At 37.6% G+C, this 72,089-nt stretch overlaps 1 protein-coding gene across 8 annotated transcripts; it reads right to left on the bottom strand.

The window, feature by feature from the left end:
* Positions 1-9,226: 9,226 nt before the first annotated feature.
* On the bottom strand, positions 9,227-33,304 carry LOC120948222 (troponin I). Of its 8 annotated transcripts, none has more exons than XM_049607091.1 (8): positions 33,164-33,304; positions 29,254-29,414; positions 29,055-29,178; positions 22,496-22,596; positions 12,559-12,602; positions 12,336-12,477; positions 9,677-11,143; positions 9,227-9,468 (listed from the first exon to the last, which is right to left on the bottom strand). In XM_049607091.1, exons 2-7 carry the CDS (start codon positions 29,395-29,397, stop codon positions 11,105-11,107), a joined length of 594 nt encoding a protein of 197 aa, XP_049463048.1. In that variant the 5' UTR covers positions 29,398-29,414; positions 33,164-33,304; the 3' UTR covers positions 9,227-9,468; positions 9,677-11,104. The 8 variants fall into 8 exon arrangements, with proteins under 8 accessions (XP_049463048.1, XP_049463041.1, XP_049463053.1 ...); XM_049607084.1 differs by lacking the exon at positions 22,496-22,596 and adding an exon at positions 26,933-27,033; XM_049607096.1 differs by lacking the exon at positions 22,496-22,596 and adding an exon at positions 19,576-19,676 and having other exon boundaries at positions 9,725-11,143; positions 33,164-33,303.
* Between the last annotated feature and the right edge of the window lie 38,785 nt (positions 33,305-72,089).

Here is a 72,089-nt window from a genome sequence, read left to right on the forward strand (position 1 = left end):
AACTACGCACAGGAAAGTTTATTTTAAGGTCATCTGCGTATCTGCGTAGAACCGGGCAGTCATGTATAGCGTAAACAATGTCATTAATAAAAAGATTGAATAATAGAGACCATACAATGTTGCCTTGAGATCCAGACCAGAGACCCTGCTAAATTCACTGGAGATGCAATCCCCAATCTTAACACGTACTAATCGACTTGAGGTAGGAATTCAGCTACATAACTAAGCTGATACAGTATCGGACATTAAGATAGGACCCTTTTTTTTCAATGCACCGTGCACTTGTTTTGCCACGTTACTCGTGTTTGTGTGTGTGTATGTGTGTATGTGTGTGTGTATGTGTGTGTGTGTGTGTTTGTGTGTGTATGTGTGTGTGTGTGTGTGTGTGCATGTGTGTGTGTGTGTAGTAGTAGAAAGAGAGTGTGCTTTTTAATGTGTATTTGCAAGTGCGCGTGTTTGTGTCTGAAAAACATAGCTTTCCATGATGTCATATTGCGTTGAAATTATTCTTATTATGTGTGTTATCATGTGAAACATTGTGCGTTTACACTTGGATAAAAACTAAAGTTTGCATCGACAGCAGCCCTTGTTCCTCGGACGAAAACGCAGGTGTGCTGTTTCATGAATGTGAATGCGACACCGGTGCGAAATGGACACACGCACAATAGCAATGAACTCGGCATTCTCTCACAGGTGTTTCTCCAGTGCACGCCATTGAAAGGCCTTCGTGCATCTCTGCGTTGCACGTTGTGTGCGAATGGTAAACTTTGTGCGTGCATTGAGCTGGCGCGCAGTTGTTCATTTCAATGGGCGTTTTGTTTCATGAGCGCGGCAGTATTCTGTTCTCGATTTTGAAGGGAAGACGCTTACTCGCGTAGTCGTTGATAGTTTTTATCCATGCGATGTTTTCGCTGCTCGACAACGATGTAATTCATCGCGTATAGAAGTAGAACGCAGGCAGAGCACGGGATCAGCCGTGTCCAAGTTTTTAACCAGCGCGTTCTTGACGGTCCAAGCAAGCAATGTTAGTAACAATGGGTCGAGGTAAACGTTGTACCGATTATCAGCGCCATATGTAAAAGCGAATGGCTGCTGCTGGCATTAAGCGCAAAAGGATCGAGTTCGTAATGGAACGATCGCGCACTTTTGTGGCAAACGCGCTTCGGACAACCGAAACGTGCTTAGACAACTGAAACGCGCTTGGACAACCGAAACGCGCAAGTCAACCGGACGTCCTCAGAAGACCACGGCGAAAGAAGACCGTAACATTGTTAATATATCGAAAACACACTGATCGCGAGGGCGGTGGTCCTGCTTATCACACCAAAAACCTTACCCAAAACACAAAAAAGCTACTTACAAATCTATCCGAAACGACCTACTTGTGAAACAAACACACACATCAATACACATTCAAACATACATCCACACACACACACACATGCACACACACATACACACACACATACACACACATACACACACACAAAAACACAAACACATACAAACCACACATAAACTTGGCCCAACGGGTGCACGGTGCGTTAAAAACCCAATGCCCTATCTTTCTGTCCGATACTGTATGAAAACCAAGCTGATGACGCTTTCTCAATCGTTATAAATAATTGTTGTTGTCTCGCCGAGGTTTCAAGTGCTAATGTTTGTTCCCTGTCAAATTCACTGTTCTTCTGATTCTTCTTATTTCGAAATTAAGTTCAAATCCTTTCTGTACTAATTAACCTAGTTGTCCTAATTCTAATTGTGCCATGTACATTGCCTACCGTAAGGCGTCAACATGCCGCTAACCAAAATCCCAAGTGGGGTATTTCTAATCGCCTGTATTATTACCCTTACTTGTTCAGGCTCATCTGCTTGTTGAGGTAAAATGCAGATTTTGCACACAGGTCTCTTAAATATTCCTCTTTGTGTTTTTTTACCTTTACAACGCGTACTATTTCATCCTTTCCCTTATTTACTTCCACAATTCTAGCAAGTGGTCATCGTGTAGGTGGACAATTATCTTCATATAGAAGTACTAGCATGTCCTCTCTTATCTCAACCGGTTTTGCTTGTTTTCCTTTCTTTAGCATAAGTCCTTGCAAATACTCTATGCCATCGTTTCCAAAACTGGGGGCCTTCACGATTCTAGTTAGTTTTTTGTATGGAGTTTGACATTTGGAGGCTGAAATCATGTAAACACTCCATACAAAACCACACAAAAAACTTATTTATTGCTTTGCCTATTTGTTTGAGCTTTGCCTATTTATTGCTAAAAAAAAAACTTTATTGCTTTGCCTATTTGTTTGAGTCGGCAATTAGTAATGAATCGACGAATTGTGGCTACTGTTCTTACCAGCACTTTCCATTTAGAAAATCGAGACGCGTCTATCAAGGGACTTTTTGAGGTTGCTGTCGAGTGAGCAAGTAGTGATACCCGTCTTTCTTCGCTTGTGTGGGCTATTATATTTTGTTTCGGCCAACATTCCTTTGGGCGATAAAGGAATGCCGGACCATTTATCCACCTCCCTTGTGCATGTATTTCAGTGTCTCTATTCCATTTGGTTAGGCTGTCGGCTGGATTTTCTTTAGAAGGTATATACCTCCACTCCTTAAGGTCTGTCAGCGTACGGATCTCTCCGACCCGATATGCGACATATTGTTTAAACTCTCGTGGAGGTGAACGAATCCAAGAGAGCACGACTTTTGAATTTGTATGGATATATCTTTCTATAATATTGAGTTCGTGATTCTCGCAAACGGTCTTCATCATTCTTGCTCCAAGCAGGGCTGCTTGTAGTTCAAGCCTTGGCACGGATAGGTGTGTAAGTGGTGCCACTTTACTTCTCGACATGACAAGTGCACAGCGAACATTGACTCCTTCCACCAATCGAAGGTACGCAACGCAACCGTAGGCCTGTTCACTTGCGTCCGTAAATACGTGCAACTGTACTGCTTGTGAAGTGTTGAAGTGAGTTTCGTGAAAGTACCATCTAGGAAGATTTAGTTTGAAAATGTTGGGTTATCCATTTTTTCCATTTTACTAGCTCCTCATCTCCCATTAATTCGTCCCAGTCTATACGCACTCGCCAGAGATCCTGCATTAAGAAACGTCCGTGGATCAATCCGGGAGCTACAAAACCCAACGGGTCGAAGATGCTCATAATTACTCTTAGAGCCATTCGCTTTGATGGTCGTTTCCCTTCAAGCACGTAGGGTATCAAATCTTTGTGCCACGAGGAAGCAAATTGAAGAGTGTCTGTGATTGGGTCCCATATGATCCCAAGTACTCTTGTTTCAATACTTTCAGTTGACTTAAAGGTAATTGAGTTTTGATTGGCTTCGGATTTTTCCATGCATTCTAATATTGCTGGATCGTTGCTTACCCAGTTACGCATATTAAATTTTGCCTGAGAGTGAATGTGTTTCACTTGTTTCACCCTTTCTATCGCCTCTGCTGTTGTGTCACAACTATCGAAATAATCGTCCATGTAGGTGGAACGTTTTATAGCGGCTGCCGCGATAGGGAATTCAATTGAGTGTTCGTCAGCGTTGCGGTGCATAATATACTGAGCCGAACAGGGAGAGCAAGTGGCACCAAAGGTTGCGACGTCCATTAGGTATACGTCCGGTTCTTTGTTCTTGTCGAATCGAAACAAGAAACGTTGGCTGTGGGAGGGTCAAGTAGCACAGCTGATCGACGAACAGGGCGCCATCGCGAAACGCGGTTAGTAGCAAATATTAAGCCAGAAAGGACAGATGAATTTTTAAACTGCGCAAATAAATATAAACACAAAGCCAGTTCTAAAAACGTCTACCAAGCTACTCATAATAAATAGATAGCTACATCCGTAGCAACACACGGTGTTGTTTACATTTATCCTAAGGTGCATTAAAGAGATCAGGTGGTGGAATCTGGAATCAAAGTGTATGTAGTCCAGGTGGTCTCATAGCATTTTTTATAACCAATTTTGAACATCACTTTTTGACAGAACGAGTGAAAACTTTTGCTCCAACGAGCTTTCTGGAGGCTTGACGAATACTCAAAACACTCTTTAAATCTTCAGTCAGAAGCAGAAGCGATAAAAATCAGCCTTCTAAATTCATACACATTGGGATAAGCCCACCTGTATGTTATACTCACTTAGATAGCTGCTCGAAAACTGCTATACAATGCAAACAGCTGACAGGCTGAAATTTCAGCCTACGAGCTTCAAACGGAAAGGGCCCCAATGATAAGCGAGGTGAAAGAATGGTGAAGAGGGAAAAGAGGGGAGTAAGAGAACGTGGGTGTGAACTAGTGATGGGTAAAGTTGGCAAAAATCCGAAGTCGACTCCGATCCGACTCCGATAAATTTGGAATCGACTCCGGAAGGTAGGTCCGCGCTGCAAAATCCGGAGTCGCTCGGAGTCGTTCGGAGTCGTTCGGAGTCGTCGGAGTCGTTCGGAGTCGTCCGGAGTCGCCCGGAGTCGGAGTCATCCGGAGTCGCTCAGAGTCGTTCGGAGTCGTTCGAAGTCGTTCGGAGTCGTCGGAGTCGTCCGGAGTCGCCCGGAGTCGGAGTCGCCCGGAGTCATTCCGAGTGGGAGTCGTTCGGAGTCGTTCGGAGTCGTTCGGAGTCGTTCGGAGTCGTTCGGAGTCGTTCGGAGTCGTCGACTCCGGACGACTCCGGTCGACTCCGGACGACTCCGAACGACTCCGACTCCGGGCGGATCTAGTGGTTCCATTTTGCCGGAGTCGGAATCGAACTAACAATAGTCGGAGTCGGATCGGAGTCGTGGGTGCGCTCCATACAGCACATCACTAGTGTGAACTATCCCGCTGCGCAAAGCGATCGAAAACTTCTCAGCCTCTCGCTCAATTTAGCTAGAGAGCAAGAACCAATAATGATAAATCGTGGTGAAAGGACGAGGAAGAGGGGAAGGAGGGTGATACACACAGATGTGAAGGTGTGTATATCGCTGTGGACGTAGCGGTGGAGCAATTTAATAATATTGTTAAGGCAGCTCTCCCTTTATGTTGTCCTCGTTCTAAACCCTCCTCTCGCCTTCCTTGGTACGATGCTACATTGCGGCCATTAAAGGCGGATAGGACACGTGCGCTCAAAAAACTCGGATCAACTCCTTCTGAGTATAATCGTAGAGTTTTTAAATATGCCGCTTCTGCTTTTCGTATTTATAATTGGGCCAGTTATAGGTTGTATCTTCGAAGGCTACAATACATGCTATATCGTAATCCTAAAATTTTTTGGTCTTATGCCAAGAAGCGTCGTAATCCCTCTTCCCTTCCTACTTCCATGTCGCTCGGTTCGGTCACTACGGACAATGCTGCTGACACCTGTTCCCTATTCGCTGAGCATTTCGCCAATGATCTGTCTAGACCGGAGAGTCAACCTTTGACAGAGTCTGAGGGCATATGGCCTGGTTTAAACTCCGACGCATGGGCTGAGGGTATTGTCAATGTTAATACAGTCTCTGAAGCTCTTAAAAAACTTAAGCCATCCTTCTCCCCTGGACCGGATGGAATACCAGCCTCGGTTTTAAAAAAGTCACCTTCTCTGTTCGTCCCTCTATTGGTAAAATTGTTTCACCTATCTTTGTCCACGTCTTCATTCCCTTTATTATGGAAGCGAGCATGGCTAGTTCCCATACACAAAAAAGGTAACCCGTCTGTCATTTCCAATTACCGTGGCATCTCAATACAATGCGCAATAAACAAAGTATTTGAGCATATTATCCATACCTATGTGTTTAAACTCACCTGTTCTACTATTATCCCTCAGCAACATGGCTTTTTTCCTAACCGTTCTACAACAACTAACCTTATGTCCCTCACCTCTTTCGTATCATCCCAGTTAGAGTCAGTTAAAGAAGTTGATACTATTTATACTGACTTCAAATCTGCATTTGATCGTATTCCTCATTCCTTACTCCTAAATAAAATTTCACAACTTGACGTCAATAATCTTTTTGTATCTTCGTTACGTTCTTTTCTATGTGATCGTTCCTATAGTGTTAAATTTAATGATATGTTTTCGACTACCTTCTCATGTAGTGCAGGCGTACCGCAAGGTAGTGTTCTAAGTCCTTTGCTGTTCATAATTTTTATTAATGATGTCCGTACCACCCTCCCTCCTGAGTGTTTCCTCTGCTACGCAGACGACCTCAAAATCTTTCTCCCAGTTTCGTCTCCTAGTGATTGTATTTCCCTACAAAATATTCTTGATCGTTTTTCCTCTTGGTGTTTTAGTAATTCCCTCACATTATGTCCTTATAAGTGTAACGTCATTTCGTTTAGTCGTTCGCAGTCTCCAATAACTCACTCGTACGTCCTAAATTCTGTGCAAGTCAATCGTGTTTGTGTCGTAAAAGACCTCGGTGTCTGGCTTAACAGAGGCCTCACCTTCAGCCACCACATTGACACAGTTGTCAATCAGGCGCGGAAAACATTGAGTCTCCTAAAGAAAATTGCTTGCGATTTCTCCGACCCAATGTGGTTCTCAAACCTCTCTGGTCAGATCGATTTTGGAGTACTGCTCAGTAGTTTGGTCCCCTACATCTCGAATCCACGTGGAACGTATCGAGCGGGTGCAGCGATCGTTCACCAGGTTTGCTATATGTAAAATCCTGGGTGGATTGTCCTCCCCCATGCCTCCTTACGAGGGCAGGTGTCGGCAGCTTGGCCTAGAACTATTGGAAAACCGCCGTTCCCATGCCCAATCCTCCTTTATTGCCGCATTACTCCTTGGTAATATTGATTCTCCTTCCCTTCTTTCTTCTATCCCTTTCTACGCCCCTAACCGTGTTCTTCGTAACCGCCCTCCCCTAGTGATCCCTTCCCGCCGAACTGCAGTGGGCCGTAATGACCCCCTTCTTCGTGCAATTCGTCGATTTAACTGTGTATATTCTATGTTTGATTTCAACCTTCCCTTATCCTCTTTCCGATCCCGCATCAGAACCCTCCATAATCCCGAGCTGCTATAATTTTTAATTTTTAATTTTTATTTTTATTTCCAATATTCTTAATCTTTTTTTTCGATTTTATGATAATTTGTGTTCATTTTTGCTAGGTTAGGAACATAGGTAATAAGTATTATTTAAGTATTTGTGTAACCAACAGGTAGACAAATAATTATGAATATGAATATGAAAAAATATGAATATATCTATGTATCATAATTCTTATTTTCTGTTAAAAATAATGTTCTGTACCATATTATTTGTTAATTAAACGTCGATGATATTAACACATAAAAAAAGAAATGTGTACTCAGATACAGTATCGGACAGAAAGATAGGGCATTGGGTTTTTAACGCACCGTGCACCCGTTGGGCCAAGTTTATGTGTGGTTTGTATGTGTTTGTGTTTGTGTGTGTATTTATGTGTGTGTATGTGTGTGTGTGTGTATGTGTGTGTGCATGTGTGTGTGTGTGTGGATGTATGTTTGAATGTGTATTGATGTGTTTGTTTGTTTCACAAGTAGGTCGTTTCGGATAGATTTGTAAGTAGCTTTTTTGTGTTTTGGGTTAGGTTTTTGGTGTGATAAGCAGGACCACCGCCCTCGCGATCAGTGTGTTTTCGATATATTAACAATGTTACGGTCTTCTTTCGCCGTGGTCTTCTGAGGACGTCCGGTTGACTTGCGCGTTTCGGTTGTCCAAGCGCGTTTCAGTTGTCTAAGCACGTTTCGGTTGTCCGAAGCGCGTTTGCCACAAAAGTGCGCGATCGTTCCATTACGAACTCGATCCTTTTGCGCTTAATGCCAGCAGCAGCCATTCGCTTTTACATATGGCGCTGATAATCGGTACAACGTTTACCTTGACCCATTGTTACTAACATTGCTTGCTTGGACCGTCAAGAACGCGCTGGTTAAAAACTTGGACACGGCTGATCCCGTGCTCTGCCTGCGTTCTACTTCTATACGCGATGAATTACATCGTTGTCGAGCAGCGAAAACATCGCATGGATAAAACTATCATTGAGTACGCGAGTAAGCGTCTTCCCTTCAAAATCGAGAACAGAATACTGCCGCGCTCATGAAACAAAACACCCATTGAAATGAACAACTGCGCGCCAGCTCAATGCACGCACAAAGTTTACCATTCGCACACAACGTGCAACGCAGAGATGCACGAAGGCCTTTCAATGGCGTGCACTGGAGAAACACCTGTGAGGGAATGCCGAGTTCATTGCTATTGTGCGTGTGTCCATTTCGCACCGGTGTCGCATTCACATTCATGAAACAGCACACCTGCGTTTTCGTCCGAGGAACAAGGGCTGCTGTCGATGCAAACTTTAGTTTTTATCCAAGTGTAAACGCACAATGTTTCACATGATAACACACATAATAAGAACAATTTCAACGCAATATGACATCATGGCAAGCTATGTTTTTCAGACACAAACCCGCGCACTTGCAAATACACATTAAAAAGCACACTCACTTTCTACTACTACACACACACACACATGCACACACACACACACACACACATACACACACAAACACACACACACACACATACACACACACATACACACATACACACACACAAACACAAGTAACGTGGCAAAACAAGTGCACGGTGCATTGAAAAAAAAGGGTCCTATCTTAATGTCCGATACTGTACCTGTATTTACAACTTATAATACTCAATGGTCAATTAATACTATGTTGGGTAAAACCAGGTTTACTGTGTCAGCTAAAGCATGTATCGGGGAGTACCTATACATGGTATATGGGTCCAATAAACTCCGTGGTAAAACAAAAACTCAGTGGTATCCAAACGGATGATTGCCATAGCAGATCTTAACTACCTACGGTTATTACGACAAATAAGAAGAATCGAAGCTTTGGGATAAAATCATTGTAATCATAGTTTTTGCACTCCTCGGATTGCATATTCTTCTATTTTTAATTAAAACGAGACATCAATGTTATCCCGTGTGAAACCGGGTAAATCAGCTAGTAAATAAATAAAAGAATAAATAAAAATAAATAAAAAATAAATGTAAATTTAAACGGACATTTTGTTAAGTCGTACAAGCTGATGATTATTTCGAAGTGTTGAAAATTGCATTATTTTGCTGCTAAATTTAAATTTGTATTGTTCATGATTATCGTTCCATTACGGATTATAAAACTTACATGATTTTGATTCAACACTCATTCAACACATGATTTTTCACAAAAGAACGACAATGCGCAGAAATAAAAAGAAACGAAATCAATAATCAGTGACAAAAAACAGACAGGACAATCTTTATTCTTGAGTTGGCGATAACATCAAATAGTAATTGATTTGTGGATCAACACCGGCATTTTTCCGAAAAACAAACTAGAATGATTCACGCTTCTGTATCAAGCACAATATTCCTTGGGTTTCGTAAATTAATTATGCTTCAGCTTCGACAGCTTCTGCTGCTTCTTCCTTCACTTTGCTGTCACCTTTCTTGGACCAGTCCGGTTTCTTCTATACATTCAGAATCATGTCGCGATGATGCATCACATGTGCAGGTTGTCACGAATTTCCAGATTGAAATTAAACACGATCAGTTTGGATGATGACGAAATAATGAAGAGAAGTTGAAAAGGAAAATTGAAAGATAAAAAAAATTAGTCATGATAGCATATAAAACATGGTGAAGAACATCGTTAAGAGATTCCTCTTCTGTTATTACTTTAGGCGTTACTCTTTGTGTGGTCATGTCAGCATTATACAGACTTACTGGACTTTTTGAACCACGTAACCGGATAGTCTGTCGTTGCTACGGGGGGACGATCGTGATGGGAATTATCTTTGTAGGTACTGGGATACCCATTAGATCATCGGGCCACCCCGATTGGAAATCAAAATTACTTGTAGAAAACTTATTTATTCTTTTAGTATTTAAGAAATGAAGAAAAGTCTGATTAAGCATATCTCATTCATAGTGTTTACTATGTTAATTATTTTGATATAGTTTGTATTCTGTGATACAAGGTATAAATACTTTCACTATTCCTCACGAATGGGATTGGAATCAAGCAACAGAAAAAAATGCAAAAAAGAAGTTATTTTAATCAATGAAAGATTCCCTTTTCAATATATCAATGAAAAGAATGAACTTTTTAAAACGTTTAAATGATGGAACTCACACCAAATTGTATCTATCGGCAACTTTTAAAATATATCGGTTGATTTTAATTGATATTGCGATTGATCCAATTATTGTTGGAAAAAATTGAATAAAAATAATAACTGTTACATTTTTATATTTTAATGTTTCGCAAATTTGAATGATTTTGTTTGCTCTCGTACGTGTTTACTTAACGTGCCTCTTGATAACAATGAGATTATTTATTTCCATTTGTGACATGTACACAAAAACAACTGTTATAAAACAAAATATTTTACGACCAACGGCACGAGTAGCAAAATAAAAAAAACTTAATAAATTTATAAATTTATAATAATAAATTTTGCAATAAATGTTGATGCTCGAACATGTAAATGTTTCAACTGATTCTAAATAATTGATGTTACAGTTCGGGAAGTGATTTTGAACGAATTATAAAAATACCAAAACATTTCAAATTCACTTTTATGATTTTTATTTGTTGAATGATATTATTGATTAAGCTTTTGACGAGTAAAATTGCATGATATCGTCTATCTCGGGGGAAAAATCAGGTGTGAACAATACAGGAAATATTTCATGTTTCAAATTCAATTATGATAATCAGTGAGCAGTTATACTTCATCTAAAGTATGTTTTGTCATATTTTTCCAGTAATTTTTAAAATCTATACCAAAACCTAATTTATGAACGATCTAAAAGAAGAATGATCGAATCGAATGATTAACAAAATATAAAAATATTCATAATAAAATGAAAATAATCATTTTTAATTGTTAGCCATTTATTTCCCACATTATGCAAAAATTCGGTTGCTCAAAATTTGATATCGAAGAAAACCTGATGTGATTAAAATCATGTGACAGCTATTAAAGTTAAATATTGTTGTTTGCATATCATATTTTGTTTGTTTTGATTGAGTGTCAAATGGATTTCTTTATATGGTTTGTTTCATTCTACGTAGATGCTGGGTCATGGTGTCTGCTACATCTACTTCTTCTGCCAGTCGGCTTTCTCCGATTTCTTCGCCTGTTAAAGGTAGTAGGAATCGGTTCATAAATGTAAATTTTTCATTGTTTTGAAGGTTTTGAGCAAAAAACAAAACATTATGAGAAGGACCAAAATCCGAATCAAAAACATATGCGACATTAAAAAATACTCCCATTGGACCTCAAAATGTCAAAATATAGGTCCACATTTGGCGCAAACTAAAAAAAATCAACTTATTATGTGGAAACCATGTATGATTGAAATATACCCTAAAAATATACTATATTTTTTACGGAAAGCATTGATCTTGCATCAAAAATATGTGTTTAAGATTTAAAATAGCGATTACGGTTGTCATTGTGAAGGATGACAAAAAACATTGATCCTTGAGATTTAGTGATGAACTGAAAAAAAATTTCTGTTATTGTTAAAAGATTTTCATTGTTTTAGTAAGCAATGAAAAAAATAACATAATGATTTTCAACATTTTCTATTCTATTATGTGCTCGATGCAAGAAAAAACAGCTTATTTAATAATGATTAAGTCCTGTTTGTCTATGGACATTTAAAATAAAACCGTTCGATTTTATAGCCAAAAGAAACGAAATAAAAGCCACGATGTTGCGAACAAAAACCTGTTAAATTGTTTTAACATTTTTATCATTTATCATTTTTATGATTATCTTAACAATATGTTAAGTTTAATATATATATATATATATATATATATATATATATATATATATATATATATATATATATATATATATATATATATATATATATATATATATATATATATATATATATATATATATTAAACTTCACGTTATTATACGTTATGAGGTGTTAATTGATCAAGACTGTTCAATGTATATTTTTTTCTATTAGATATTTTTTTATGATTTTGATTTTGATTAGAATATTTTTCATTTTATAAAATCTTTAGTATCGAGTGAATGCTACTTTATAAGTTAACATTGTGTGGATAAATTGAAAATGCGGCTATTATCGTGCCGTAATAATGGAATAAATTGTGTGAATGAATTTATGTAAAATACTATTATTTTTCTACCTTAGCAAAAAAATGATTGAAAATACAATATATCTTAAAAAGATTCAATATATTCTGAAGAATAAAATGGGTGTTGTCGCAACAATCAAAAACAAATTTAAAAAAGTTTAAAAAGAGGTCCTTCAATCTAGCTTCAGGCAGAATAGTAAAGCTTACCTCTTTGTCCTCTTCCTCAAGAGTAAATTCCTTCTTCTTGACAACCTTAAGTTGATTACGGAAGTTGAACTCAGCAGCCTTCTTTTGAAGTTTGGCAAATTTGTTCTCATACTTGGAAACCTTCTTGAGAGTTGGCTTAACACTGTTGGAACAAAACGAAATGTAATTGAAATGAAAATGGTATTGAAAATTGCAATTGAAAATTAATAATTCGTATACTCACAACTTGCCACGTAGATCGTTAACCTGGGCATTTAGATCGGAGATCTAAGTTTTGTGTACATAGTGTAACAATAGAGTATATTTAAAATGAGAAAAAGTATAAGAACAAAATTAGTTTGAAAAATTAAACAACTCATTTAGTTATGAAGAAAAATTTAAGCGGAAAGGTAAGCATAGAGTGTCTAAATAGATTATAAAAAAACTGTAAATTATATATACTTGCAAAACATGCATGATGCTTTTATTTTCAAATTAGAATTAAAGAAAAGCAGTGAGGATGATAACATCAGAAAAGCATAATTACATTATTTTTCTAATCGTTAAAATTTGAAGCATTGAGCATCACACCAAGACACCAGTTACTGTAAAGTTATAGGGTCATGTTATTCAAGTTATTGAAACTCTTGTGTTGGGTTTATTTTAAATGTATAATGTAATAAAGATATGAAAAATTTATTGGTTGTGTTAATGATTAAACAATTATTTTTAAAGTATAAATTCCAATTTTTGGGATTCAAAAAGAATTGTTTTAGTTTTTAAATAAGTTAGTTGATAATCTTTGAGATAATGGAAAATTATTTTATTGTTCATAACAATGCAAATTCATTTTAAACTGAATGTAGCCATAAATGACAGCGTTTTTTATAACACTTTTGATTTTTCACAAATTTAAAAGCGCTTTATTGTATAAAGTTGGGTGGAACTAAAATCAACCATGATTGTAAATTGCGCTTGATGACCAACTCAAAATCAATGGAGCCAATGCCAAGAAAAAAATATAAAAATACAATAACTTTTAATTGCATGTGTTTATGGAGTTGCAAATATGTTCATTATTATTAAATTTTATTATTCATGAAAAGAGAGTTAAGTATATTTTTCATGTTTTGATTTACAAATATGAGTTGAAGATAAAAACTTGCTATTGATTTTTAAATCATTAACTGGAATTTTAAGTGATATATTTCATATTTGTTAATTAATACTTTTTTCAATTTCGTAACATATTTTCCCAATGAAGAGATAAACGAAAACTGTATAGCCTATCAGTATAGGGATCATAACATAAGTTAAATGCATTAAACACTGTGTATAACTTTTAATACTTAATCGACTGTAAAATCTTTAATAACATATTTTTAATAATTAACAAAGCAAAATTCATTACTGAATACAACAAATACACCATACTAAGCTAACAGTATTAGATTATACATTCGATTCAAAGTTTCAACATGTGTTTCAAAGGTCGCATATGGTTTGAGACATATTAATAAAATAGTTTGTAATTTCTTGCTTAACATATGCTGTTCGGTATGAGATTCTACAAAAAAATCTGATAATTTCATATACATTTACATACATTTGATATTATACTAATTTGTACATAACACAACATCGATTATCCAAGATGCTCAAGCTCAAAGGTCTTCAAGATGATAGATTCTCTAGTACTTTTTTACGGAACACTACGTATTTGATGTAACAAGAATTGAATACGAAATATTTGTCTAGAATGAGAATGGCAGTTTTGGTACTTTAACAATACATTGAGCTTGCTATGCAAATTAATGTAAACTTGTAATCGTGAATATCCGAAAAAGATTTTTACCTAGTATCATTTTACATTATAAGCTTTGACGGACTGTTCTTCCTGATAAATAATATTATTTATTAACTAATTAGATTTTTAAACTGAGGGAACGCCAGCATGTACTAAAACTATGTTAAAATATATGTTTAACTATTTAACTATTTATTAACTATACAACGATCTGAAACAAATGCAAGTTTTTTTGCAATATCCGAAAGCTATGAAAGTTATAAATGACTTGCTCAGAAGCAAAGTGGCTATGCAAGTATTTGGTAGTTTCATATAGGATCTTCATCGAGCAATATCTCCTTCTTTCAGGAAAAACTAAGTTAAAAGGTTATTCGTATTCTAAAACAATATAGAAACTTATAAACCGTATGAATCACTTTTAGACCGTTTGTTCAGCCACAGTATGCTATTCGAAACTAAAATGGCTTTCGGTTGCCGTGCCCACCATAGCAAAATAACTTATAGTGGAAAAGAAAGGCTAAAGATTGCCTTCAAAATGAATGTGTGGCCAGCCACTGGTAAAATAAATAAATGATAACGTCAGTACTGAGACTGCGTAAGCTTATACCTCCTCAGAACACAATTGAAATATATTTACTCTTTGTCGATTGCTTTCATTGCACATTGTACATTCTACGAATTGGCTGTAATAATCCATTTAGTGGCCAGGATTCATACTTATTTTAGCGATGCAGTAACTGATAACTTACTTGTTATAAAAGCCAGTTAATAAATTCATGATCTTATTGGGCTGGTATTCAGCCTCTGATATCTCATTCGCCTTATCACTTATTCATCAAACAGATCATATCAAATAGGTTTACAAATTTAATTCTTAGGAACCCAACACACTTTTCTACCTACATATTAACCCAAATGTTTTGGATTGTCGATGATACAGACTACCTTCGTTTATTTTTCTTCTTTTATGTCTTGCATAAGACATAAAATCTCATATTTATATTCTTGTTCTGATCGTCATGGCAAGCTAATTTGGCAGTATGCACATTTTTTGCAACAATCAAACGATAAAATTACGGTAAACACAGTTGAACCTGGTTTGAGCTCAAACTCGCATAATGGATGTACAATTGATTTACTGAATTATGCATTAATTAGTTAAAGGTAACAGGAAACTAAATAAAAAAATCATAGTGAACAGGTCGCATATATTTCGCGTTGAGTTCTCAGTCCGACGGAGACTTAAATGAAATTTTAACGCTAGTTAAACTTTTAAAATAAAGTTACTTTTAAGCCAAGATGTCTGCATTGAATCCGAGTTGCTTGAATGCTGTAAGTATAGCTCTAAAGGTCGATGAATTAACTGATATTTAGTTACTACTATCAATGCTAGTTATGCCATCTATTTTACTGGGTTTACTCTAGTCTTTGTTGATATAAGAATATATTTTATAAAAAAGTAGTGAATTATGTAAAAAAGTGGTGAATTAAAAAAAGAGTTTTGATTTCTTTATTTTACTTGCTCCACCACTTTTGAAGTAAATTTAGTAAAACTAAAAGTTGTCCTGTTCTCAGATATTTCAAAATGTTTTGGGTACGATTTTGGAATACTCGTTTCATGACGTAAGATAAATGGTAAACATAGATCAGTTTGCCATGTCGAATCATACGATCATGTTAAACAATCACAGTTTTGGTAAAATGTTCTTTCATGTTGATCAATTAATCATGCCTTGGAATTGTTTTAACATAATATAATTTTTAAAAAACTGGTTTTTAGTACATGCTTACCGTGTATCCCTACCAAATATTTACTAAAAAAACTTTCCTGATTGAACAAAAACTTTAACATTCAGACTGAACAGCACAATATATTTGAGTTTTATCAACACATTAATCTCAAACTATTATCATGAACAACTATCAACACATTCCTAAAATACTCCCAACGATTCGAATTTTTTGCGTATTTCTGTACATAATTTATCTTACTTCTGGGCTTTTTGGTTTGATTTTCTGTTTGTATATCAAGACAATAATCAAATTAACAATAATTCAAAATGATAGCGTTGCTTGTGTTATTATTACTCTTGCAACTAGTTGATAGTATTTAGTGAATTTTGGAAACTTGAAAAAATAATTTGAATAATAATACAAAATAAATAGTGGAAATAATAATTGATAAACTGCGGTTCACATAGCGTAGTAGCCATGACTATTGCAATTGCTAATGTAAAATTGCTTGTATATCTACTAACAATAATTAAGTAAAATAATTGTGTTTAATGCAAAACGATATAAAAAAAACATGAAATTAATTAGCTCTCTCCATATCGTTACTTTCCGGTGTTTTTTGTACACAATGAAATGAAGTAAAAAATTCAGAATGACATTGTTGCTCATAGAAACACGAAACGAGTTCGTAAAATGTGATGGAATGATTGAGCATGCGTTTTTAAGATTACACTGTTTTTCAAATGTCTTCATCATACTTCAAGATCATACTTTGATTACACTGTTTTTCAAATGTCTTCATCATACTTCAAGATCATACTTTGATTACATTGGCCTTCAAAAGTGTAATTATAAAATAGCTATACAAATGAAAGGATACTATTTAATTCCTATGGCTAGTAAAGATTTTAACTTCCACTTTTACTCAAACTGATACAACGCCCTAACGCCCTCAAGAAGGAGGTGTATTTTGGTGGAATATTTATATTAGTATTAGCAAAACTTTAGTGTGCAGCAACATTTTGAGTTAAATTAAAATAAAAATAAAAGAAAAGGTAAATTGTTGGAAATGAATGTATGAAACGCAAAAATATATTGCAACTTTAAAAGGTTAGCGCCCAGAGGCACAATAAAGTGATCACGATTGCTTGAAAATAAATGAACCCTTGCAAGATGTGCTAAAATAGACATAACTCTTATTAAATTTATGTAGATCTTTTCAGAATAAACATAATTTGTAAGCTTAGAACGAAACGATTAATTTTTTTGGGGTTTGTAATGTATTTTTATACTGATAAAATTTGTCAAACTTTTTTTAAATTATAATTAACATATTACTTTTAAATAGTATAACAAGTTTTTACTCGTAACATAAAATACTATTCTAGAAACGTACTATGGCACGCTAAACCTAACGGTATTTCAAACATGAAACAGTGAAATAAATTTTAAAACATCTGTGAAAAAGTGAAATTAAGGAATTTTTTACTTATAAAGTTTACTTTACATTAAGATTAAAGATAAATATATTATATCTTCAAGAGCATTTGGCTACTATTTCAATTTTACTTAAAAAAAAACACGGTTTTAAAATATTGGCGTATACACACCGACAAATAAAAAAAATTGAATTTTTTGTCTGCATTGCATCTAAAATCGAAAGGTATTAAACCTTTCAAGGTGTTAAAAAATTCAATATTTGATTGCAATTGAATTATTAATCTATTGGAAGATAAATAAAAGACTGTGTTTGCTTCAAACACATAAATTATTCGTTGTTGTAAATTTTTGATGTACATGGTTCAACCTTGCACAGTCTTTTTATTAGGGATCTGACACAAAGTGTCACTTAAATTGAATCATGTGTGCTTTTGATTGCCAATTAAAAATATATAAAAAAATTATCGATTTCATACAAAGGATTGTGAATATTTCGTTGTCACATCAAACTTTTTAATAAAAATGGGTTTTATAATGCATTTTCTTGAGTTTATTACTAAACAAACAAATGATAAAACAAAACAAACTTGCATCCATGTCTACTAACTCATAACACTAATGTGCCAACTTCTTTTATGAACTTTAATTAGCAATTAAATTTAATTTAATAAACTCTTTTGTTTTATGTTTTGTAGGTTTATCAGCCTCTGCTTTTGCTATGCTTTATTCATTATTAATATTTTCTTAACGTCTCCTAAATAATTGTTTTATGATTGAAATCTAAACAAACAGCATTTGAGTAAATTCTCTAACAGAATTTTACAAATTTAAAGCATTAAAAGTTCATGTAACGAGAAAAATAAACTTATTCCATCATCACACATATAACCAATTTTTGTTCTTTGCTTTTGAATAAAGCACAAAATTGAAGAAATCTTTTAATAAATTAAGAAATATAACAAGTGGAAGTAAATCTTGCAAATCATATTAATTTATACAAACTGAATAGATGACACAGTAAATGACAAATAAATCAAAAACAAACTTGGAACAACAATTTAATAAAACAATTCGTTTATATACACTCAAGAACTCTCAGAAAAAAGTGCTTTTAAATGATAAAGCTGTCATAAAATAAAACATATGTTAAAACGAATAAAATACTACCATGCTCTGCACGAGTTATAACAAACTGTGTAACAGTAATTAAGTTTTTTTATATGTGTACAATAAAATGAATATGTTTATCCTTTTCAGAGGAACTAAATAAACTCCCGAAAAAAAAAGCGCTGCTGAGTCTAGTTTGTTATAATTGTTTTTTTTAAGTAAATTGTTAAAATGAAAGGATTTTTCAAATAACTTTTTACCTTTTCAATCTAATACGAACGTGTCCTTTATTCGTTTACGTATAATATTGAAAATAATGTTTATAATTGTAAAAACGTTGTTTTAAAACAATAACAAACTAATGTAGCATAGGCACTAAGGTAAAGACTATTCATAAAAGAAATCATTATCAATCAATTTAAAAAATCAGAGAGTACGTTATTTCAAAAGTGTATCCATATACACAAGACATATGGCCGGACAATACATCGGGAGAGTAATACGTAATATCAACAATTGCATAATCAAGCAGAGTTTTGATAACGGATAATATATTAGCGCAACACTCAAAAAGACAGAACTTGGTCGATGTAATAAAAACTTTGCTTAAAATTTGTTTTACATTATTACCAAAGTTTTTAATACATTTTACATTGATTTTGATAAACTATGGGTCACAATCCTGTACATTTATCGTAAAAATTCATGAATAGAAGTCTTAGTGAAAAAAAGCGAAAGAAGCAACGAAAGATATGAGATGAAGAAATGAGAATTTCAACATTAAAAAAAAAAACAAAAAAAACATTGTTGATGTTTTTAAACAAAACCAGACGAAAAACTGTTCAAATAAGTGCACAATCACTTTGATTACTTAAAATGTGAGTGAAAAATTATAAATACTAGGAAATTTAAATTACGTGTTGAAATGCAACTACAATTAAGAATTCTAACTCAATTCTCACGTTAATTTTGTATTGTATTATTAATGAATTGTAAAAAAAAAGTCCTGCAATAGTGTGAGTTTTTCTAATTGGATATGTATTAAACATTGATAATCAGGAGTGGTTTGGCATGTATTCATGGAATGGTAAAATGACTTATATTTATGGAGTTTACGTGAATTGCTGGATTGATTTTAATCGGTTTAAAATAGTTTTCGAATTCAATCAGTACCTCCCAATCTCTTTTCCGGACTTCATATTCCAAATCCCATTTTTGGCCTTCACACGTATACATACGGTTGTAATATTCTTTTACAATGTCTTTCAATTGGTCTGCAAATGGGAAAAGCGAGTATCGATACTTAGATGAGGAAAGTTTTTACACAAGTTAATCTTCTAATAGTTATGATTATTATACACAAAAACTAAAATACACAATATTGTATCAATTTACGATATATATCAAATAATAAGAAACTTTTGAATGAAACAATGCAATAATCATTTCTGCAAACATTGATTAATATGATATATAACGATACACAAATAACACATTAATATAAAAATGGAACAAATACAATTTATTATTGATAGAAATTACACCAAAGTGCGTTTGATGCAAAATATGTATCTATATTCATATTTATTTAAGATAATTATAATAAGACTTGAATCATTTAATTTTCAATGAGGTTGAAGCTAATGTTGCAATGTGTTATTAATATAAAACTTGAAATGTCAATGGAATGCTTATTTAACATTTTTGTTTGAACTGTAGTTTTACTGAAACTATGTTTAATATAGTTGTGTAAACATAGAACATAACGCATATCATATTTGAATGTAGAAAGTCCCATTTTGTCCCGATATCTTAAATCTTTCAATTTTAGTGTTTTCCTGTTTACTAACTAAAACCATTCGCCTCATTGGAAAATTCATCATTACGTAATAAATGAAGTTAAACAAAGTATGATGTCATTATACTTTGTCATGTCAAGATTACACGACATTCAAAGAACGCGTAATAAATTTTGTACATTAAAATAAATATGTATCAAGAATTTCATAGAAGTATTAAACAGTTTAATTTTTATTCGGATGATATATATTAACTCGTATCTATGTTACGATTTATGTTACGTAACAGAGTGAATGACTTAAGATATTTTTGAAGAAAAATCATGAAGAAGTTATTAGATGATCTAGATTGTAACATATTTTAGCAAATGTTTAAAAGTAGTACATGTAAATAGATCAAGTTAATATCACTGCAAGTCAGGCTTGCATTTACATTTCATTCGTTTTGACTCAGGAATTTCAGTAGGGGTCTGTGGTTGTTTGTTGAGTTTTGTTAGATACATCACACCATTTTATGACTATTTTCACCATATGTTTTTTCTTTCGTATTCGTTTTCACTATTTAACGGCCCCAGAAGTTATAAAACAATTGATTCAAACAATTGGGAGAAATATTGCAATAAATCGTGAGGTAATTCGAAAAATATGGGATAAATCTTGAATATAGTAAACTTTAAAAAAGTCTACTGTAACAATTTGAGAAAATGTACAAAGATATGAACATAAAATGTAATAAAATCCACCGAACACGCGTCTAAGCCACATCCAGAATAAAGCAAGGAAAAGGGTTACATTTGATTGCACCATTATGATTATACTATAAAAAGTGTTTGCTTAAAATGAACAATTAAACTTAATCAGGCCCTTCAATCAGATAATATTTTTCATTTGCTCATCGTTCATCAGTTTGTAGAAAAAAGAAAATTAAATATGTTAACCAATATTTATTAAACAACGATTTGAAAGATGGCAGGAAAAAATAACATTTTGAAACATCGTAGATTTAAGTACAATCAAACTTAATTATTCTACTCCTAATTCAGTTACAGTTAATTTGATTGATATCTGTTAAAGCTTTCGACAAAAATCATAAATTTCGACTCGATTCTTTTAAATGTGATGTTATTGCAGTAAAGCGTTTTGTAAGTTCACTCTCAAATATAATACATGATTATTCAAATATTTTGCTTGTATATAAAAATACTGATAATTTCAATTTATTTCATTGGAGAGATGATTTGTAAGACTATTGTTCCCAGTAAAATAATGCATATTTTATGTTTGCATGAAACTATGAGCGCCAAGCCTCATTTTAAAACGCCAAGCCTCATCTTGCTGAACTACTTTTGTTGTGCTTGAATAGATCGTATACTGTACTATTGTGATAAAGCTTGAGTAACATACTTTTCGGTGGAGTTAGCTATTATAAGAATTTTAATTACGTTAAGGAATTAAGTGGAAGTTCCAGTATGAAAAAAATGTTGGTATGCTTCGGATAACAAAATGTTTGGTAAAGTATAAAGCGCGAATGATTAGGGACGCATACAGAAGAATAACATATATGTAATTGTGCATGTTTATAACGAAGTATAATGACACACATACACTCACGCTCATGTAGATATTTATATATTGTGTGTATTGGGACAGTTTTATATTAATATATACACTCAAATTTATGTATAACTATTTATAAATGAGAGTGTGTAGATTATATGCATACATTATTATTTCAACGGCATCAAAGTAATTGTATTTTATTTGTTTTTTTTCCTGTTTTTTCATTGGCAATCAAACAATTTAATATTCCGTATGTGTGAGTTGCGCTGTCATCAGCTAGTCAGTGATTATTGAATAAAAAATGCGCCTACTCTCCTCCATTTATGTAATTGTAATGTTGTGAAATATGAACTTCATCCAGAAGACGGGAGAAACAAAACACTAAAGTAGTTTTATATTCTATTGAATGAGTAAATTACATGCTCTGGATTATTTTTGCGTTACCTATAGCCGTGGAATTGTAATAAAGCACTCAGAACACAATATTTGCTTCAATAAGTCATATTTGATGCATTAATTTTGTATGACTGTCAGTTTTAGAATTCCTAAATATGTTTGATTATTGATTTGAATAACAATATTTGCAACATCGGGTGACAGTAGGTGACACCCAAAATATTTGAAATTTGTATCTTGTCAAAAAAAACAAGACGTGATTAACTTAAAATAAAATTTTAAAAGAGCCACTCATTAATGAATCAAACGAAATGATACCGCTAAATTTCAAAATTTACCTCATACTGTTTCAATTTTTCCGTTCTTTCTAAATCAAATTTGTCACCTTCCAAACCAAATACCCTATTCCAATATTCCTTACATATTGTTTGGAGCTCAGCTATGAAGAAGGATAAAATAGGCGAGATTATGGTTGTTATTTTTTATGCGTGTGTTTTTCGACCAACATCTAACCTAAGTTAGCCGTTGTCTCAATGGTTGTAATGGGAATGATTCTGAAATTGCTCTTGTGGTTTAAATCATCAGTTAAAATGAAACATTTATTGAATATATTAATAGAATATATTATTGAAAATAATGCAAGAGTAATATATATATATATATATATATATATATATATATATATATATATATATATATATATATATATATATATATATATATATATATATATATATATATATATATATATATATATATATATATATATATATATATATATATATAAACAGTCGGATATAGCAACACTGTTTTTTAATTATTTTACCCAAACTTATTTTTGCTATAATTTGAATGGCTTTTATAATGATAACTACTTCCATTGTGCATCTTTACGTCTCAAAATATTATTGTTTGTTTACTATCGCCAGGGATTGTACGGAGGACTTTTTTCATGTTCTGTTTACATGTCACGTTTTTACTGATTTTCAGTTAAGCAATTTACTGTATACGTTTCAGTAGTACACATTTTACTTAAGATCAGTAAAATCAGTGTGAAATTAGTCGTTTCGCTGAATATCAGTAAAATAAATTACTGAAAATGCAGCAATTTATTTTGTGAAATCGACCTGTTAGTCAGAACATTAAAACAAAAGGATTACTGAATCTTCAACTCAAGAAATTTTAGTAAAATTTTAGTGAACTGCAGTAACAAAAGGTTTCTGTGTAGAAATAGCCTAAGAAATTCGTTATGTGATTTGCGAAAATATATATACTAATTATTCGTTGCGATCTCATTGTTGTTGCAAACTATTTATACCATAAGTGGTTCAACGTCTTCTATTACAATGCAATGCATTTTATCAACGTTGGTTTAAACACTCACTCTCAAATCACTTAGGCAGCGCTCTAGCAGCAATCGAACACGACATCGAACATGAAAAATATATGGGATTTGACATGTTTGATTTGATAAACAACAAATCGAACATGTCAAATCTCATACATTTTTCATGTTCGATGTCTTGTTCGATTGCTGCTAGAGCGCCGGGTTAAGTAAACATTATGAAACCGTCCAAGGTATTGCACTGAACCGACTCACTTACGAGGAAAATAGTAACGTGAGAAGGATGAAAATGAATTTATTTTTACATGATTTGTTTTAAGATTGATGTGATTTAGTAATATGTCAATTCACATGCACACTAGTGATGGGAAAAATGAAGTTTCGTCGGAATCGATTCCAGCTACATCCAAAGTTTTCTGGAATCGATTCCGGATAGTAAGCCCGGAATCAGTTTCGGGAATCGATTCCGGAGTCGGCTCCAGAATCGGAATCGGCTCCGGAATTGATTCCGGAATCTGCTTCGGAATCGGAATCGGCTCCGTAATTGGCTCCGGATTGGTTCCTGAATCAGAATCGGAATCGATTGCGAAACGGAGTCGGTTTTGGCATCTCCATAAGAATAGGCGTTTGGGTTCAAAGATTCTACGTATTGATGGCCGCAAATAATCAAAATGTATTTGTAAACGATCCATCTTCATGGAGATCTCCGGACTAATTTCGCTTCTCAAACTTCTTATTTCAATTAAAGTTTATCCGATTATCATTCTCAAGCTAATTACATTTCTGTAGTCAATCCTGATCCCGTTTCCAGGGTAAATTACGATTTCCAAGTTGATTTTGATTCCGGAGCCGTTTACAATCACGGAATCGGCTCCAGAGTCAACTCCGGAATCGGCACCGAGTCAACTCTAGAATCGACTCCCAAGTCAATCTCGGGTTTGGCTCTGGAATCGGATGCGGAATTGACTCTGGAATCGACACCGGAAACGAAATCAGATGCGGAATCGGAATCGGATCCAGAATCGGAACCGGATTCGGAATCGGAATCGATTCCAGCATTAGAATCGGCTCCGGAATTGATTACGAACATGGAATCGGAATCGGATAGGTCCGATACCGACCTCCCACCACTAATGCAAACGTAAACTACCAACCGATTTGGAATCACCAGCTTCCGTGTCGATTATACTGATGCGTCCGCAAGATAGTAGTTAGTAGTTCTTCTTGTTGAGTGTTTTAAAGGCAAGAGAGAATGTTCTAATGGTGCAATGGAACATTGCTCTTATTGCAGTCCTAGTGACACTTCCAATGCTTGAGTCTGTGCTGAGGATCACTTTGGAATATGCAGGGAACCTTTTCATTGCGCACACACATATGTAAATGCTATCCGTATAGAAATGGAGAATGGTGCAGGTACGTGATCTGCCTCCAGGAATCATTGACGCGGAGGCTATTAACGAGATGAGCAAATTTCGATTGTCTTTAGCGTTCGGCGTAAACATGAGCATTTTGATGCTTTGCTGTGGCACGTGTTTAGTTTGTTCAAACAACGTTGTATGTTCAGTATGATGACTTGACGGCTTGCAATAGCATAGTTTTGGTAATCCTAATCGTGGGAGGAACAACCTCAATTTTTTTAATAACAGTATTATTCTAAAATTCCCTGCATTTGCTGCATTAAATAAAATTTAAGACTTTTGTATATATTTTACAATTAAAAATATACACACTTGAATTGTTTGCTAAAGACATGAATTGTTATATTGATTTTTGAAAAAAATAATTCACAAAAAGACCTTAAGTGATCATCTCGGCGAATGACAGTGAAAAAAGATTTTTTGAATAGAAAATAAAGATTAGCAAACATTCGCAACCCTCGCAATGCTCAACGCAGAGGCTTTTTAGAACAATTAGTGATCGATCCACTTCCTGTATTCTTATCAACGAAACCATTTCTTTTTCTTCTGCGTCTTCCGTAGAACGCAATTAGGGAGATTCCCTTTCAATCTTCCTTTTGATGAGGCGAATGAGGCCAATTGGCTCCAAGTCTCTATAAAAAATAAATAAAAAATCAAACTTTTGATCCTGGACTTTAAACTCAGTATCATACTCATCATGATCATGTTTCGAATAAAATAACGAATTAGCTCAATTGTGAACTATGGTAGTCGACAAAAACAACACAGCACCAAGTTATATCTATTTATAAAACAGGCCCTAATGTATCGAGGGATTATCGTTTTAGACTTAATACATCGCTTTTCCCAAACCCATAATCCAATCCCCCCCTTGTTTTCCTTCACAAATCTTCGATTTGATTGTCAATTGAGAAAATAGTAATGAGCTTTGTTTCATTTTTTCACCTATATATGACCGAGAAGATAAATATTATCTTTAATATATATAGTATTTGTGCAGTTACGATTTTATAAATTGAATAGATGTTCATTTTTCTTTTTTTGTTCAAGAGGGACGCCTTTGCCATATTGCTTGAAATAATACCTAATTTATATATGTAGAGAAAATCAAAGTTTTTCAATACAAAATATCATAAATTAAACATAGTACTAATTACAAAAATAAAGATTGCTCAAATTGTGTTGATTGACTATGTTTATCTAAACTTTATCTTTATCTAAAACCACAATAATGTTTTATTAAGATCTAAAATTATTATACTTATAATTGAGGGCAAGACAAGTAACATAAGAGTGATAAAATATTGATTTATTTTGCAGTCAAAACAACATTTTTTGCGTTTCTAGCAAAATCTATTTTTTTCGGAAACGTATTGCTCAAAATTTGGTTTCCAACCATAAAAGCTATTTGAAAAGTGATAATTTCCTTCGAAGTTTTGACTGCTAAATCAACTTTGTTTTCTCCCTTCGATACGCCGTGCCAACTTGTGGTAAATTAAAAAAATATTTTGATTTACTTTTACGTAAATATGAGAAAACCTAGCTAAACTTCGAACACAAGAGAACGGAGCTAAAAATATTGCTTATAATGATAGCAGCATGGAGTAATTATTTAACAAGTTAAGCACATTTTATGAATATTATTATTGTAGAAATTAAGTGAAACTTCAGACTTTTTGCACCAAAAAACATACATAAACAAAAAGTATTATCACCATTGAAAAAAAAACACATATACAGGGAAAATCAGTTATTACGTGAAAAAAGGTAGAATAAATTCTGCAGATTATTAAATAAATAGATCAGTGATTAACAAACAATGCAACGTAGATCATGAAATATACTATAGTAAGAAAGAAGAGATAGCGCGCAGAAGAGAGCAAATTAAGAAAAGAAGATATGATCGAACGTTGAGAGAGTTCGGTCATCGCAGGAAGAGAAGAAAAAATGCAACATAGCAATACATGTTTCCTTTCAAATAGCTTTCATAAATGTTTGCTGCACTTATGTACCTCCATATCTTTCCTTTTAACAACATACTCAAGATCGTACTTTTCCTCCTCCAGGGAATTTATACGCTGGTGATAGTCACGAAGTATCTTCCTTGCTTGATCTGATTTAATAATCAGACAAACGTGAAAATCCGGTAATACAGAAGCGTACGTAGAAATGTGTTTAAAAGAGTGAAATGTTTTGATTAATATATGGAATAAGTGTGAATGTGAGAAGCAATGACATGAGTTGTTTGTGTTGAAACCATTTTGTGACTGGTGAATTTTGTTGATATTGAAAGATGATACAACAGAAGTATAGTACACCAAACATACCGTGTGAAATAAATGGTATATGTAAAGAAAAATGTAAATGTAATGTAAATAACAAATATATGTTTGTTGGCGCTAGTGTGTGTGTGTGTGTGTGTGTGTGTGTGTGTGTGTGTGTGTGTGTGTGTGTGTGTGTGTGTGTGTGTGTGTGTGTGTGTGTGTGTGTGTGTGTGTGTGTGTGTGTGTGTGTGTGTGTGTGTGTGTGTGTGTGTGTGTGTGTGTGTGTGTGTGTGTGTGTGTGGGTGTGTGTGGGTGTGTGTGGGTGTGGGTGTGGGTGGGTGTGTGTGGGTGTGTGTGTGTGTGTGTGTGTGTGTGTGTGTGTGTGTGTGTGTGTGTGTGTGTGTGTGTGTGTGTGTGTCTACATACAAAAAACTTCTTTAACAAAAAAAGGTACCATCGAAACATTGCCTTTTTTTTTTCTTTCTCTTTTCGTCATCTTTACTTTTTCGGTTTGCTTTTACTGTCTTTTCTTTGCTTTGTTTAACAGTTTCGTTTACTTTTTTATACTACGTTGATATTTATGGTGACCCAACATACTTGCATGGTTTATGATTTCTTTTTTCAGTGCTAAACAGATTTTGTTTTCTATCCTACTTTCTTCGAATTATTTGCTAGGTATAAACCATTTTAAAAATTTAGTGCACATGGCTATCTTTTGCAAAAAAAAATATATATTACAATCTTTTGCTCCTTGTACAGATTCCATTCAATATATCATTAAAATACAGTGGAACCCCCCCAGTTTATGCCGTTGAAGTGACCCTCTCGTTTTACAAATAACTCGTTATGGCGAACGCTATTTTCCGTTTAGTTTATATTCAAAGTATAAAAATTTGTTCTAGGACCGCAAATGTGCTGATGAAAAGGCCTACAAACGTATCTGAAAAAAATGGATAGTGTATTTACAAAACTAATACTTGGGAAGACATCTGTGGTTTACTATATCTTTGGCATTACTATTGGTCCATTTTCAAGAAAAAGATTGAAGTTTAAGTCTTTTGCACACCAAATATAGAGTTATATGAATTTCCTAAAAGTTCTTACTTTAATTAGCAAGTAGATCCAGAAAAACGGACCAAAAACATTCGTCAATATATACAAACCCATTGGAGTCTCATAAAATTGTATGACATTGCCAGGAGGAGGCAAAATATTAATATTAAACGATGCTTAGTATCGAAGTTCTTATTTGCCTGAACGATGATAAAATTTAAATAAATACTAAATGTTTACTAATCGTGATTTTGATTTCACACTGGCACTAAAAATCTCAACACGAAAACAAATGATATTGCTTATTACGCGAGATTTTACTCGTTGTGAGAAGTGTTTATTGAGCATTTAGATTTGCTCATTATACGAAAAACTCCTTACGAGGGGTACTCGTTATGAGGGGTTCCACTGTACATAGCTTGTCAAAAATCACGTGCTTTGTTACAGCGTATGCAGCTAATCTAAATTCAAACGTAAAACCTTCCAAATTTGAGAGGCAACAAATATCAATTGGTCAACAAAATGTTCCACACATTTTCATAATCTTTTCCTTTCATCAAATGATTATGATAGTATTTTTTTTCTTTTTGATGAAATTACAACATATGGTTATTGACATTACTTCAATCGGTTTATGTTATTTTACTATTGCCTTGAAACTAACAAATATATGTTTTTGCAGAAAACATGTAGAAACATATTCATTCAGAACGGCACGATTTTACGTCGCGAAAATGTGTCAATTTACTTTTTATCTGTTACCTTCTAAGTCACTGAAACTACTTTAATAAAAACAAAAAAAGCAAGTCTTTGTTACCTTCATTAGCATCCTCAACATTTTTGGGTTTGCCACATCGCTCTTCAATGATGCGTCTACGTTCAGCTGCTTTGCGCTCCTGCTCTTTCTTTAGTTCTTCGGCGGCTTTCTTACGTAAGAGTAACTATTGATAGAAATACATGTACGGGGTATAAGATTTCCTGCTATGTATTCTATAAACAATGTTTTTAATACTTACCCTCAGTTTCTTCTTGCGTTCAGGGGTCATGAAACCCTTCTTAGCCTTCTTTGCCTTAGAAGCCTCTTCCATACGCTTCCTTACTTCAGCACGCTTACGCTCGATCTCCGCCTGCTTAGCCTTCTTCGCTTCATCGTCAGCCATGGTGGTTTAAGCTGAAGCTTTATGTTAAGAAAAAGCAGATTAAAGACAAATTAATACTTACATTAAAATATACACATATGTTTAATTTTTTTAACACGCATGAAATATTGGTAAAGACATTGTTTGTATTTATTTTTGTATATGTCTTGTAATAGATGCAACATAGCGAAACTATCCTAAACCTTGCCTCCAATCCCAGCATGCTGAAACTGTCCAAGATATTATGGTAAATTTGTTGCAAGATTATCGTTAGATGTGTTGGTAAGGTAATACACTGGAACCTCAAGTAGCAGGCTTTGCGCAAGAAAGAACTGCCCCTACGAACGTTTTTTTTCGAAATCAAAGATATATTTTGCAATTTATTTTACTATTCGGATAGGTACCTCAAGAATGATTATCTCATTCTAAAGCAGTCTGAGTGATTTTGATGTATTTTTTTGAGTATATTGCAAGTCCTATTCATTATCATGTAATACACGAATAAAACACGAATACTGTAAACATTTGTGGCAAATTTTAGCAGAATTTACAATCAACGTCATCTGTATTTGGGCTTTGGGATGGTCCAAGCTAGGATGCTTTAATGTTAGCCTGTCAGTGGATTAATCTTCATTATACGAGTTGATCGATTGACAGTTGCGTTTCACCATATTGGTCTTCGACAAACAAAACTCTTTAAACTCTTAAAATGTTTGTATTTTGGAAATGAGTAATAATACGTTTAATACATTGTACCACACTGTATTATGCTTTTTGTAACCTTTCTTGAGCAAATATGCATGATTCAGCAGAATAATTCAATACGACATGAGCTAATGTGATCGAGCATGCGACTAATCGGTTCTTGTATACATTTTTGTAGGCTAAAAAAATCTGGGTTGTAAATCTTCCATGGTTTGGGTTTCAGTATGATGTGTTGTTTTGGATGACGTGTTGATATGATTTCAATCAACTGGCTAACTTCACTTGATATGTCCAATAAAGAAAAGAACAATCCCGCTGAACTTTGCGAGGGTTTTGAACAGTTATTCTTGCTCAAAATTGCTAGCAAGTACTGCCAAATCTCATCGATCCCGCATAAATCTTTTTTTTAATATTGAAATTACACAATTACACTATTACACAAGCGCACATATTCAGTTTATGTGGATTTTTCATAAATAAGTATCAATTTTCAGAAGTTATAGATAGCTTTGTGTTGTGCTGTTAAAACTGATTTCGAGGTGCTATAATTATAGCTGCTAAAATTATGGGTGCAAAAACTACATGCCCACACAAGCTCCTTACTGAGAGGGAGCTGGGGCTATGAATTTGTATGGAGTGCGAGGCCTCATGCGAGCTCTCAGACTGCTCGAAGTTTTTTTGAGAGTGAATTTGTGAAAAACAAATTCGAGCAGTCTGCCAGTACACATCAAGGTTTTGCAATCACGACAGTTTCATAGCGCATGCGCCCTCGCATTAAATTTGCTTGCGAGAGAGAGCATTTTTTTCATCCTTAGTTTCAGAAGTTATAATTATAACACCTCGCAAACTGTTTTAAGAGCACAAATTATAGCTTACTAAAGACATGAAATTGCATTTTTCTTATTTAAAAACCGCAAAATACATTGAGTGATGATTATTGCTGAGAACCGCTTCACAGCAGTTGCAATATGTGTCATGAACAATGAGTTTTTTTTAGCTTACATCACAAAGTGTCGTGAAACATGTGTATTTTAAATTTAATAAAAAGAATTGCAGCGTAAAATTTGATTACTCCTGCCTTCATTGAAAAAGTATTATTTTCTATTTTTATTAATAAAAATCTAAATCCCTAAAAAATCCTGAAAAATGGGCAAATATCGAGCAGATCATACTTTCTAACCTTCCCTAAGGTTTTGCTTGAAATTTTATTTTTGATGTGACTTGTTGCCAGCTACATTTTGCGCATGTGCGCATGCGCATATTGTTTAAATTTTGAGATTCCTGTTCCAAATTTGGATCGCATTACACGTTAACCCAGAAACAACGTAATCTATCTATTTATAATATTTTGACTCTCCAAACTGAAAACGTTTCGTATTCCTCCTTAAAAAAAATTGAGCTGAATTTTTGTGTGCTATTTTTAAGTTGGTCTTTTGTATGCTTTAGTTTATTTATAACAACTTTTCTGGAACTTATTTGATTTGATAAATAACCAAGCTCACAAGAGCACCAAGTGAGAACTTGAATTTAAACAGATACAAACTAAAAACTGTATATATTCATTCGTATGCTGGCGATTCAATCATTAATTGAATCAATTTGACATCGACATGGAAAACGAATATTTTACACAATACACAAAAAATGCATTTAGTACTCATAAAAAACGATTTTTACGTTACATTGTTTCCCCTTTTATACATTTTTTTTCTAATTGCTGATATTTTTGCGAAGAATAACCCATATCAGTTAAAATATTCGATACAGTCAAATTAAAACCTACTGTTCTGGAGGATTCAATGAACGATTATCAATTAAAAAAAAATTAAATGCTTTAACCTATCTTGATCAAGCTCCCGATACGTAGGATTGACTAGTGTGTTATGCAAAATAAGACACTGATAGCCAAGCCTATTAGTAGCAAGGCATTGAAAAACAATTATTGTAATGAAAGAAAAAGCATTAGAAAAATAATGCAATGAAAAATTTAATTTTTGAATCTTTTAAAGATTCTAAACACGCCTTTTAAGAACTGCTTTTATTAAAGAGGACTTTTTGTCAATTCGTGTTGAATGGTAAAAATCACACCTCAAAAAACTTAAACAATGGGAGGCTTATTTTTATATTCGAGTAACTAGCATTCCAAACATATTTCTTTTTGACTAAGATATTTTTCTACTTATCCTACATATCTATAGTAAATCGACTTGTAGATTTGTATCCTCAGACAATGGCAGATTTGTATTTGTAGATTTGTATCCTCAGACAGATGGCAATGCAGACATTTATTAGTTGAAAGATGTTTGTCCAGCCCATTTCGATTAGCTTAGAGGAGGTTGAACATATTAAAAATAATCAGTTCTATGGGATTGACACACTTGCGACACAGAATATTCGATCTACTTAAATTAGCTACAGGGGAGTTACCGAACAAAACTAAACAGTCAGTTTTTACTTTCACAAAAACGTATGAGGGCACTTAGTTAAATTTAATAATCGTCAATTGACTTCCTTTATGCTTGACTTGTTCTTTCAGCCAAGTCAACAAAATGATCACTTTTTTGTATTAGCAAAATCGTTCTGTATAAAGAACGTTTCACAAATGTATCACTCCATTTTAACAGTGCTTAATACTTTTTTTTAAATTATCATTTGTAGGTAATCATTTGGTTGAAAAGAACAGTTCTCTGCTAATATAGGCTTCCAAATCGTAAAAAGTGCACTTAACATCAAAGAAGAAGTCAAATTCTCGGAAAAAAATGTTCAAAACCACGTTTGCAAGAACATTGCGTTATTGATTAACTTGGCTGAGCTGAAAGTCGGTTGAAGGATGAAATTTTAGGGCTATCCAGAAGACATAACGTGACACTGTTTTTTAGCTTGAACGAGAGTCGGAGGGTTTATCCGAAACAGTCACTGTTTGAAAACGGAGTATTGAGGATCAATATTTTGATGATTTATTGTACAGTTTGCACTTTTGTACGGTGAACACATTATAACACGATAGTAGAAAAGTTTGATAGCAGTGGTTTTGTTGGTGTAAAAACAGTAGAACGACAGCACACGCTCACGAACAACTCACCTTTATTCAAGATAAAACTGAATTAGGACGAACTAAAGTTCTGGTAAACCTGCAAACAATTGCAAACAGGGCAGCTATTCAGAACTAGGAGCACTGTTCGATCCGAAGCGACTTTGAAGACTGGCCCAAACATCAGAGGGTAATTCTTGCACCTTGGCTCATTCTTCGACTTTGATAATCATGCGTATTTTGTGGTGGTGGGGCATTTTTGACTCACACCGTACTAATGCGCCTGTCTCTTTTTTAAAGAAAAATAACTAGGTATACAACTACGCAGGCGCAGTTTCCACATGAAACTCATGTTAATGATCTAACCCAATTCTTCTCGCTATTGCAGCGTAGAGAGTCTAAATTTAGAATTTTGATGTAATGGCAGTAGAAAACTAGGAAAACTGAGTTGAAAAGTGTTATTTTCTAGTAGGATAAACCAACTCACGAATATTTTGAAATAAATAATAAAACAAAAATTTTGAGCAGATTCAGTAGTACTTCTGGAGATTTTTGTTTCAATAGCAACAAGAGTGTTATCGTTACGAATTCTTATATATTTTACACTGGTCTAGACTAATAAACAAAAAATATAAAATAAATGTTCAAAAACTGTAAACAACAAAGAGAAGTTTTAATTTCATTTTATTGTTACTGCCTTCATTGAAAAAGCATTATTTTCTACAAATTAACATTTTTCTTCTTTGTAAAATAGCTGATTGAACGTAAATAAACCTCAACGTTAGTATCACATTTGTGAAATAATAAAATTGTTCAGTTAAATATTTAAATAAAACCATAGCTTCAGTGACGCTTTCGTTCCTATAAATCCGGGGGCATCGTGCGGATCTTATCTAGACCATCTTCGTGATAAATGGTGGCAAAAGAAATAAGAGGAACAAATCATAATAAATTATTACTTTCACACGAAGAACCAAATGTAGGCGGATGTACAGAATGGTAAAATAAGTATCTAATTTAACTTCAAGAGCTTTTAATTTAAAAATGAATTTTAGAACTTGTGCATAAACTGTTCCAGGTAACTGCTGAAGCTCAATTCAATTGATAATGATTTGTGTTTGGAAAAGTATCTTCGTTGTCGTCTTTGGCACAACAATCTTTATTGGTCAAGGTATGCCTGCACCGCTAGTGGGTTTGGATTTCAGTGACTTATTGATTATCCATAGCATAATAGACAGTTCTACCTTGACCAATACCATAGCATAATAGGGCAGATAGTCAGTATGGGAGGGTCTGGGGCTTGAATCCATCACGGTCATGTTTTTAAGTCGTACGAATTGACGATTGTACCACGAGACCGGCCTTGGAAAAGTAGCCCTAAAATTAAAAAAAGCCATGGGTTGAAACGTGCGATTCTAAGATTTTACTGTTATTTTGAAAGCCTTGTTTGAAAGTAAGTAGATTCTTAATCAAGATTGTTTATTGTTTTAACATTGAGAGGATCAGTTTTTTATCTACTTTAAGTAAATTGTTGCTTGTTTAATAAAATGTTTTAAGGATATATTCATATCGCCTGTGCAAACTCTGAAATGTGCGCTTGAAATTTCAAAAACAGTAAATTGCATCATGCGTGAAATTTACTCTATTGCGCATGCGACGTTTACTAAGTTAATGTACGCACAAGCTTCCGCTGAAAGAATTAAGATTTTATTTATTTTTAGTTACCATTCGATTCTGCGTGTTGAAATGAAAATGTCTCTTTCAATTTCAATTCATTTAATGCATACTTCTTTATCCTATAGTTTTATCTGTCTTATCCTTCAGATATTCTGTATGTCGTATTCTGAATGCTATCATTTTAAAACATAAGCAAACAAAGAGAATCAAGAAACAACAGCAACATGTATTCTTCTCTATTATGTATGTTATCCTTTCAAAACGTAAGCAAAAAGGAGAAACCAGAAACAACAGCAAGATGTATTCTCCCCCTTCACCACTCCCTTTAGGCACGTTTGGTGATGTTACAGTTTAATGCAATGTTTAATGTACTTTTGGGGGGCAGTAACAAGCCTTAAGATTATTTGAGGCAATTAAACAATAGAAAGGAGTGTTTTTCAAAAATCACATTTAAACTATGATTTTCGTAAAGAGAGAGAGATAGTGAAGGGTAGATAAATCGGATGGGAGAGATAGGATATAATAGAGAATGAGAGAAAGCGAGAGAGGAAGAGAGAGAGAGAGAAAGGGAGAGAGAGAATTATTTCCACCAAGCTGAAATTTCAACTACTTAACTTTAAAAAAATACCGAGCGTTTAGACACACCAAGACAATTTCATCTTGTGAAGTGTGAAAAACTAGCCAAAACACATATAGATGTAACATTTCCTGCCAACTTGTGTGTGCATAGCTGTCATCCTGTGTAGTGCAAGGTGGTATATACAGGTGTGATCTTCTTAGTATTTCAGCAAACCTTTTGAAATTTAACTTGAGACAGCTATACCGTTCATGTTTTGTTTTTAACTGACAGCAGCCTGCCTGTAATGCAATGAGGTAACTCGTAACATATAGGAACACCATCACCTTTAACAGCATAAGAAAATGAGTAGTAAATAAAACTCCTAACTTAATATATCCTAGATTTTCCATCACATACAACAAACAACAATGTATCAATCAAAGAGAAAAAATGTATCGTTCAATTCTTTTTATAGAATAATTCATTTATACGAATTAATGATCGAAAATCGAGAATATAAATGCAAAATAACAATTCCTTTGCTCAATATTCTGCCTTAGCAGCATTTTTCGATCGAAAAAATAAGATCGATCTGGCTGTAACGTTGGTGTCATTTGACACTCATTTCTCTGCCAAGGTGTTTATGATGCCGCCATTTTACTGATCTTTTTGAAAAGCGGTATACCATGACACATACGAGCAAAATTAACTATGCTAAAAAAAATCTTTGCTAAATTTTGATCGTTCCGCTTTGTATGGGAAAAAATCCGCGACACATTGAGCTGCGAAAATTATCGAATATAAGAAAAATGACATAAATCAAGGTTGATTTTTTTTTAACTTTATGCAGAAGCAAGTTTGTAATTGTTCTGGTTCTTTTCCAATATTTTGACTGATAAAAAATCATTTACTCATTAGTTAAAAAAAATTGCCTACACTAAATACTGAACTCGAAGGAAATCGAATTCATGTAGGGGTATGAAAAAATAGTTATACTGTCAGTTTTACGTGGGCGCCAATCGAATTTTTTCGATCGAAAAGTTGTGCTGATGCCGATTGTGAAGCCACATACAGTAAAATGTGACATACAAACCACCTAATATAAAGCAGCTATTAGTTAAAATATGATCTAAATGTCAACATACAGGGGTTTGAATCATATAAGCGAATAGTTCAATCACTTAGAAGAATGTTGCAAATCGGTAGGAGAATGTTGCAAGAAATGGGGTATTTACAGCAGCACCCACAATCTGATGACAGATCCACAGTTTGCTTGTAACATTCCCCTAAGTGATTGAACTATTCCCTTATAGGGTAAATGTACCTATAGTGGTGGTAGTACCAATAGTGGTGGTATTGCACTAAAATGCGGTTCATACGGCAAATTGAAAGCAATTAAGTTATTTACGTTAGTGTGAAATGTTCTTTAGCCTTTTACAAAAGGGTTTAAAATGTAAATGGGGCCATTCCATTTCTTAGTGATCGAAGAATTCATTATTTTGTGAAATGTGTCAACATTTTTCCAAAATCCTTAGGATTTCATAACCAAACCCATATTTCTGTTAACGTTCTAAATGACCATATAACCACGCAATTACTAGTTTTTCAACATAACTGTTATGAAATGTTATTGTTCTACTAACATTATTTGCCTTTTGACCATATTTATGCATTTTTAAGTGTTTTTTTACCATAGTGCCATTATAGGTACACAAAACAGGCATGTTCCTATAGTGGTTATAGTTATAAAATCAATAAAAACAGGTCGTTTTCAGTTTATTCGAGGATATTTTCGACATGTCGTACTGTTTTCACTAAAATAAGCAACAGAAATGAGTTTTATGTAGGAAATTTACCAAAAACAGGCCAAAATTCGCTTATATGGCTGAATGAAAAATTGACTTCAAATCAAGCACACTCTTCCGGGTGTAGGTTGACGACAGGTGTGATGCAGTACTTTAGTGAATAGTTTCATCGATCAAATTTATACATTGTTTTACGATCAAATTACGGAAGAAACCAATATTATGACAGTAATCCTTGCTATTCATACGAAAACAGCTTCGAAACTAAGTTGCATTGATATTATACACCGTTTTTGATGCATCTTTGTTTACCACTACTATAGGAACACAATACGACGACTATAGGAACCATACCACCATTATAGGTACAACGAAGCAGTCACAAAAATTTGTATTTTTTTGAAAATTTGATGTATTTCATGGTAAAAATGGTTGTGATTGCGAAGATAAAACATATTGCAATTGCTATGTGTTAAAATATTCAGAAAATGTCCTTTCTGACCCTTTAAATCCATTAAAACACATCGGTACCACTACAAATTGCACCACTATTGGTACATTTACCCTATGATTCGAAACCCTGTACGGTGTTTACATCAGTGCGCTTCAGCCTTTTTTGGGATCACGGACCACTTGTGTATATAAATGCATATGCCACCGCCCACATACACTGGGCCAGAAGACCAAGTTCAAAGCGTTTTGATAAAAAATATGTTCAGTATTATTCTATATAAAAAATAGATAATCTTAAATCTTTTATTTTGATGTCATCTTGATTGTGCGCAAAAAATACAATATGTGTTGTAGAAAGCTTTTCTTTAAAACAATGTTTCGCGGACAACATGTTTTCACGGACCTCAACTAAGAGACCATTGATTAAAATTATAGTTATTTCGTTTTCATCGATGAAACACCTTATTCAAATCAAATACAAAACATTAAAATGTTGTTTATCAGATTTATTGATCAAAACAAAGGGTTAATGAGTGTTAATAATTCGATCATCTTTAACTAAATAATCATCAGTTGTATCGTGAATAGTGTCCTTAGGTGTCAAATATACTCCAAAAATTTAAAGTTATCATGCTTTATTATCTATTTGCTAACAAACGAATCATCTTCAAGAATAAACAATTCGTATCTCATACGCACATATCAGCAATACGCGTTAAATCGGATAACTGCTGTCGATTCTGGTTTTCTTTTTTGTTTCTATAGCCCAGTTGACCAATTGTTCGACATTAGGCATGAGCAACCAAAGAACCGTGGACTTTGGTTGTAGGACCCTTTCCGGTATAATTATGGAATTCAAAATCTAAAACTGACACAACACAAAAATTAACGCCGAACACGATTAGTCAGATATTCAAAGCTTTTAATCATTTTCATCGAATATTGGATTAGATTCAGTGTCAATTGGCTAATTGGCAAAACAAAAATTGGCCGGTGGTACAGTTGTCAACTCGTACGACTTAACAACAAATCCGTCGACGTCGACGGTTGAAGCCTCGGATGGACCGTACCCCCATACGTAGGACTGACTATCCTGCTTGGGGGTAATCCATGAGTTAAGAAAGCCAAGACCATAAATGATACAGACATGCCTTCACCGACAACGGTTGTTGAGCCAAAGAAGAAAAAGAGTGTATGTTTAAACTGAATAGTTAAATGATGATTTATAGTTACTCACTTAATGGATTGAATGCTAAAGAAAAACAGTTAGGGAAACAAAGATATATTAGATCTACGATGAAGTATAAAACATCTCAAAAATGTTAAGAAATATCCCATCAAAATAATAAAAACTCTTAAAAGGTCCCTTCAAATTCTAGTTTAAGATAAGACTTGTATCTCTTCTGATTGGGTGCACCATTTAAAGTCGTTGTGGGTCTACTTGTTCTTATAATCTTTGGAGTACTAAATCTTTCAAGAAAAATGAAATGTTGGGAGAAGCTCCTAAATGCACCAAAATGGTAATGGTTATAAGAAACATTACAAAGAATATTGTTCAGCACATCAACTTAGTTACAGGATTGTGTGCAGGATTACTACTAGGAGTCACAGCAAATACCATGTTTACTATAGTGGAGCTCCGTTTATCCGGGCTCATCGGAACTCGACCTCACCCGGCTACTCGCCCCTGAGATACGCTATTAATGGGGTCCAAGAAGAAACCGTGTATCTCGAATTTCCGCTTAACGCAGTTTTCAGCCAAAATATAGCTAATGTTAATGTAATGTAATGCTAATGTAATTTGGCTTTTAATGGGTAGTTTTAGTCACAAAATAAATTATTTGATATGATTTTCAAACAAGATTACAATTTTGCACTTTTTCCAATAAATTTTAAAATTCGATCAAAGCAGAAATTATTTTGCAATTGACAATTTGCTTAAAGAACTTTCAAATTCAGAAAACCGTGTAACTCCAAATCCGCGTATAAGAGGGACTGCGTATCTCTGACAAAGAATGAGTCGATAACCTATTATTGAAACTAACTTAGTGAAACTGTCGATTGTGTACTGAGGGTGATGACTGGGATGGAATGCTTACGTGTCGGCTGCATGACGACTGTGCTGTACAGCTGGCAATCGCGTGATGCCTCGGGTCCGGCCGTTAGTGAGAAAATGTGTTGACCATTGCATAACTTTATATTTGTATATCAACGTATTTATTTCAAATCAAAGTTAAAGTACATACCTAATACAGTGCATACCACAACTATATGGACAGTCGTTTTTCGCGATGTGTAGAAAATACGTAAGAGATAAATATAAAAAAACAACATAAATACTAGCAGAATACTTTTTAATATCTCCGTATATTATTTGTTAAATTTTAAAACGTTTTTACACGCCTTATTAGGAAAATACAAATGTATGGCCGTACTATAAAGACACTTCGAAAAACAGGGGTTTAAAGCTAACTAACACATTTAAAAATCGTTCAGAAATATAAATACATATTCATATACATATACATACATATATACATATTAGAATAGTTTTACTAGAAACTGTGTTTTAATAACTTATTTTATGGTTTTATAACCTAACTTGAGTTGTCAGGTATGAATATAACAATAAACCATTACCACGACAATCGAACTGCATAGTTCGTAAAAAAACCAATGTAAATTTATTGCTAAAACATAACTTGCTCAAAGATAATATCACAAAAGTTATATGCGGGACGACGCGCAGTTTTGCAATCTAAAGGGTCGATGCCATAGCAACCTGTAGCTGTTCTGGTTCAAACCCATTAGTGAATGGTCTTATTGTAATGTGATCGAACGTACGCGGGGGCCGTCGAGCACTATGTTTGCGGAGAGTCAGTTTTTACTGACATGAGACGAGGTGGAACGAACTGTTCAAAGCGGACTGAACCCGATCATGGATACCCCAAAGGGGGTTTCTTTATTGGGAACCCTTGAAATACAGGGTTTCCCACGATTTATTGGTTGGTTCCCACGATTTATTGGTGCGTTCCCACGATTTTTTGGTCATTTCCCATAATTTTTTGGTAGCAACCCACGATTTATTGGTCGGTTCCCAAATATTATTGGTCGGTTCCCAAATATTATTGGTCGTTTCCCAAATATTATTGGTCGGTATTATATTATATTATATTTGGGAACCGACCAATAATATTTGGGAAACGACCAATAATATTTGGGAACCGACCAATAATATTTGGGAACCGACCAATAAATCGTGGGTTGCTACCAAAAAATTATGGGAAATGACCAAAAAATCGTGGGAACGCACCAATAAATCGTGGGAACCAACCAATAAATCGTGGGAAACCCTGTAAGTTGGTAGGGTTAGGTAAGTTTTAGGAAGCGTAACGTCCTAACTTGTCAGTCCGAACGAATCTGATACGCCGCGATCGGAATTGGTTTTATTAATCCGTAAAAATATCGCTCGGTACAATTTCTTACAAATTGGGTCGTTGTTTTGTTTTTGTAGCAATTAGTTGATTTTGTTTTATGCTTGGTGTTAATGAACTTCTGGTTTCCGAGAGGTGTTTCTATGTGGTTTTAGTTTACAATGTGCATGAAAGGGTGTGCGGTGTTTTTGTCGCTGTGTGCTTATGCTGCAGTTTTCACGTATTGCGAAAGAAGGTTTCAAATGGGTGTCTTCGTCACCAAGCTTGTAGCGGTGACGATTGCTTTTGCTTATGTTGCGTGTTTCGATTGTTTTCGATAAGTGTCGCAGCTGTTTTTGTATTGATTGTGTGGCCTGAACTCTTCGGGTGTGTTAGGCTGAAAATACACGGACCGGAATTTCGCGGCTGCGGAATTCTGCTTGCTGAAAAATGTATGGATATGACAGTTCTGGAATGTTGCCGTTGACACTTTGTATATGGGTTTGACAGTAAGCGGAATTCCGCAGCCGCAATTGAATCTGGCACCAAATGGTACGAGTTGACGATTGTATCACGAGACTGACTAAATATTCGAATTTCACATTTTTTTTAAATCGTTCACATGATCACGGCACTTAAACGGTTGTCGAATGGAACAGATTACTCCGAATCGAATGTCCAAATATTGGAATAAGTGCCAAGATCTGGTGGATATCGAGGCATTAAAAATAAATACAATTTATATTTCGTTGTTCATACTTGCATATTGTATTACAGCTCTTCCAACCCGGTCTGCAATATGAGTACAGTTTTAAATATTATAATAGTTATTTGTCTAGTTAAAACAAGCTAAATTAATAACAAAAAGTACAACAGATATTACAAATTGCACAAGAATATTAAATGCTACACCATTTTTTGTTTCGCTTATCACTGTTTTTATAAACGATACGCGCGAAGTACGATGAATAATTATGAGCAGCGGTCGGCATACTTTTGAGGTAAAGGGCCAAATTTACTAAATGATCGAGAACCGCGGGCCAGAAGAAAGATTTTTCTTTGCACTTAAAGTATGACATTATAAAATTATAGAATCAAAATAATTCATGGATGCTATCGGACACTGCAATTGTTGATAGAGTTATTTTTCAATAAGGATATCGGTCAAATAAAGTTCGAAATCGATACTTGCTATTATTAAATTGTAATGCAAAGAATCATTAGTTAAGGATATGCTTAAATATCATCGAGACAAACCTACATTTAGTAACTATCAAAATGCTTTTCGAACAAGTAATGCCATTTTAGGAAAATTGATAACTGATTCCACTTGATTCCACAAAATGCACTTTGTTAATCGTTTTACTCGTAAAAAGCAACAGTGATGAATCGCCGAACTCGTAAAAACAAGAGTGGTTTTTTAATGTTAGGTTTAGTTTTCAAATACGATCGAAAATAGTCTTGAAATAGATAAATATGAGACCAACAGATTTGAGTGAAATTTAGAAGACCTAATGGAGGAAGAAATAATTATCACGAGAAAAATGCATGGATCTTTTTCACTATTACTAAAACTTTGTCTTGCCTGTATTGCGTTGGCGAAAGTCGAATATCTTTCGACGCGACCGTGTTGGCGCAAAAATGATAATGGTCAAAAATTAGTTTACACCCACGTTCTGTTTCTCCCCTCCTTTGCCTCTTCCCCATTCTTTCATCTCGCTTCATCAATATTGGTTCTTGCTCTCTAGCTAAAATGGGCGAGAGGCTGAGAAGTTTTCGATCGCCATGGGCAGCGGGAGTGTATGTAGGTGTGTGGGGGTGGGGTAGTGAGATACAGAGGCAAATTTCGCTGCACATTAACACACACATTCTCACTGCACGGGTTGATCTGCAAATACTCAGTTATGAGAGAATATACTCGAGCGCTCGCGCATGAGTGCAAGCAAGCGCAAGTTAATGTATTTTCGGATTAAATGATGCGAACGCTTTGAGTTCCAGATTCTAACTGTCTTTATTCGTAATAGTTTGATTCCTATCAACTCTAATCCTAACTTTATCTTGTATGTATGAGTGTTCGGCTTATCTTATATGAATATGGTGCTTGGCTTTAGCTATTAGTGAATAAAGGCTCTTGAGGGCCGCATGCGGCCCGCGGGCCGTAGTTTGGAGACCCCTGGTATAGAGGATAGAGGGAGAAAAACGATTATTTTCCCAAGTGATTCAAAACGCTCCGAAGTAGTAAGAAAAATAGAATATGAAGTAGCCTTCTACTTCCCGTTCTACTTTGGTTGCTTAAAGTCAGAAAAATGTAGAACATGTGGGTTCCAGGAAAGAGCAAAAAATGAGTTCTCAAGAGTGTTACAACAACACACACACACACACACGGCACGACTCACTACTCACGCTTACGTTCTGTTCTACGCCCCCCCCCCCCCTCCCCACTCTCACACGCCCCACAGATCTATTTTTAGATCATCACTTCCATCGACGGCGGTCGATGTGACGTGACGATGTGTCCCGCTGCGCAAATTCGAGCAGTATTCTGCGCAAGAAATGTACCAAAATCTGCGCTGGCCTGCGCAGATTTTGGCCCGTTCCCCGAGCGGGACTTCGTCCATTTCGCCCACAGAGGGCGCAGGAATCGCTGAACTATTTTTGGCGGCGGAGAAAAAAAAAACGGTAAAAAAATTTAAAATTATTGGCGCCCAGTTTTTCGTCCGCTTCTTCTCCCTCCCTCACCCTGCCCTGCCTTACTTGCGCTTCAGCCCGTCCCTTCCGTCGCCGCTGATTGGCTGTTGTGGTGTATGCGTTGATACTCATATGTGCATTGCGGTTGTGTATTGTTATTGGTGGGTGTTGGCATTTATTAATTTGTGTGTGACCTTGAGACGCTGTGGGATAAGCTGGATTGGGATTTAATGTGTTATCGGTGTATTGATGGTTTATTTTATTTCGTGCCGTTGCTGATGAGACCATTCGATGCCCCTGTCAATTGAGGGTGGAGAAGCCTATTTAAAACAAGCGTAGGAGAACGTCTGACACTAATCTAATATTTTTTTAAATTTAAATTCTAAGCATTATGTAGCACAGTGTAAAGTGGCAATAATTTTTTTTTAATGTGCCAAAATTTGTCTCGAGTTTTCGGGTCTCGATACACACACACGCACACACACAGCGCGGGGAAAGTGACCGTTCACTCTATCATGTCGCGATTCCCCACCCCGCCCGGTGCTAGGGATGAGGATGCGCTACATGATAGCTGAACCAGCCTTTCTACCGATAAGGTAGCCGTACTTGCACGTGTGGGTAGGGGGTGGAGAGTGCGTGCTCGTGTGCGCGACTTCGGGGGTGCGTGCTGGCGTGCGCGCTTTCATGCGTGCGTGCTCGCGTGCGCGCGTACGTGCATGTCTGCGTGCGTGCGTGTGTGTGTGCGTGCGTGAGTGCGTGCGTGCTGGCGTGCGCGCGTTCATGCATAAGTGTGTGTGTTTTTTTTTTGTTTTACAAGGAGGGGGAATCTTCGAAAGACTCCCGTTGTCGCACGGGTGTTGACATAGGATTTTTACCCAGTAAACCCCCTCCTTAAAGCCGGTCTCATGGTACAGTCGTCAACTCGTACGACTTAACAACATGCCCGTCATGGGTTCAATCCCCAAATAGACCACGCCGCCATACGTAGGACTGACTATCCTGCTATGGGGGGGTTATCCAAAAGTCACTGAAAGCCAACCCCACAAGTGGTACAGGCAGGCCTTGACCGACAACGGTTGTGGAGCCAAAAGAAGAAGAAGAAGAAACCCCCTCCTTGGGCCATCTACCCTTCCCCATGGGTTCACCTTTCGGTATGCTTCTTGGGGAAGGGCTATGCATTAGCATTACATCTCGCTATTGCAACATGGACCACATTCGCGAGACAGAATGACAGTCCTGGAGACACTCGTAATAACACACTTTCAGAAGCACTAACACTTTCATAGTACACTCAACACTTTTTTTAAGCACGCCCAAGTCGTTGATCCTCTTTCCATGAGGCCTGCAGCTTCAGCAGTATTGATCGCATGCCGTTTGCTATGACTTCCCATGTTTCAGCATTCTTCAACATCACCTCGGTAAGGTTTGCTCCGTTGATTGTTGTTCCGCACTTTACGGTGATTTCATGACGTTCCTGAGCAAAACGGGGGCAATGAAAAAGCACGTGATCTGCTGACTCCACGATGCTCACACACGCGGGGCAGTCTGGGGAGCTTGCGTGACGGTACTTGTGAAGATAAATCCGGAAACACCCATGGCCGGAGAGGAACTGAGTTATGTAGAGGTTAACTTCGCCGTGTTTTCTACTCGTCCATGCAGCGATGTTCGGGATCAGTGCATGTGTTGTACGTCCCTTTGTTGAACAATCCCATTCAGACTGCCACTTTCTCATAGAGAGCTGCTTTGATGAGGATCTGGATAATCCCGCGTTTGAAACTCCGGAGAAACTGCAACACTCAGAATCCTCTGCTAATATGATGCAGATGGGAACCATGCTTGCGATAACACAAACTGCCACGTGCGATATTGTTTTGTAGGCACAAACAATTCTCAGAGCTAGCAATCGATGCACTCTGTTCACCAACTGTCGGTTTTCCTTTTGCACCAGAACATGTGCCCAGATCGCAGCGTTATAACGCAACCGAGAGATGGCCACGTCAGCTAGAAGTCGCCTGCAGCTACTCTTGTGCCCTCCAATGTTCGGCATTATTTGTATCAACGAGTTTGCTGCCTTAAAGACGTTGTTACAGGCGTACTCGACATGCTTCCGGAAACTTAAGCGGTCATCGATGATCACACCAAAATATTTTAGATGACGTATTGACTCAATACGTTCATCACCGACCTGGATGATACAGTATCGGACATTAAGATAGGACCCTTTTTTTTTCAATGCACCGTGCACTTGTTTTGCCACGTTACTCGTGTTTGTGTGTGTGTATGTGTGTATGTGTGTGTGTGTGTGTGTATGTGTGTGTGTGTGAGTGTGTGTGTATGTGTGTGTGTGTGCATGTGTGTGTGTGTGTAGTAGTAGAAAGAGAGTGTGCTTTTTAATGTGTATTTGCAAGTGCGCGGGTTTGTGTCTGAAAAACATAGCTTGCCATGATGTCATATTGCGTTGAAATTATTCTTATTATGTGTGTTATCATGTGAAACATTGTGCGTTTACACTTGGATAAAAACTAAAGTTTGCATCGACAGCAGCGCTTGTTCCTCGGACGAAAACGCAGGTGTGCTGTTTCATGAATGTGAATGCGACACCGGTGCGAAATGGACACGCGCACAATAGCAATGAACTCGGCATTCCCTCACAGGTGTTTCTCCAGTGCACGCCATTGAAAGGCCTTCGTGCATCTCTGCGTTGCACGTTGTGTGCGAATGGTAAACTTTGTGCGTGCATTGAGCTGGCGCGCAGTTGTTCTTTTCAATGGGCGTTTTGTTTCATGAGCGCGGCAGTATTCTGTTCTCGATTTTGAAGGGAAGACGCTTACTCGCGTACTCGTTGATAGTTTTTATCCATGCGATGTTTTCGCTGCTCGACAACGATGTAATTCATCGCGTATAGAAGTAGAACGCAGGCAGAGCACGGGATCAGCCGTGTCCAAGTTTTTAACCAGCGCGTTCTTGACGGTCCAAGCAAGCAATGTTAGTAACAATGGGTCGAGGTAAACGTTGTACCGATTATCAGCGCCATATGTAAAAGCGAATGGCTGCTGCTGGCATTAAGCGCAAAAGGATCGAGTTCGTAATGGAACGATCGCGCACTTTTGTGGCAAACGCACTTCGGACAACCGAAACGTGCTTAGACAACTGAAACGCGCTTGGACAACCGAAACGCGCAAGTCAACCGGTCGTCCTCAGAAGACCACGGCGAAAGAAGACCGTAACATTGTTAATATATCGAAAACACACTGATCGCGAGGGCGGTGGTCCTGCTTATCACACCAAAAACCTAACCCAAAACACAAAAAAGCTACTTACAAATCTATCCGAAACGACCTACTTGTGAAACAAACACACACATCAATACACATTCAAACATACATCCACACACACACACACATGCACACACACATACACACACACACATACACACACATACACACAAACACAAACACAAACACATACAAACCACACATAAACTTGGCCCAACGGGTGCACGGTGCGTTAAAAACCCAATGCCCTATCTTTCTGTCCGATACTGTACCTGAGGTACACAAAACAGGCATGTTCCTATAGTGGTTATAGTTATAAAATCAATAAAAACAGGTCGTTTTCAGTTTATTCGAGGATATTTTTGACATGTCGTACTGTTTTCACTAAAATAAGCAACAGAAATGAGTTTTATGTAGGAAATTTACCAAAAACAGGCCAAAATTCGCTTATATGGCTGAATGAAAAATTGACTTCAAATCAAGCACACTCTTCCGGGTGTAGGTTGACGACAGGTGTGATGCAGTACTTTAGTGAATAGTTTCATCGATCAAATTTATACATTGTTTTACGATCAAATTACGCAAGAAACCTATATTATGACAGTAATCCTTGCTATTCATACGAAAACAGCTTCGAAACTAAGTAGCATTGATATTATACACCGTTTTTGATGCATCTTTGTTTACCACTACTATAGGAACACAATACGACGACTATAGGAACCATACCACCATTATAGGTACAACGAAGCAGTCACAAAAATTTGTATTTTTTTGAAAATTTGATGTATTTCATGGTAAAAATGGTTGTGATTGCGAAGATAAAACATATTGCAATTGCTATATGTTAAAATATTCAGAAAATGTCCTTTCTGACACTTTAAATCCACTAAAACACATCGGTACCACTACAAATTGCACCACTATTGGTACATTTACCCTAGTTCTGAAACAAACCGTTTTAAATAAGGTTTCGGTGTCTCTATATTGCCTTGGTTTATCTCCTATCTTGAGAATCGTTCCTATGTTGTTAAAATCTGTGGCACTTTTTCTGAATGTGTTCTTAGTTCTTCGGGTGTCCCACAAGGTAGTAATAACACACTTTCTGAAGCACTTTCATTCATTCATTCTATTCCTCAATGACTGTACTTCTATCCTTCCTCTTAACGGCTTCTTGCTATATGCGGATGACGTTAAAAAATTTCTTCCTGTGTCTTCTACGGCTGATTGTCCAGTCCTTCAATCCTGGCTCTGTAAATTCTCTACATGGTGTGCTTCTAACGGTTTAGTCCTGTTTCCTGAAAAATGTTCTGATTTATCTTTCTTCCGATCCTCTACAAGTATAAATCATGCTTATAGTGTCTGCTATTCCCCGTGCGTCCTTGTCTAACGATCTTGGCGTCTTCTTTGACCTGAGTCTCTCTTTCAAAGCGCATACGGACTATGTCATCAACAAGGCCAACAAAAGTCTAGGTTATATTTGTCGCATGTCCACTGAAATTCGTGATCCTTTTTGTCTTAAGACCCTTTATTGTTGTTAGGTCCGTTCCGTACTAGAATATGCCTGTATCATCTGATCTCCTGTCCAAGTATCTCTGCTCCAAAGGATTGAGAGCATCCAGAGACGTTTTACGAGGATTATATTTCGTAGGTCGCTGGGTCATCAGTCTATTCCGCTTCCTTCGTATGACGATAGATGCAATCTATTAGGCCTTGTCAAGTTGGAGCACCGCCTCTCGATCGCTCAGGATTCTTTTGTTGATGGCATATTGCTTAATACAATCTGCACAATCAGCACTTTCAAATTTGGACTCTGGCTTGCAGGTTGATGCTGTATATACCGATTTCAAAGCTGCGTTTGATAAGATCCCCCATTCTCTGCTCATTGCTAAATTCAAGAAACTTGGCTTCTCTCCTTTCTTTCTTGAATGGCTATAATCATTTCTATCGAATCGTTTTTGCTGTGTTAAATTCAATGACGGTTTTTCTTATGAGTTTCTTTGTTCGTCTGGTGTACCCCAGGGTAGTCTCTTGAGTCCTTTACTTTTTATTTTATTTGTCAATGATGTGGGTTCTGTTCTTCCATCCGATTCCTTCCTAATGTTTGCAGATGATTTAAAAATATTTTGTCCTATCACTGACTCTAATTCATGTGTCTCTCTTCAAAGTCTGTTAGACTCCTTCTCTTTTTGGTGTTCTGCAAACTTTCTCTCCCTGTGTATCGATAAATGCGCTTGTATATCTTTCTCTCGGAGCCCAAATGTGTTGTCCCATAATTATTCATTGAACTCCGTTGTATTAAATCGTGTTAATGTCATTCGTGATCTTGGGGTTCTCCTTGATGCAAAGCTGTCATTCAATCAACATATTGAGCGCACCATTAACCATGCCAATAGTGTATTAGAAATGATTTGTGCTATGGCAAATGATGTGCGTGACCCTATGTGCCTTAAAGCCCTTTTCTGTACCTTAGTCAGCCCTATTTTAGAATACGCTAGCGTTGTGTGGTGCCCAGTCAGCTCGGTATGGATCGAAAGTGTTCAACGCAGATTCACCCGTATTGCGATTAGGCGGCTTTTAGGGCAATCGGGTGCTTCTATTCCCTTTTATGAAGTCCGGTGTCGCATGCTTGGTTTGATGACCCTGCACGATCGTCGCACTGCTTCTCAAGCTTTGCTTATCAGCGGTTTGCTTCAGAACGAGATTAATTGTAATTCCCTACTTAATAGAATACCGCTGTACGCGCCTGCTCGCTTTCTTCGACGTCTCGATTTCCTTCAAATTCCGTCGAGAAGAACGCTCTATGGCACCAATGATCCGTTTTTTCGATTCCTCCAACGCTTCAACATTGCCTCTGGTGTGTTTGATTTTCATATCCCCCCTCAATCCCTTCGCCCCCTCTTCCTTCAGTTCTTTGACTCCCTTTTTGTTTCCCCATCCTAATTCTTTCATCTTACTTGTGTTGGCTGTGTTACAAATTACTTGTTGTCTAGTATATGTAATGCTGCTGGCGGATGTGTTGCTCCGTCGCAGCGCTCAACGCCGGTGCTTTACACCGAGTCGGGTATATTTTTCCTTCGTCGACCGGAGAGTGCCTCCGACTATTAAGAAACGAGCGATTCTGAGGTTTGTGTTCGAATGCGCTTACTTTATTTAGGTTTTCATCTCTTATATGCTATTTAGTTGCTGACCGCATATAGGTCAGCTAACTGTGACTATGACTATTTTGATAACAAGATGTATTTATACTTAATGCGACATGTGACATGTTTATGGTTTATGAATTGCGTAAAGTTACTTCCTCGTTTGAACCGTGAGAACGGTTGACTACCTGTTTATGTTTGTTGCTTTCTGAAGCGCGCGCTATCGCTTGAGGCGTGTTTTGCTTGAACTTTGTTTTAACTTAAGGTGTTTTATCTTGAAGTGTTTTACTTCGCTACATCCGCATAAATGCTTTTACTTCATAATGAGGTCGTACGCAACATCCCGGCCCCCGTAACTTCTCGTGAGAGGTTACGCTTCTGTTGGTGCCTTAAACGGCGGAGGACGTTGACGTCTTCTATTACATCTTTTAATCGTAAAAATCGCAAGTATAGTTAATGGTATGAGCGCGAGCGTTGTTATTATTAACATGTAGTAAATGACGTTTTTAGAAACGGCGGTTTTAAACGGTAGTTCTTTCATTGGCTTAAAATATGTTTTGAATATTTCGTTTTTCTTCACCACTGCCGGACGTATTTCCATCGATCTGGTTTCTAATTTACATGCCGGTGAAAGCGTGATAATGCCCGTGTTGTAGGCGGGATTCGTAAGTGTGCCGTTACAATTCAAAAAAATCTCCTGTGGTTGCGCGGAGTAATACAATATTTGGTTTGGTTGGTTCAACATATAGAATTTAGTAAGAGGTAATTTTATATGCGATATCGAGCAAATTGTTGGAATTGATATGTGCAGGAGTGCAGCAACTATACAATCTGTTTCTTTTCTGATTATGGTTTTAGATGAAAGATAGTGAGTTGTATTAATAGGCTTCATCTCATGTGGATATACATAACTTTGATCATTATTTACTGCTACACGTGTTTCTTCTATGTTTAGTATTGTACCGTTTGTAAAGTCTGGAATCGGAATTATATCAAAAATCTCAAATTGATCCTTACTTATGACTATATGCTCTATATGAAGTATTACTTCTCCTGCTATTAATTCCTTCTTCCTTAATATAGGAGCCTCAATTGTTACGTCATTGTTTGACTTTAATCTGATGTCCAAAATGGTTTCTAGCTCGTTGAAATGACTCAAGGGATCTACCCTTAAAGTTTGATACTTATTTATTATTTGTTGAACTAGTGTATTCCCTAGCATAATAGTTTCTTGAATATGTTTGTTAAAAATGTTTCGTTTACTTTCGTTCCAGTCTTTCCGGAGCTTGGCTGCTCCTTTGTCTATCATTGCTACCTTAGCACTTATTTGCTCCATTATCTTTTTATGATTACTATTCGCATCATCTAACTTATCTGAAATCTTGGATATTTTTAAATCTTCTGTTGATTTGAGCAGCGAGAGTTGCTCATCTATCTCATTTCCTCCGAAAATAAAATCCTTCAAGACTCCGAATACTCCGCCACTGCGTTTAACTCTGAATTTTGTTGCCTCTTTGACGAGATTGATGGCATAATTGCATTCGTCGATAAGGCTTTCCCTAAGTTTCTGAACCTTAGTATCAGTCTCGTTGATCGGATTCAACGCTTCGTTTAAATCATACTTTATCTGTGTTAATATGTCGGTGTCGTTTTTTGGGAATATTTTTGTATGGAACGTAGTTTCCCAAGCTCCCCTTTCAATAAGGAGCGTCCCTAAGTGATCAAAGAATAGTCCCGGTTCCGTAATGGGTGTTATTGTTAGACTAAATGCTGAACTGACGAACATCATTACTACTGTTGTCCACCTATTCATTTTGACGATCGTGTTATTCTTCGCCTTTCGGTAGGTTTACTATCCTTATTGTTTGATGATTCTTTATCCTTGTGTCTAGGCTCTTTGTCTTGCAATGAGTTTGTATTTTCGAGATTTTCGCCTCTTCTAACGTCTAAGACAGCTAGTTTCACAACAGGTTTTCGGAGTTCTGTGGAACCTACCTGTAATGAAACTGATCTCACCTGTCCGTCTTTCCCGGGGTATGTCTTTGTTACTCTCCCTTTCAACCACTTCCCAGTTTTGTTTTCGTCTGGGAAGGTTACTATATCTCCCACTACTAGCGGTTTCGCAGGGACGTGCCACTTTCCCCGTTTTGCAATTGTTGGTAGATATTCAGATATCCAGCGATTCCAATAATTGCGAGCAACCCCTTGGGCGATCTTCCAGTTGATTCTGGTCACTTCCGTTTCCAACGTGCTTGGTTCGGCTTCGCCGGAACAGCCTATCAAAAAGTGGAAAGGAGTAAGTGCTTCATCATCGCTGTTCTCTATAGGTATGTGGGTCAGTGGTCTATTGTTTATGATGAATTCAATTTCCATGAAGATTGCTCTCAATGTGGCCTCCGGAAAATTTTTGTTAGTGGGGAGCAGACTCTTTACTTCCCTTACGAGTCGTTCCCAAGAACCTCCGAAGTGTGGCCCTCCCGGTGGGTTAAAGTGCCACCTAATACCCTCAATTGCGCAACGTTCTATTAGTTTTTTCAGCTGGTTATGGGCTCCAACAAAATTGGTCCCATTATCGCTATAGATATCAGTTATCTTTCCCCTTCTGTGCTGCATTGCTCTAAGACACATTATGAACGTATTTGCGCTTAGATCGTTTGCAATATCCAGATGAGTTGCTCGTGTCGTTAAACAAGTAAACAACACCCCCCATCTTTTTTCAACTCTTCTTCCTATAGTTACGTTTAACGGGCCGAAGTAGTCGACTCCCGTGTGTGTGAACGGTTTTTGGAACGCTGCTGTTCTACACGCAGGTAGTGATGCCATCATCGGGTAACTTGGTTTTGCCCTCTCATTCTTGCATGTTTGGCAATTTTTTATCATATGTTTAACGACGGCGCGTATGTCTATTATCCAATACTTTTGTCGAATAGCTGCAATAGTCGTTTCCATTTTTTTGTGCATATAGCGTAAGTGGTAGTGTCTTGCTACAAGTTCGGTTACATGATGCCTTTTTGGTAGAATTATTGGACATTTTGTATCAAGGTGTAAGTAGTTTATGTTATTTAGGCGGCTTTTAGCTCTCAACAAGCCGTCTTCCACATAAGGGTTTAATGTTTTGATAGAGCTATTCTGGGGAATGGGTCTTCCCAGGCTTAAATTTGCCATTTCCTCTGGAAAGGATTCCCATTGACATTTCTGCAGAAGAACATGTTCTGCTCGGTCTAGGATCGTTTTATCTATTGTTGAGGAATACTCTTGATGCTTTACTACCTTTTCTAGTTTCTCTATGAACTTTAAGCCTAGTGCGACTGCTCTTTTGATGCGTATCCAACTAGAGCACCAGTCGATTGAAAGCGTTTTCCAATCATTAATTTGCACTGTTTTTTCTCTAATCATGTGCACCGGTCGGATTTCTACGTTTGTAGCAAATTGTTCTGATTTGGGGGCTGCTAATGTTTTTTGTTTCAAGAAATCTGGACACTCTAGCCATATCGAGTGCCCCTGTTTAGGTTTCGTGGCTTCGTCTGCTGGGTTGTCTTTTGAAGCTACCCAGTGCCACTGAATTCTTGATGTTCGATGGATAATTTCTCCTATTCGACATGCCACAAATTGTTTGTAATTGCGAGCTTCTGAATTGATCCATCCTAGTACTGTCTTTGAATCTGTCCAATAGAATTCTTCATCTATATTCAGTCTCAATTCCTTTTTAATGGTATCGGCAAGTCTTACACCAAGTATTGCCCCTTGAAGTTCTAACTTTGGTATTGTAAGTGGTTTTGTGGGAGCTACTCTTGACTTAGCTGCCAAAATATTGACATTTACTGTGTCACCCTGTATTGTTTTTAGATATACCACGGCTGCGAAAGCCCTTTCTGAGGCATCTACAAATGTATGCAGCTCTCTGCGACAGTTTCCCTTAATGTTTGAATAGGATCTGACGATCTTAATATCTTCAACAGTATTTATAGCGTCGAGCCATTCCTGCCATTTTCTTTGGAGGTTAATTGGCAATACATCATCCCAATCAACTTTCTCCTTCCATAGTTCTTGCATGAGGACCTTTGATTCCGTAGTGAGATTGATGACCAGGCCCAATGGGTCGTAGATCCTCATTATATTTGAAAGTATATTCCTTTTGGTCAATTTCTTATCCTCTAGTGGTGGAATTTTTAGTTTATATCTGAAAGTATCGTTTCTCGTGTCCCAGTGCATGCCAAGAATTTTCTCGTAAGTATCATCCTTGTTTTCGATAAAATGCATCTCTTTATTCGCTCTCCTGTTCTCAGGAAGAGAGCTTATCAATTCATGAGAATTTGACACAAAGTTTCGTATAAAAAAATTAGCCTTATCATGAATTGTCATGATTTCGTTTACTGTTTTGGCAGCATCTTCAATACTGGCGAAACTATCCAGATAATCATCTACGTAATGATTATCGGTAATTGCCTTCACCGCCTTTGGGTTTTGTTGTTCGAATTTTAGAGCGTTTTTATTCTTTACAAATTGTGCGCATGCAGGAGAGCATGTCGCTCCAAATGTCATTACCTGCATAACATAGACCTGAGGGTCTTTGTTAGGAGATTCTCTGTACAAAAAACGTTGGGCACACTGATCTTCTTGCTTAACCTTTACCTGGTGGAACATTTCCTTTATATCACCAGAGCAAGCAATTTCGTGTTCGCGGAATCTGATGAGTACACCAAATAAAGAGGTGGTAGCATCAGGACCGGATAGGAGAAATGAGTTCAGTGACCTTCCTTCATTTTTTGCGGCTGCATCAAATACTAGACGAGGCTTAGGTGGAAACTTGTTCTTGTTTACTATAGCAAAGTGAGGAATGTAGTTTATCTTCCGGTTATGTTCGAGCAGCTCCCCAGGGGTACCCTTTCGAGCATATCCTTTGCTTAGGTATTCCGCAATAGTTCGGTGATACCATTCTTTTAATTCAACCTCCTTTTCGAATTTTCTTTCTTGTGATTTTAATCTTGTCAGGGCTTGGGGATAGCTATTTGGTAACTGTGGTTTGTCTTCCTTCCAAAGTAATCCTATCTCGTATCGGTTTTCCTTATATGCCAAGGTATCCTTCATAATTTCCAACGCCTTATGTTCTAATTTTGGCATTGGCGCTTCGTTTGATTTAACTCCAAATTCTTTAGTTGAGAAAAATTTCTGCATAAGTGACGACATTAATTTTTCATCTTCTTCTTTTTGATCTTTGATTGTAAATAGAGGACTACACTTGTTTATATCATGTTGCCAATAATGTTTTCCTCCTCCGAATATTGTCCATCCCAGACGAGTCTCTTGAGCTACCGGCTGGTTAGGTTTTCCGGAGCGATATCCAATGCTTTGAGTATAATAAGCATGTGGGAGACCTAATAAAACTGTGGGAATGGCATCATAGTAACTTTCTAAATCGATATTTTTGAAGTGTTTGTACATTTTGCTTAATTTCTTAGCATCTACCGTTTGTCTGGGAAGGTCGAGTTCCTTCACCGAGCGTAAATTCTTGATGTTGAGCATTTTATTATTTGGCCCACGAACCCTCAAAGAAACAATTTGACTATGTGGTTCGTTTTGTATGTTTCCATTCGTCCACGATAATTTAAGAGGCATATTGGGCCCTGTTAGTTGCAGCTGTTTTCTTACATCATCAACAATAAGACTTGTTGCTGACGCTGGATCCAACAAGGCAAATGTTTTTATTTCCGCACATTCGTGATACAATGTGATCGGTATGATTTGATAGTAAAGCTTTCTGTCCTCTTTGTGGAAGTTTAATCTTTGTGGAGGAATGTATGAGGGGGATTGTTCCTCTTTCCTATGGAGCAACGTATGGTGTTTTTGTGAGCAACCTACCACTCTGCATTGAGCAGGAAGGCGGCAGGTAACTGCCTTATGGTTTTTGTATTTGCAGCAATTAGTACAAATGCCCTTTTGGGTTAACAGTTTCCATCTCTGCCATACTGGCTTATCTATGAGCTCTTGGCATTGAGTTGTTTCATGAGCCCTTCCACATACCAGACAATGATTGTTTTTAGAATACATCTTTGGCTGTAAGTGGGCATTTAATCGGTGCCCTCGAAATTTCTGACCATTTTCATTTGCTACCAAAACTGCCGCTAGGTCCTCGGTTGGTTTTATCCATAGTGCCAGATCACTTAAGGTGTGAATCTCTTGGTCATTTAATGTTTTTGCAATCCATTTATTTCTAAGATCTGTTGATAGCCGTGCTATGAGGTCGCTTAGGAGCCTCTGATCATTTAAATATTGTGTTCTCCCCAGTAAATTCATATTATCTACCATATTATTCAACGCGTTGGAAAACTCTATTATTGATGTTGGATTTTCTATTGAAATGTGTCTGCAAGCTGTGAGATCGTTAAGCAAAGACTTGTAGACGCTTTCGGGGTTACCATAAAGTTTTTCTAATCGGTCGATAATTTTCTCAAGATTATCAGGACTTAACATGAGACCACTGACTGATTTTATTGCATTCCCTTTTAAGTATCGCTGTAGTCTATTCAGATTCTCCAGCTTTGAAAAATTTCCTTTCTTAGTTGTTTCATCAAAGGCCGTTTTAAATCGAGGCCATAGTTTATAACTACCATCAAATTCAGGAAGTTCCATAAGCGTACTTTTGCCAGCAGAAGAACTAGCAGTTAGTGCGCTTACAAGTCTGTTAATATTTTCGGTAAGCGAAATATTTTCCTCGCTTTTTTCGGAATTCAGAGCCTTATCGCTTAGCAATTGTTTTGTTTCCTGCTTTTTTGGTTCTAATATGATTTGATCTTCAAGAGTCTTCTGCAATCTTTCTATTCCTTCTTCTTGCTGCTTTTGTGATTCTTTGTTTCGTTTTTCATTATCTATCTTTTCCTGCAATAATTTCTCTGTTTGAATTAATGCTTCTCGCATTTCTTTCCCGTCGTTTGCGGCTTCGTTTAATTCCTCTTGTAACCGCTCCAAATCCTTTTTATTGTTATTACTTTGTTCTAATTCTTTCTCTCTTTTTTCCTTTAATAGTTCGCAAAGTCTTTGTGATTCTTCTAGAGCCTTCTTTATCTCCTTCCTTTCTTCTTCAGATTTCTTACATTTTGAACATACGAAATTCTTTGGGGTACTCTTTACCCCCAAACAACTCAGGTGAAACCACCTGTCGCATTCCGTGCAACTAACCTGTTTCCCCCACTCATCTTTGTTAGTACAAAGTTTACAATGACCGTTTGGATTAGTAATAAATTCCATTGTTACTCACTCAGCGTTTGAGATGCTTTCGTATGCCGTATCACGGATGTCCGCTTGCTGATGATGGTAGTCGATCTGGTGGGTTCTTCTCAGGTCCGGCTACTGCTGTATAGTCGTCTCTAGTAGGTTGGATGCTTTCTTCAATCACGTTATTGCCGGACCCGCTCTGCTGCTTGGAACGTCTGCGATCGCTGTCTGCTGCTTGAAGTCGCTGGTGCACTGACCGTTATCCGCTCGCTGTTTGTTTTGTTTGCCGGCCCTGGCGATGAGTCGCTGCTTGCTGCTTGGTGCTTGGAGACGCCGGTGGACTTGCCGCTTGTCGCTCGCTGTTCGTTTTGTTTGTCGGACCTGACGATGAGTCACTGCTTGCTGTCCGTTCCAAACCGAGTAAGCCTACTCGGTGTTGTTTAATTCGATGTTTTTAATCAGCTATTTCCATTGAAACTTAAGCTGTTTGTTGTTACTCGTTGTTTTTATTTCGTTGTCGCCGACCTTGCTGTGTAACCACCTAATGGTCACTACGTTGGCGTAGCCTTTTGCTGATTTGGCTTTTTGACGCTTTGCCGCTGGTTTGTTTATATCGTTGTCGGTACCCTCCGTGCTCTTGTGTTCGCTAACGGTTCTCGGGTTTTGTTTATGATGTCACCTTATTCTTATGGTGTTTCGGCGGTCGTGCTTAGTTACGCACTTATTTTGCCGTTTTATTCCACTCCTGGTGTTGATTTTAATGCTTTGTGCACTTTCATTCGCGGTGTTTCGGCGGTCGTGCTGGTTTACGCACCTTGTAGCCGATCTATTTCACTCACGGTTGTGATCCTTACTATTTCACTCACTTTAACTCGCGGTGTTTTGGCGGTGTGCTGGTTTACGCACCTTGTAGCCGATCTATTTCACTCACGGTTGTGATCCTTACTATTTCACTCACTTTAACTCGCGGTGTTTTGGCGGTCGTGCTGGTTTACGCACCTTGTAGCCGATCTATTTCACTCACGGTTGTGATCCTTACTATTTCACTCACTTTAACTCGCGGTGTTTTGGCGGTCGTGCTGGTTTACGCACCTTGTTGCCTATCTATTTCACTCACGGTTGTGATCTTCACTATGTTACGCACTTTAACTCGCGGTTTTTTGGCGGACGTGCTGTTTTACGCACTTAGTTGCCGTTCTATTTCACTCACGGTGCTTCGGCGCTTATGCTGGTCTGAATCACGTGCTATTCACTACGAGGAGGTCGTTAGTTCCTCTCTGGAGCCACCATTAATGCTGCTGGCGGATGTGTTGCTCCGTCGCAGCGCCCAACGCCGATGCTTTACACCGAGTCGGGTATATTTTTCCTTCGTCGACCGGAGGGTGCCTCCGACTATTAAGAAACGAGCGATTCTGAGGTTTGTGTTCGAATGCGCTTACTTTATTTAGGTTTTCATCTCTTATATGCTATTTAGTTGCTGACCGCATATAGGTCAGCTAACTGTGACTATGACTATTTTGATAACAAGATGTATTTATACTTAATGCGACATGTGACATGTTTATGGTTTATGAATTGCGTAAAGTTACTTCCTCGTTTGAACCGTGAGAACGGTTGACTACCTGTTTATGTTTGTTGCGTTTCTGAAGCGCGCGCTATTGCTTGAGGCGTGTTTTGCTTGAACATTGTTTTAACTTGAGGTGTTTTATCTTGAAGTGTTTTACTTCGCTACATCCGCATAAATGCTTTTACTTCATAATGAGGTCGTACGCAATATCCCAGCCCCCGTAACTTCTCGTGAGAGGTTACGCTTCTGTTGGTGCCTTAAACGGCGGAGGACGTTGACGTCTTCTATTACATCTTTTAATCATAAAAATCGCAAATATAGTTAATGGTATGAGCGCGAGCGTTGTTATTCGAGTAGGATTGTTTTATATATTGTTGAGGAGTACTTTTGCTTTACTACTTTTTCTGATTCCTCTATGAACTTTAAGCCTAGTGCGATTGCTCTTTTTGGAGCGTGTCCAACTAGAGCACCAGTCGATTGAACGCGTTTTCCTATCCTTAATTTGCACCGTTTTCTCTCTAATCATGTGTACCGGTCGGATTTCTATGTTTGTAACAAATTTTTCTGATTTGGGGGCTGCTAATGTTTTTTGTTTCAAGAAATCTGGACACTCTAGCCATATCGAGAGCCCCTGTTTAGGTTTCGTAGCTTCGTCTGCTAGATTGTCTTTTGAAGCTACCCAGTGCCACTGAATTCTTGATGTTCGATGGATAATTTCCCCTATTCGACATGCCACAAATTGTTTGTAATTACGAGCTTCTGAATTGATCCATCCTAGTACTGTCTTTGAATCTGTCCAATAGAATTCTTCATCTATATTCAGTCTCAATTCCTTTTTAATGGTATCGGCAAGTCTTACACCAAGTATTACCCCTTGAAGTTCTAACTTTGGTATTGTAAGTGGTTTTGTGGGAGCTACTCTTGACTTAGCTGCCAAAATATTGACATCTACTGTGTCTCCCTGTATTGTTTTTAGATATACCACGGCTGCGAAAGCCCTTTCTGAGGCATCTACAAATGTATGCAGCTCTCTGCGACAGTTTCCCTTAATGTTTGAATAGGATCTGACGATCTTAATATCTTCAACAGTATTTATAGCGTCGAGCCATTCCTGCCATTTTCTTTGGAGGTTAATTGGCAATACATCATCCCAGTCAACTTTCTCCTTCCATAGTTCTTGCATGAGGACCTTTGATTCCGTAGTGAGATTGATGACCAGGCCCAATGGGTCGTAGATCCTCATTATATTTGAAAGTATATTCCTTTTGGTCAGTTTCTTATCCTTTAGTGGTGGAATTTTAAGTTTATACCTGAAAGTATCGTTTCTCGTGTCCCAGTGCATGCCAAGAATTTTCTCGTAGGTATCATCTTTGTTTTCGATAAAATGCATCTCTTTATTCGCTCTCCTGTTCTCAGGAAGAGAGCTTATCAATTCATGAGAATTTGACACAAAGTTTCGTATAAAAAAATTAGCCTTATCATGAATTGTCATGATTTCGTTTACTGTTTTGGCAGCATCTTCAATACTAGCGAAACTATGCAGATAATCATCTACGTAATGATTATCGGTAATTGCCTTCACCGCCTTTGGGTTTTGTTGTTCGAATTTTAGAGCGTTTTTATTCTTTACAAATTGTGCACATGCTGGAGAGCATGTCGCTCCAAATGTCATTACCTGCATAACATAGACCTGAGGGTCTTTGTTAGGAGATTCTCTGTACAAAAAACGTTGGGCACACTGATCTTCTTGCTTAACCTTTACCTGGTGGAACATTTCCTTTATATCACCAGAGCAAGCAATTTCGTGTTCGCGGAATCTGATGAGTACACCAAATAGAGAGGTGGTAGCATCAGGACCGGATAGGAGGAATGAGTTCAGTGACCTTCCTTCATTTTTTGCGGCTGCATCAAATACTAGACGAGGCTTAGGTGGAAACTTGTTCTTGTTTACTATAGCAAAGTGAGGAATATAGTTTATCTTCCGGTTATATTCGAGCAGCTCCCCAGGGGTAGCCTGTCGAGCATATCCTTTGCTTAGGTATTCCGCAATAGTTCGGTGATACCATTCTTTTAATTCAACATCCTTTTCGAATTTTCTTTCTTGGGATTTTAATCTTGTTAGGGCTTGGGGATAGCTATTTGGTAACTGTGGGTTGTCTTCCTTCCAAAGTAATCCTATCTCGTATCGGTTTTCCTTATATGCCAAGGTATCCTTCATAATTTCCAACGCCTGCTGTTCTAATTTTGGCATTGGCGCTTCGTTCGATTTAACTCCAAATTCTTTAGTTGAGAAAAATTTCTGCATAAGTGACGACATTAATTTTTCATCTTCTTCTTTTTGATCTTTGATTGTAAATAGAGGACTACACTTGTTTATATCATGTTGCCAATAATGTTTTCCTCCTCCGAATATTGTCCATCCCAGACGAGTCTCTTGAGCTACCGGCTGGTTAGGTTTTCCGGAGCGATATCCAATGCTTTGAGTATAATAAGCATGTGGGAGACCTAATAAAACTGTGGGAATGGCATCATAGTAACTTTCTAAATCGATATTTTTGAAGTGTTTGTACATTTTGCTTAATTTCTTAGCATCTACCGTTTGTCTGGGAAGGTCGAGTTCCTTCACCGAGCGTAAATTCTTGATGTTGAGCATTTTATTATTTGGCCCACGAACCCTCAAAGAAACAATTTGACTATGTGGTTCGTTTTGTATGTTTCCATTCGTCCACGATAATTTAAGAGGCATATTGGGCCCTGTTAGTTGCAGCTGTTTTCTTACATCATCAACAATAAGACTTGTTGCTGACGCTGGATCCAACAAGGCAAATGTTTTTATTTCCGCACATTCGTGATACAATGTGATCGGTATGATTTGATAGTAAAGCTTTCTGTCCTCTTTGTGGAAGTTTAATCTTTGTGGAGGAATGTATGAGGGGGATTGTTCCTCTTTCCTATGGAGCAACGTATGGTGTTTTTGTGAGCAACCTACCACTCTGCATTGAGCAGGAAGGCGGCAGGTAACTGCCTTATGGTTTTTGTATTTGCAGCAATTAGTACAAATGCCCTTTTGGGTTAACAGTTTCCATCTCTGCCATACTGGCTTATCTATGAGCTCTTGGCATTGAGTTGTTTCATGAGCCCTTCCACATACCAGACAATGATTGTTTTTAGAATACATCTTTGGCTGTAAGTGGGCATTTAATCGGTGCCCTCGAAATTTCTGTCCATTTTCATTTGCTACCAAAACTGCCGCTAGGTCCTCGGTTGGTTTTATCCATAGTGCCAGATCACTTAAGGTGTGAATCTCTTGGTCATTTAATGTTTTTGCAATCCATTTATTTCTAAGATCTGTTGATAGCCGTGCTATGAGGTCGCTTAGGAGCCTCTGATCATTTAAATATTGTGTTCTCCCCAGTAAATTCATATTATCTACCATATTATTCAACGCGTTGGAAAACTCTATTATTGATGTTGGATTTTCTATTGAAATGTGTCTGCAAGCTGTGAGATCGTTAAGCAAAGACTTGTAGACGCTTTCGGGGTTACCATAAAGTTTTTCTAATCGGTCGATAATTTTCTCAAGATTATCAGGACTTAACATGAGACCACTGACTGATTTTATTGCATTCCCTTTTAAGTATCGCTGTAGTCTATTCAGATTCTCCAGCTTTGAAAAATTTCCTTTCTTAGTTGTTTCATCAAAGGCCGTTTTAAATCGAGGCCATAGTTTATAACTACCATCAAATTCAGGAAGTTCCATAAGCGTACTTTTGCCAGCAGAAGAACTAGCAGTTAGTGCGCTTACAAGTCTGTTAATATTTTCGGTAAGCGAAATATTTTCCTCGCTTTTTTCGGAATTCAGAGCCTTATCGCTTAGCAATTGTTTTGTTTCCTGCTTTTTTGGTTCTAATATGATTTGATCTTCAAGAGTCTTCTGCAATCTTTCTATTCCTTCTTCTTGCTGCTTTTGTGATTCTTTGTTTCGTTTTTCATTATCTATCTTTTCCTGCAATAATTTCTCTGTTTGAATTAATGCTTCTCGCATTTCTTTCCCGTCGTTTGCGGCTTCGTTTAATTCCTCTTGTAACCGCTCCAAATCCTTTTTATTGTTATTACTTTGTTCTAATTCTTTCTCTCTTTTTTCCTTTAATAATTCGCAAAGTCTTTGTGATTCTTCTAGAGCCTTCTTTATCTCCTTCCTTTCTTCTTCAGATTTCTTACATTTTGAACATACGAAATTCTTTGGGGTACTCTTTACCCCCAAACAACTCAGGTGAAACCACCTGTCGCATTCCGTGCAACTAACCTGTTTCCCCCACTCATCTTTGTTAGTACAAAGTTTACAATGACCGTTTGGATTAGTAATAAATTCCATTGTTACTCACTCAGCGTTTGAGATGCTTTTGTATGCCGTATCACGGATGTCCGCTTGCTGATGATGCTAGTCGATCTGGTGGGTTCTTCTCTGGTCTGGCTACTGCTGTATAGTCGTCTCTAGTAGGTTGGATGCTTTCTTCAATCACGTTATTGCCGGACCCGCTCTGCTGCTTGGAACGTCTGCGATCGCTGTCTGCTGCTTGAAGTCGCTGGTGCACTGACCGTTATCCGCTCGCTGTTTGTTTTGTTTGCCGGCCCTGGCAATGAGTCGCTGATTGCTGCTTGGTGCTTGGAGACGCCGGTGGACTTGCCGCTTGTCGCTCGCTGTTCGTTTTGTTTGTCGGGCCTGACGGATGAGTCACTGCTTGCTGTCCGTTCCAAACCGAGTAAGCCTACTCGTTGTTGTTTAATTCGATGTTTTTAATCAGCTATTTCCATTGAAACTTAAGCTGTTTGTTGTTACTCGTTGTTTTTATTTCGTTGTCGCCGACCTTGCTGTGTAACCACCGAATGGTCACTACGTTGGCGTAGCCTTTTGCTGATTTGGCTTTTTGACGTTTTGCCGTTGGTTTGTTTATATCGTTGTCGGTACCCTCCGTGCTCTTGTGTTCGCTAACGGTTCTCGGGTTTTGTTTATGATGTCACCTTATTCTTATGGTGTTTCGGCGGTCGTGCTTAGTTACGCACTTATTTGCCGTTCTATTCCACTCCTGGTGTTGATTTTAATGCTTTGTGCACTTTCATTCGCGGTGTTTCGGCGGTCTTCCTGGTTTACGCACCTTGTAGCCGATCTATTCCACTCACGGTGCTGATTCTTACTATTTCACTCACTTTCACTCGTGGTGTTTCGGCGGTCGTGCTGGTTTACGCACCTGTAGCCTATCTATTTCACTCACGGTTGTGATCCTTACTATTTCACTCACTTTAACTCGCGGTGTTTTGGCGGTCGTGCTGGTTTACGCACCTTGTAGCCTATCTATTTCACTCACGGTTGTGATCCTTACTATTTCACTCACTTTAACTCGCGGTGTTTTGGCGGTCGTGCTGGTTTACGCACCTTGTAGCCTATCTATTTCACTCACGGTTGTGATCCTTACTATTTCACTCACTTTAACTCGCGGTGTTTTGGCGGTCGTGCTGGTTTACGCACCTTGTTGCCTATCTATTTCACTCACGGTTGTGATCTTCACTATGTTACGCACTTTAACTCGCGGTGTTTTGGCGGTCGCGCTGTTTTACGAGGAGGTCGTTAGTTCCTCTCTGGAGCCACCATTAATGCTGCTGGCGGATGTGTTGCTCCGTCGCAGCGCCCAACGCCAGTGCTTTACACCGAGTCGGGTATATTTTTCCTTCGTCGACCGGAGAGTGCCTCCGACTATTAAGAAACGAGCGATTCTGAGGTTTGTGTTCGAATGCGCTTACTTTATTTAGGTTTTCATCTCTTATATGCTATTTAGTTGCTGACCGCATATAGGTCAGCTAACTGTGACTATGACTATTTTGATAACAAGTTGTATTTATACTTAATGCGACATGTACCTATGGTTTATGAATTGCGTAAAGTTACTTCCTCGTTTGAACCGTGAGAACGGTTGACTACCTGTTTATGTTTGTTGCGTTTCTGAAGCGCGCGCTATTGCTTGAGGCGTGTTTTGCTTGAACTTTGTTTTAACTTGAGGTGTTTTATCTTGAAGTGTTTTACTTCGCTACATCCGCATAAATGCTTTTACTTCATAATGAGGTCGTACGCAACAATATGTTTGTCTAGCTAGATTTAAGTATTTGTTGTCAATAATTATAAGTTTTAGTCCATAAGTTTCCCTATATTTAGCCCTCTGAGGCAGATATTTGTATCTAAATAAATAAATAAATAAATAAATAATAATACGATTGACACTCCTTCCCTTCTGTCGTGCTTACATTTGTATGCACCTTGTCGCACCTTACGTTATTGTTTTCGTCTCCAGTTACCTATATGATGTACACGTTTTGCTTGCAATGAGCCTGTTTCGATAGCTCTAATTTCGATGAGTTCTTTATTGCTACTTAATTATTTCATAGGTTTTGTAACGTCCGGACTACTATCGCCCACTGTGCACTCAACCCGAACCCCGAACGCAGCAGTATAAACGCATTATACCTTGACCGCTGGAGCACCCGGTGTGCTAGATAAACTGTCATAGAATAAAGCTCTCTTCTTGGCGCGACATTGAACTGAACAGACGTAAGCCACTGACTTCTGCGTATAATTATTTGTGTGCTCTTCCGAATCGTGTTAAATATTATTAAAACGGCCAATTAACCTTCTGCTACCAGTAAAATGCTTGGTCGTTACATCTCAGAAGTGTGATTACCAACAAAAATCGCCTACAAAACCGCCTGCAAGCCGCCTAACCTGCCTGTATCCGTGTGTACCTGTGTACGTGTGTGTATGACACAACGCCATTTTCCATCATGCTGAGGAAAAAAGAACTTCGTCGGGCGCTTATCGTCGACGTGCCGGATACCGCTACCGTCACACAACTCCGACAGCTTTATGCCCCCCTCGAGCCGGTTGCTCGTTCTCCCCAATCGGCGTCGCCCACCACCTCAGCAACGACACCGGCTCCCGCTTGTGCAAACCACCAAGAGGCCGCCATTTTGTGCCTTCCACATGACAATGGCGATGACGATATTGCGCATCATGAAAATGCCGCCAACGCTGCCGCTTCGACGAACAATACCACTGATACCGTTTCCGCCCTTCCTTCTGCCCACGGTGTGGCCGCCGCCCTGCCCCGCGGCCCTGACGACATCAAGGCCCCTATTGAGAAGCTGCGACGGCAGCAGCAGCTTGCTGAATTACGCCAAAAGGTGCACCAACTTGAAACACAGCAGCCAGCCGCCCTTTGCGTAAAGGACTTTGAAGCTTTCATCGAGCCACTCGACGCCGATAAGAACCCCAATATCATCCGTTGGTTCCGCGACTTGGAGCGTTACCGAGTGCGTTACACTTTACCGAGTGCGCGATGCAGATAATTTTTTTTCACCCTTCGGCTTCTCACCGGCACAGCCGCTAACGTCGCAAAAGAACTTGTGGTCACCACTTATGATGAGTTGAAGAAAGAGTTGATCGACAATCTTCACGTCGTTGCTACGCCCGAGTCGGTTTATTGCCAACTCCGTAACCGTCGATTGCGGCCGCAGGAATCCGCCCTGCATTACTTGTTTGACATGCAGCGCATCGCAGGCCAAGCCAGTATCGCCGATTCAGAACTGATCCCGATCGTCATCGACGGTTTGGGAAGCCCGTCAATTACTTCGAGTCTGCATTTCATGCCTCTTACGATGGACGACTTCCGGAAAAAATTGAAACTTTTCGAATCTTGCCGTCATCTTTGCACCACCCAGCCCCTTCCGCTGATGCCCGGGCCACATCGAACAGCCGTATGGTACGGCCCCGCCCATCGCAGGAATCCATCCGCTGCTTCAACTGCTCCCGATTCGGACATCTTCAGAACGCGTGCCCGCGGCCGAAGCGCCCACTCGGCGGATGTTTTCGTTGTTTCCAGACTGGACACGTCTACCGTAACTGCCCTGGACGTCGGACCAACGCCACTGTCGAGGGCAATACTAGTTCGGACGAAGCTCTCGCCACAAATCAAGAGGTGAGTTTGACATTTTTCTACCTTTCTGCTAAGCGTACCACCCTTCCCTGCGTGCGTTCCCTTCTCGACACAGGAAGTCCTGTGAGCTTCATTAGCGACACGATAGTACCAGTTAAGATGCTAGGACCTCTTTCCGTTACCGAATACTGCACTATGATTAAGGGACCACTTTACTCTCGAGGAAAAATCGATTGTACTATCCGATATAAGAATCATTCCGTTCGACACTCTTTTATTATATTACCTGGAATAGCGTGGCCAGTCATTATCGGTCGCGATTTACTGAACTCACTTAATATTTTTCTTACGTATTCATCTCTTACAACTTCATGTATTACTAAACCTCTGTCGACGGAACTTAAAGAAGTAGACACGATTCTTCCAGAAAAATTAGACGATGCTATTAGGAGTATTTGTGCGCTCGATGTGGCTGAAGCCGATAATGAACTGGATTTAGGAAAAACACTATCTTTGGAACAACGTTCACTAGTCAATTCTATTGTTGAAAATTCATACCTCAACTATACTTCAGATGTTATACCGCTCAAACACCCTATGAAAATCAATCTGACTCATGATACACCAATATTTACTAAGCCGCGAAGACTCTCTTATGGTGAAAGACAGCAGGTTAAGCAAAATGTTGATAAACTGTTAGCAAAAAACATCATCCGGCCCAGTAAATCTCCTTATGCTTCTGCGCTTGTCCTCGTTAGGAAAAAGAATGGCGAGGTTCGTATGTGTGTGGATTACCGGCCCCTCAACAAAATTACCGTTCGGGATAATTACCCCCTACCCCTTATCGAAACTTGTTTGGAGCATCTGTGTGGAAAAAAAATCTTCAGTTTGCTGGATTTGAAAAGTGGATTCCATCAAGTCCCAATGAGTGAGGAATCTATCCCTTACACTTCTTTTGAGACCCCAGATGGTCAATTTGAATATCTGAAAATGCCCTTCGGTCTTCGTAACGCCCTTCCGAATTCCAACGTTTTATTAATTCTATTTTAAGGGAATTCATTAATGATGGCAGAATAGTAGGGTACCTTGATGCCGTTGCTTCACACCTACGTACAATACTTTGTCCTACACAAGATACCGTTGAGCAACTCTGGGTAAGAGTTTATGGTAATAAACGTACTTTTATCACGGGTGTAGTGGACATTCTTCCAGATTTAGTAAACAACACTACTACCATGCAAACTATCTGCTCCACCATCCCACAGCCTAAAGCGATCGAAAACTTTTCAGTCTCCCGCTCAATATAGCTAGAGAGGAAGAACGAATAATGATAAAGCGAGGTGAAAGGATGGTGAAGAGAGGAGGAGGGGAGAGAGAGGACGTGGGTGTGAACTATTTTTCGGCCATTATCATTTTTGCGCCAACACGGTCGCTTTTTTGTCAGAAAGAGATAAACACGTACAACGCGCTCTCTCGAACGACCGTAAACGCTTCAATCGATCAAGAGCTTCGATTGGTTCTTCGGACGTTTCTGCTCGCTTTCTCGATCGGTTTCGGCGGAAAGCGAGCTAGAAAACGCCATGGTTGCCGTTGATGTCCATCATCCTCCTGTTGAACTACACTTAACTGGTGCTGGCAATACAGCTCGTTCCTGGCGTTCTACCTCACCAAGTCGTGAGTCCGGCACACGTAACTACAGTCGAACTAACTTTATCCGTCTAGCTGAACTGCTGCAATCTACTGACTGGTCTTTCCTGGAAGGTAATCCGGATGTTAACTCAGCATTGGAACTATTTAACACAACATTACTGGCGTTTATATCTGATTGCTGTCCTCTAATGCCACCGCGTCGCAGTCCACCATGGTCTGATGCACGTTTACGCCGTCTAAAGCAAAACAAAGCTTCATGCTTTCGCTTTTACAGTACAAATGGTACAATTCAAATGGTAAGGTTCATTGCTGCCCATAATGTATATAGAAGCTACAACAGACAAATTCATACTCGTTATCTCATTCGAGTGAAATTCTCGCTCATCAGGCACCCAACACGATTCTGGAGGTATGTTGAATCAAAACGCGGTAACAGCTCGCTCCCCGATGTTCTCACATATAACAACGTCTCCACAAGCAGTAAAGAAGGCATGTGTAACCTATTTGCTGATCGTTTCCAGGACTGCTTTACTACGGATGATGCAAGCTTATCATTAGAAGCAGCTTTAAATAATGTGTCCCGTGATGTTGTTGACATTGATGTACGCGATATTATTATCTCGGTAGATACTCTCTACAGACCTGCTGTTATCTACAGCAGGTCAAAACCTCATACAACCCTGGACCCGATGGTATTCCTACGGCAATCCTTGCCAAATGCCGCGAATTTTTAGCAGAGCCTCTGTCTCAAATCTACCAACTCTCTTTTGCACAAAGTACTGTACCCACGGCCTGGAAATCCTCTGTGATGTTTCCGGTGTGCAAAAAAGGGGATAAAAACTCTGCTGAGAACTACCGTGGTATAACCACCTTGCCTTCTTGTGCCAAGGTGTTTGAGATCGTCATACAAAACTCGCTAATGTATCACTGTCGTTCTTATATTTCTACACGCCAGCATGGTTTCTTTCCTCGACGCAGTGTTACCACAAACCTGGTGGAATTCGTCTCCAGCTGCCACGCAGCCTTTACTTCCGGAGCTCAGAGCGAGCGCCTACACGCGTAGTCCAAAACAGCCGAAGTCGTACAAAATCATGAAAAAGTCTGCGCCCTTTTGTTCCGGCATCCTCGTGAAGTTTACCGAGTCGAACCGAATAGTTGTGTTCGATAAACATGTGTGCGTATCAGGTAGCAGCATTTGTACTGCTTACCTGTCGTATGCCGCTGTGATACCAAGCGAGACGCATAGACAACGCGTCTAGAGGACATGTGTAGCCGTGAGGATTTTTTTCTGTGTCTCTTTTGCCTTGTCCTTGCCTATAGATCCTAATGAGTGAAGCATGCACACCTTTCGGGTACGTTCGTGGTATAAGCTCTGTCTCTCTCATGTTAATGGTGAAGATAGAATCGTATGCCATCGGCTCTGCATTCGAGCGTGGGCAGGCCCGTGGACGCCGTTTGTTCGCACGCAGATGGATGCAGTATACACTGATCTTAAGGCTGCGTTTGACCGTGTGAACCATCGCGTGCTGTTGGCTAAGCTCGCTCGGATCGGTCTCTCTACTCCGCTGGTGAATTGGTTCAGGTCCTATATCTCTGAACGTAGCTACTACGTACAAATCGATGGTGTCTCCTCTAACGTTTCCGAGAGTTCATCTGGCGTTCCTCAGGGCAGCAACTTGGGACCACTGCTGTTCTCGCTTTTAATTAACGACGTCACACTGGCCATTACGGAAGCAGAATGTCTGCTTTATGCGGATAATGTTAGGCTGTTTCGTATCGTACGGAACACTTCCGACTCTCTTTCTCTGCAAAGATCGATTGATGTTTTCTCTGACTGGTATCAATAACGTCCTGCTAATTTCTGTTGATAAGTGTACGTCAATGTCGTTCTTTAGAATAGCTAGTCCGTTAAGGTATATCTATAGCATATCAGGGACACAACTACCGCGGTGCAATACGGTCAGGGATTTAGGAGTCACCCTGGATCGCAAACTAGATTTCCGACAACATTACTGTGATATTTTAGACAAAGCTAACAAAATGCTAGGATTTATTCATCGATATTCGAGAGAACTCAATGACCCACACTGCCTGTTAACTCTGTATAAGTCCTATGTTTGTTCCATCCTCGAGTTTAGTTCTACAGTTTGGTGTTCTCTAGTGTTTGGTCCAATAGAATAGAAGCTGTCCAAAAGAGAATTACTCGTATTGTCCTACACTTCACTCCGTGGCGTAATGCAACCCCTCGTCCATCGTATCATACTCGTTGTTTGTTGTTTGGTCTGGACACACTTGCTAGGAGACGTGATAATGACCAATGTACGTTTTTGTCCAAGCTTATTGTCGGTGGGATAAATTCGCCAGAACTACTGGCTAGAGTAAACATAAATGTCCCTTCTAGAGTGTTCCGTAACTACAGACTAATAAGAACTGACCTTACAAGACGTGCATACAGCGAGAACGACCCAATGACTGCGATGGCCCGTAAATTTAATCAGCGTTACATGTTATTTGACTGGCACCTACCTACAAGATTCTGTTGATCCGTCTTGTCATTGTACACTGCGTTTAACCTGCTCTTTGTGTTAGTTATTTAAGTTCTAGTTTTAATTCAGTGATAAGGCCGCTTGTTAGGCCAATCACTTAATACAATAAACAATACAACATCATCATCGCTTCCACCGATCTTAGCTCTCACTTCAGTACCCTTCAGTCCGTATTAGAAAAGATTAAGCAGAATAATTTGGAACTTCGTCTTCACAAGTGCAAATTTGTCCATGAAGAAAAAGAATACTTGGGCTACAAAGCTAACTTTTCTGGAATTCAGCCTAGTGATAGGCACATTAAAGCACTTACTAATTACCCTATGCTCACTAATTTAAAGCAACTCAGACGTTGTCTTGGTCTGTTTTCATACTTCCGACGGTTTGTTTCATCTTTCTCTTGCATCGCTAAACCTATGACAAAACTTCTTCAGAAGGACGAAGTATTTAACTTCGATTCAAATTGTGTGCATACGTGACAAACTTGTGCAGGAGAATGCAGGTCCTTTCCATATTCGACCCAAAACGGGAAACTGAATTACACTGTGACGCAAGTTACTTTGGTTTTGGCGCTATTCTTCTTCCATTCGACAGTGTGACACTGAAGAGTAAAGAAGGTTTTTTCGAAGCAGCGGTTGACCAACAACAAGCATAGCGAGTAGGGAGTGAAGAAAGAAAATCAATCATAAAGTTTCGTACCAAAACAAGGGTTATTTTTTTCAAAAAAAAAAGGATAAGAAAGGAGGAGTGGAAGTAGAGTGAGTAAGTGACTAGTGGAAAATGGGGTCCAGGACCCAGGGGGGGGGGGGGCATTCCCCTCGGGAACTACTACGACATTTTAGAGTTCCAAAGCGAACCTAAAAGGAAAATGGGGAAAAAGAATAAAATCCTAGGAATTTAGAAAGAAATAATTGAGGATGAAGTATTCATGGTGATGGAATCCACAACCCGAGATAGAGATCTAAGTAGAGTTAGCCCGTTCTTGATCTCAAAAGTAATTGAAAATGCAA

Source organism: Anopheles coluzzii, chromosome X (assembly GCF_943734685.1).
Source record: "Anopheles coluzzii chromosome X, AcolN3, whole genome shotgun sequence".
Classification (NCBI taxonomy): Eukaryota; Metazoa; Arthropoda; class Insecta; order Diptera; family Culicidae; genus Anopheles; species Anopheles coluzzii.

Coding starts and splice junctions, on each gene's coding strand:
- LOC120948222 (XM_040364358.2), bottom strand. CDS start 29,397: ATGGCTGACGATGAAGCGAAGAAGGCTAAGCAGGCGGAGATCGAGCGT. Junction 12,478..12,558: donor AACGATCTACGTGGCAAGTT/GTGAGTATACGA, acceptor TTGTTCCAACAG/TGTTAAGCCAACTCTCAAGA. Junction 9,469..12,335: donor TTGAGGAAGAGGACAAAGAG/GTAAGCTTTACT, acceptor CTGAATGTATAG/AAGAAACCGGACTGGTCCAA.